The sequence below is a fragment of the Alosa pseudoharengus genome, unplaced genomic scaffold (assembly GCF_046254945.1).
Source record: "Alosa pseudoharengus isolate Yale_2024_CS ecotype anadromous, Long Island Sound unplaced genomic scaffold, YU_APseudo_1.1 YU_APseudo_1.1_scf_20, whole genome shotgun sequence".
NCBI classification, from domain to species: Eukaryota; Metazoa; Chordata; class Actinopteri; order Clupeiformes; family Clupeidae; genus Alosa; species Alosa pseudoharengus.
Window position 1 is genome coordinate 6,397,727 of NW_027468664.1, and position 62,719 is coordinate 6,460,445.

General features: G+C 42.7%; 3 protein-coding genes across 4 annotated transcripts; all 3 read left to right on the plus strand.

Moving 5' to 3' along the window:
- Positions 1 to 9,298: 9,298 nt before the first annotated feature.
- opn4b (opsin 4b) lies at positions 9,299 to 37,510 on the plus strand. Its single transcript, XM_076297501.1, has 14 exons — positions 9,299 to 9,340; positions 18,757 to 18,899; positions 19,753 to 19,886; positions 26,391 to 26,594; positions 26,743 to 26,914; positions 27,097 to 27,258; positions 29,190 to 29,297; positions 30,871 to 31,054; positions 31,178 to 31,399; positions 32,946 to 33,011; positions 33,385 to 33,435; positions 35,574 to 35,675; positions 36,563 to 36,759; positions 37,504 to 37,510. Exons 1-14 carry the CDS (start codon positions 9,314 to 9,316, stop codon positions 37,508 to 37,510), a joined length of 1,779 nt encoding a protein of 592 aa, XP_076153616.1. The 5' UTR covers positions 9,299 to 9,313.
- Positions 37,511 to 38,664: 1,154 nt separating this feature from the next.
- ldb3b (LIM domain binding 3b) lies at positions 38,665 to 56,822 on the plus strand. 2 transcript variants are annotated; one of them, XM_076296358.1, is made up of 9 exons: positions 38,665 to 39,045; positions 45,226 to 45,377; positions 47,445 to 47,520; positions 50,621 to 50,643; positions 52,069 to 52,272; positions 53,530 to 53,559; positions 55,575 to 55,741; positions 56,098 to 56,134; positions 56,272 to 56,822. In XM_076296358.1, exons 1-9 carry the CDS (start codon positions 38,950 to 38,952, stop codon positions 56,366 to 56,368), a joined length of 882 nt encoding a protein of 293 aa, XP_076152473.1. In that variant the 5' UTR covers positions 38,665 to 38,949; the 3' UTR covers positions 56,369 to 56,822. The 2 variants fall into 2 exon arrangements, with proteins under 2 accessions (XP_076152473.1, XP_076152475.1); XM_076296360.1 differs by having other exon boundaries at positions 52,087 to 52,272; positions 56,272 to 56,821.
- A 1,139-nt stretch (positions 56,823 to 57,961) lies between these two features.
- dusp12 (dual specificity phosphatase 12) lies at positions 57,962 to 60,714 on the plus strand. Its single transcript, XM_076297272.1, has 6 exons — positions 57,962 to 58,362; positions 58,445 to 58,558; positions 58,653 to 58,771; positions 58,921 to 59,008; positions 59,097 to 59,274; positions 59,798 to 60,714. Exons 1-6 carry the CDS (start codon positions 58,109 to 58,111, stop codon positions 59,945 to 59,947), a joined length of 903 nt encoding a protein of 300 aa, XP_076153387.1. The 5' UTR covers positions 57,962 to 58,108; the 3' UTR covers positions 59,948 to 60,714.
- The last annotated feature ends 2,005 nt before the right edge of the window (positions 60,715 to 62,719 follow it).

A 62,719-nucleotide genomic window follows, 5' to 3' on the forward strand; every position in this document is an offset into this window, starting at 1 on the left:
GAAACTTAATCTGACATTCTCTGCTCTTTTGTGATGATATGCTTTGCCGTGTTGTCATGAGATGAGTCTGAAATAGGGCATCGCTATGTTCTTAATCCTGCATGGGCAGGTATGTAAGCAAAAATTAAATCTCTTTTGTTGTTGTCATCCCAACATGCAAGAGCAGACGCATAACCTAAACCCAAGGTATTTCAAGGCCAGTATCCAGTACTGTTTCATTTGCAGGCGCTAATGTATGTTTGTTCATTTTGCATAAAATATTGGAAATGTATAAATTACATATGCCATTATCAGAGCAAAACATTTCACCATTAACCTCACCCTTTACCTTCTCTTTACAAGATCATCAGACATCCTTTACCAACTTCCTATTCAGCTTTCACTTTATTCATCATTATCTTGCCATTCATGGAGATTTGTTTTATAATTACAAGTCCATTCATTTGGTATAATATTTCTTAGCTTAAGACTTTATCCTCATTTAATATTCTCAAACTTTTCATTGGGTTTGTGCCTGCATGAAATGACCACTTCTGAATATTCAAAAAGAAAAAGATTGAAATGAAATTCCAACTTGGACTTTTCTAAAACACCTGTAGGATACACTATCACATTTGAACAGACAGGACTTAAGTAACTAGTTGTTCCAGAGGAAATCCTCCACACCTGATTTCTGTATCTGCAGTGCCCCATTCATGTCCTTCCTTCATTTCTCACAAATGTGCAATAGGTTTTATATATATATATATATATATATATATATATATATATATATATATATATATATATATATATTGTATATAGTCAAGTGTGGTCCTTTCTACGAATATTCCCCATTCATTACCACACACACACACACACACACACACACACACACACACACAGATACCACTGCCATGCTCTGGTGGATAGGTTTACTGGCCACTCTAGGCTGCACTATAGCATTGTGTGTTGAGGAGGGATGCTGCAGGATTATTGTGGGATTAATGTAAATTGTGTTTGAAAATCCAGTCTCCCTGTTTTGCCATAATCCTCCCATCAGTCTAAATCCTGACATGGAGGAAGGAAGAGATCTCTGGGGGTTATAATCTTAGAGCAACTGCCTGATTTCCTCAACGATGACTCCTTGTCACACATATGAACCTCTCTGCTCTCACACAAGTCTCAACTTTTGAAAAGCAGAGAATTGGTTTCCTAAGTCTTTTAAAAATGACCTCGCTGGGGCAGTTTGTCGTGAATGACAGGGGCTTCAGCTGGGTTTTCACACAGATATACTGGAGTAAGCACCAACCTCCGTAAATCCAGGGGATGTTTAAGCCCTGACATGAAAACTCCTAGAAAGTAGCCTACCACTCACTCATTGATGTGCTTAATCATCCACATATTTCCCTTCTCTTGATAGCAACAAGTCAACTGAGCTCAGTCCTGTGAATACCAGCAAGGTCACTGTATGGCCCCTGTACTGTTCTATATGAATAGCCTTTACACAGTACAATGCAACAAAATGAATCTCCTTATGATAGTCATTAGAGTGTAAACAGACATCTAGGCTTTCTATGATCTTGTGGGATTTCCTGAGTCTTTAAGCAGAATATTTGACTGGACATATTTATTCTAAGCCTGTCTTTACCATTCCACAAGTTTCAGTCCTCTCTCCGTGGTCTGGAATCTCTTAGTATGGATTTCTTGTGTGGGCTAATGCCATTGTTGATAGGCCTAGACCAGCAAATACAAATACACCAACTGGATCAGCTCATGCCATTTACTATATTGAAATTCTGTTTGTGACAATTTAGGCAGACAAAATATGGATGAGGAGACCTTGGACTCAGAAACAAAAAGCCAGAATGTCTTTCATTTGATGACATTAAATGCAGCGGCCAATTTGCAGGCTACAATTTCAATACTTTGACTGTATTTATATAACTGGTCAATGCCACTCACCTGTGCCATCAATGGCAGGTCAAGCTTCAAGAATGTCAATTGGTTCACAACATTGTGTCATTACCAACATAGTGCCAATTCCGCCATGCAACTTTGGACTACCTCTGGAATGAAGCACTACTGTATACTGCACCTGAGTTTCAGGTCATTAGAGAGTGGCTTTTATCTGTGTCATTATCTGTGGCTATCTAATGGATATTGTTCAGTCATAATTGATGCTGTCATTTATTATATACTAATTCTAATTCCATAATGATGACTTCCTCAAAGTTTCTGAAGTGTTTTTCCTGGCCTCCATAGCTGTTGTTGCTCTGTTTTCCAGGAAAAATCTATGGGGAGAGATTCACTGTGCAGTGAAGTGGATGTCTATTTTGTGTGTCTTCCTTGTGTCAATAATACTTAATATTGGAGGGAGCACTGAAAGGTGTGAGCTGGAATTTCATCGATTCCTTCAAAGTGTGTCTAGATCCATGCTAACAGCATGTCAGTTGAAAGTAGACCAAAAGACTGCATTCAAAGGCAAGCCTGTTGTGTTTTATGTGTGTATACTGTATAGCATATAATTTTATTTTGAATAGAGTCATTGGAGCATGTTTACCTGACAAGATTCATTATTTGTTTGTATGTAATCTTTGTATGTATTGTTTGTCTTAATCCCTGATCTTGAGGGAATGTTCAATTTATGCCTACCCTTATCTTTTGGGTTAGCCAAGGTGACAACTGTGTTTAGATCCATGTGTATGGCCTATACACTGTTTAAAGGAACTGTTTGTGATTCACTGATGTAAAAATGTGTGAATTTCAAATAAGGACAACAAACAATGACCTTCTTAGTCCATATTATGCTATGCTGTGTCAGTTTGCATTGAAATACAGAATGTTCTGTTCTGTTAATTTCACAATTGAAACAGTTACCAGTTCACCATCATTATCAAACATTTTAATTTGAAGGGTTGTGCAGGATCAACCAATTGTTTGGTAATGAACAATCACTTACTTCTTGTCTGAATTGTTTAATGATTAGTTGGTGTAATGACGTCATGCCTTACTTTAGCTGGCAAGGCTTACACCCCTCTAGGTGTAATCTGGCTGCTGTGAGCAGTGAGACTGGTAGACTAGGTAGATGATCTGTCCCCTCAGATCTGATCAGATCTGCCCCATATCTTCTTGGAAGGTTTTTATTCAAAATAACAAAAAAACCTAACAATGGACTCAGTGGGTCCAGCTTTAAAGCCATAACTCGAATATAAAGCTCTGTTTATACGCGTATCAATCCGTGTGCCAGAATTCTGAGCATATGACACATTTAGCAGACTGCAGCTTCTCTTGGGAATTATACAAGTCATTAATACTATTTGCATAACACTGTTACTCGGTGGAATGATTTCAAAGTTATTGGACAAAGGTTGGTCTTTTAAATGCTGATCCACTTACAGGGGGTTTATGTTCTTGACCTATTTCTTTTTGTTTGTTTTTTGCTCTTCCCACGAATAATTAAAGACATTGCTTAGTTTTTCAATCTCTTGCACAGAGATAAGATGAATATTTCATCTCATATTATATATTGCCTCATTATTAGTGTGTTGAAGGGAAAGCACATCTTTTCCTGCAGTTGGCTGATAGGGGGGGTTCCTGTGTTAGCTTGCTTATTTTCGCTGGTGTGAGTATGTGGATACTGGGTGACTTCCACCAACAACCATTGTGGTGGATGTCGATGTTCTTGTTCTCACTGGTTTGGGCTCCCTGGTGCTAACCAATGGTCTGTGTTTCCTCAGTCGGGCAGCCAAGTTTGAGTTACAGCTTCCTGGTGCTCCCATGAGCCTCTGCTTCCTCTCCGACAGCTGTGAGAGAGGTAGATCGCGTGTTTGGCTGTGTGTGAGAGAGATTGGGTGTTTGGCTGTGTGTGAGAGAGATCGGGTGTTTGGCTGTGTGTGAGAGAGATCGGGTGTTTGGCTGTGTGTGAGAGAGATCGGGTGTTTGGCTGTGTGTGAGAGAGATTGGGTGTTTGCGTGGGTGAGCCTGGTGTGCACAGGAGGGTAGGAGTAATGGTGAAATAACAGAAATCTGTGAGGTGCAGAGAGAGGAAAAACCAAGTGTCTCGGGTCTTGAGAGGGTTTGCTAAACAACAGAATTAATTAAATACATTATAGGCATAGGTTGTTTCTTTGGTAGATTTACTGTAGTATATTAAAGCAACACCAAAGAGTTTTTTGTACCTTAAAATAATGTTTCCAAAATCGTTTCAGTGGTTCATCAACTCGTAACAGGGTGAACGGCAATTCTGCATTCGCTTCGCGGCCCTCTATCGGCTATAACCGCACTATGTGAGTTTGCCAGATCGGGTAGCGGATCTGTAGTTCGATGGAATGAGACATAAGAAAGTACTTTTATAAGTCATGCAAAATATTCTACGTTGTCTGTGGACATCGTTATTTGCAAAGCCGGTGCTGGATAAACAAATAGTGTGCGTGCGACAGAGGGAAAGTTCTTTGGTGTTGCTTTAAAGGGAAGGCAGTCACAAGAGTGCCCAATACAATAAATTGACCTTTTCAAAACAAAGTTTAGTTTTAGGACAAAGTTTAGGTTTGGTGGGCATGGGTCACTCTGCCCCCTTGTGGGAGCAGAATATTAACTTCAACACTGAGCAATCTTGTGAAATCGTATGTCTGATAAAAGTGCTGTGCTGGTGCTCCACCAAAAGTTTTAGGTTAAAGGTGAATCTTGACTGTGGTGCCTATGCCTTGGCAATGTTTATAAATGAGGAACCGGCCTAAGATCTGGTCCCCAATTGGTGCGCTGGCACCTCCCTCTGGATGGTACGGTTGCAAACCACAAGTGGTGGAATGATAACAGAACACATCACAACCCTCTGTGCAGGGGCGCTGCTAGAAAATGTCCTGTCAGTGCTGGGTCCTTAGAATCGTCCTAACCCCGAACCCCCACCCCATCCCCCCCCCAACCCCCCACCCCAGCGGCGTCCCTGTGCATGTGTGCATGTGTTATGATTCTCTGTGCAAATAAAATGCAACTCCATTTCAGTCATAGAGAGGGCTGAAGATTGCCTTTGGACACCCATGTTCCAACCATAAACACTAAACAAAAAGAAATATTGAACATAAAACATTGTTGTAAGGGGAAGGATATACTGAGTGGATTTAGTTATTCATTTGAACATTTATTTATTCTATCAGTATCTTTTTTGTTTAAAATATATCAGCACCGATGGCAAAATTAATTTATAAATATGTCACATCTCCTCAAGATCTGTGAAGTTGTTAAAACAGAACAAATGGCCAACACAGTTGAAGTTGTTATGATAGCCACACATGAATGACATTTAAAAGCTGTGCAGTTCACAGTCAAAATCCATTCTGTTCGCAATAGACTGAGGCATATGATCATCAAATCCAACTCAAATAAAATCTATGATGCTTCTAAATAAGCCTGACATATAAAATCTCTGAACACATTATCTGTCGCTCAACCAGAAATATAATATCGTCTTTGTGTCCAGCGCTGATGTAACCAATAAAAGTCACTCTGAATTCTCCTCACCAATCAACATAACTCTGCATGAAGTCCCTAAGTATTAACATAATACATCTCTCATGAAATGGCATCATTAAGTATCCTCCAATTTCCTTATCTCTGATAAATATTCATTGTTTTTAAATAAAAGTGATGAATAGAAAATGCATGTGTGCTAGCTTTATATGGAGGTGAAGATAGAATAAATGACCATTTACCACAGATTATCTAATAAACTTCATTCATTCAGCAATATGAAGTACAGTATAACTTGTGTCATTCCCACTGAGTTGTTTTGAGAAGTGCCCCCCGGCTCAGCCGACTAATGCTGAGGAGGAAGTCTGTGCCCAGCACTACAGGACCCAAAGCCCTCCTATGTGTCAGGAAGCTCACGTCATAAACATGTCACAACCTACTCTATTTGCTGTGGGGACTGGTGACACAAGGCTTAAAGTTGCTTCTTATTCTTAACGTTATGTGGCTGGGTTTGCACTTAAGATATTACATAATATCACCTACCAATGTTACTTCTTTATGGTCATTGTGAGTTGTTGAACAGAACAGTACAGTACAAGTACCAGAACAAGTCTATGCTAAGATAAATATAATTTATATAATGAGTTCATAGTTCAAGCTAAACGATGCTCTGTCATCACTGATGCATGAATAAAAGACAAGTCTCAGATTTGACGCGCACAGTATGATGATCCCCTGCACAGGACTGTTACTCAGCTGATTTTACTTTGTGTATCTTTGTATAATAATTTCAACTACAATAAAGATAATAGGTTGTATTGTTGTGATAATAAAAAAATAAATAAATACTGACAAAATAATCTTACAAATGTCAACACACTTGTTTTTATTTCAATTTAGTGTATTCTTTTGTCTTTCCCTTGTTGAAAAATTACTAGGAGATTTAGCCTCTATTGGTTTATTTAGCCTACCTTGGTGAAAAAGAAAGTCATTAATTACTTCTTAAAGTTCTCAGACACTCATTAACTTAAAGAAATTGAATATAAATTCTTCTGTTACATTTTGTATATAAGATTTTCTAGTGGTGCCAGTAATTGTGGGCAGTGTGTTTTTGTTAAAAAATATTTATTTCTTTATGAATTTTTCCTTTTTCTCAGAATAAATTTGGATTGGTTGGAAAGGTTGGATTTTGCCTCATTGATTTCATTGTGAGATTATAATAAATCACCAAAAGATTATTTTTTGTACCTGTTTTTAGACAACTTTACCAAAGGTGCCAATAATTCTGGAGGGTACTGTATTGGAGTTGGATGATGCAGTTGATTAGCAGTAGATTTAAGACCAAAAAGCCATTGCGTAGTACGTACAGTAGTAACCCCCTCTAACCTATCCTAGTCTGTGCAGAGGAGATGCCAGAATGCTCTGAAAGACAGACTGATATATGCCATTGATGTTGCATACTGAAATGTATTTCATAGGCTTATCGGGTTATGACAATATCAGCATAGAACCAAAAGCAAGCACAGCAAACCAAGGGCAGTAGTCAATCACAAAGCTGCAAATTTAAGACCATTGAGACTATTAACATGTCCCATGGCCAAAGATTCATCACTCGTATATCCCACCAGTGCAGGCAGGAGGTGGTTCAGATAAAAGCAGTGGCCATCACGCTGAACCTTTCTGTTTGATCAGAAGAGCAGAGGATAGTAAGCAAATCTAGGGACAGCTTCCTACAATGATTGCTCACTCTTAGTCGAAATAAACCATATATGGAGACAAGGAATTCATCAGTGACCTTGAAAACGCAGTTCTGTGGGGAAATATGGAGACGTTCTGAGAAAAGGGGGCAGCAATGTGTAAAGCAGAATAACATAAAAATCATTCAGATCCATATTAATTTATTAAAGTTTGACATGGCAGGGTACAACAGCATAAAACATAGTTTTTAAAACAGTGCAACCTGAATAGCAACTTGAACAGTGCATGGGAAAAAAATCCATGACACCCTAAAATATCAGCAGTAGACAAAGACTATACTGGCCCCTTTTGCAGTGCTTGGCACTCGTAACGCTGTCTGTAGTCTGTAGTCTGCTGTCTGTATTTTGAATTCTAGACCCCCACAGTCTTTACCAGGCAGAGCCAGCTCAGGTTGGAGGGCAGAGGTCAAAGGTTGCCTTTCAAAACAGACCCCATGCTTCCTCCCCAAAATCTCTCCCACTTTTCTTTCGTTTGTGTTGTTTGTTTTCCTTTATGCACCATTGTGGAAATAGACATACTGTTGTATTTCTTGAACAACAAAAGTTGTCTTGTGTCTCTATCACAGTAGTCGATTTTGTGTTTTCTGCATTTCAGTACTAAGCAGCACAACGTCCTCTTGCATATCCTTCTGCACGTACTGATGCCTGATGACATGATGCACGGCCGGCATCCTCTCTGGGTTCAACCTCAGCAGCACACTATCTCTGACATTCTGCTCCATCTGGCTTCTCTGCGTGGCTATTGGTCAGCTCACTGGGCAGCCAGTCTTATGATGAAAATTATGGAGAACAGCCAAACCTAAACAAGAGGATCAATCATGAGAAACTGTTACATACGCATTCATATGTCGACCGATTGCACAATGGTTGCTTACTGGGTAAACAGCTCTTTTCCACTTCCCTTGGGTAACAAAGGCAGTCTTTGTCGCTGACCCCAAGAATGCCCCATATCCTGTTCTTAACCTCAGGAAAGCACTTTAGACGATTTTCATTGTGAATGCATTGATCTTTTCTCCCTGCATACTAGGTCAAGCAAACTCATTGTCTTGCCAATTGGCACTATAGCTGCTCGTTTGTGAAACCATGAACAGTTGGTGAAACTTGTTTAATCAGTTTAGACCTACTGTACCACCCTCAAAGTTTTATTCAAAGGAAATAATTTGTGATTGATTTTATTTAACTCAAAAGCACCATAACTTTAACCGCAATTCTTGAGAATTTCTGCTAAAAAGACAGAAATGTTTCTTGCAGAAAATTCAGTCACTTTTGGCAACAATCCAGCTCCTGGAGAGAAAGTTATTTCTAAAGGATTTAACCATGCAAGTTCATGATATGATGACTTGAAACAAGCAGTGTACGTGAGAGTCATTAAGTATGGATTCCAGGCAAGTAAACAGGTCACACAAATAAATGAGTGAAAAATATGCTGAGTTATTTCCCCATGAGTAATTGCAGGACGCGTTGGCTATGTGGATGGAATGAAGCATTTAAAGCAGTGCTATAAAACACTGTTCAGAATTCTGTTTGTGCACAGAGGCAACTAGATATTAATTGGAATGAACCTGGGATGGAGAGAGAGAGAGATTGCACTTGCTTCACCCCAACACACACACACACTCACACACACACACACACACACACACATTCCAGGAAAAATAAATAAATTCCCCGCAGGCATTCTTATCAGATATTATACAGTAGGTGAACAGCTGCGGCACACCCACAAGCACACTATAATCTATACTTGCATGACTGCACTCACACACTGTCCACACACATTTCCATCCCATACGTGGTTAGGCCACCAAACTCCGAGCATCAGCGGGCTTTAGAGAGGGAAGGGAGGCTGAAGCAAAGCAGGCATAGTGACATCTACTTCTCACACTTTCGGTCAGTCCGTCACGCCGTGAATGGGAAATCAAAAAGTGATGCGGGGTTTATGGAACTAAAGCGACCGCTCTCTCGTCAACGTTGACACCAGTCCGGCAATGATGACCACGCTCCCGCCGGTCATCAAGGGCACCCCTACTCTGGATCCTCACGGTACCGTTAGCATAACTGAGACGGAGAAACCATGGAATTACAGCGCTGCCAGTGCCTACAATTTGATGGAACTGCCCGCTCTCTCCACCTCGGTAAGTGGTACATGTTGTGTATATTACGCGTCTTTTTGCGCACTGTGGCGAGATACGGGATGTATTTTACTCAAGCATTGCATCATAGGCAGTACGTTAGGTTCTGAGAAGTTCAAAAGGCTGTGTATTTGGAGAAATAAAGAGCGCTGTGGATGTATTGTTTCTTTCCTTTTCATGAAAGTGCAGGTGTAATAAATGCGGAGCGCACCGAATGAACTTCAGTGTTTGTGAATGACGCGTCACGCGTGCCGGTCTAGTGTCTAGGATCGTGCAAATTCAGAACAGCTCATGAATGGGAAATATTCAGTGGACTCATTCACGGCGATTATTTCATATCACATTCAATAGAAAACACACAATTTGAACAGAATTGGAACGGAGAATAGAGTAGTGAGCCTAATAAGATTCTTTCAAATATTTGTAACAGTTTAATTGTGAAAACATTTAACAATGGAAGAGTAATCATACATAAACCAAACATTTTGGTTAAAACATATTCATGAAATGCTTAGATGAAGTGGTTTGTTTCATTTATCATTTATGTGTAGGCGGGCCAGTTCGAGATCATGTTTGGTAAAGTGGAGAAATACGATCGTTTATTGTCACCTTTAGAGAGTGTGAGCGATGGGAAATGGGAAATTCATCTTTATTTGAGAAGGCTGAGTTTTCCCTTTATGTAGATCCTGTCTACCACTTCTCGTCTCATTGAGGAAAACTTGGGCAAGGTCTAACTGGCGGTTCTGTGCAGACTCTAATTAGGTGCGAAGCCAAAAGCACATTTACAGTAGAGTAAATGAGTCTAATAATGTGAACATGAAAAAAAAAACATGTATCGTAACTATGGTAAGCTTAAGTGATGCTTCTCCTTCCTGTAGTCGTAGCATTCGCCAATTTCGTCATGTGCATTCTGGTTCGACTGCACTTGGCAAACTGATCGCCTGGACACTCCAAAGTACACAGAGGAATAGTGGAATCTGGTAACAGTTCGCGACTGATGTCAGCCTAACTCCCTGTAAAGTTCTTCGTGAACAAGATAAGCAAACACTGAAGCATGTTACACCTGTCCGCAATGGTCATTGCTCATGACTCACTTCAGACTCAATTTAGACTGTCTTGCTGTCAGTTGTGCCATGATCATATTCCTATGGGAGACATTTCTATCACTCAGTGGTATTACCGCATCAGTAATTACTGCCTCATAATACCAGTACCATGGTAATTCACTAATAATGAACTGAATCCACAATCTTAATAGAATCTTGTTCTGGATGAGGTTGTCAGGATTAACAAGTCTTAGCTAATCACTCTGTGGTATTACTGTCAAATTACTATCAAATTCATTGCCATGTGTGTGGACTTTTCTTTGAAGATCTCACATGATAGTTGCAACAGAAATGCATTCTGTCTACCAGAGTATTTATTACAAGTTTGCAGGCTTGGGTAGTCAGAAGACGATTGCAGCTCATGTCAAGAAGAAGGCATTATTGTGGTCACAGGGTATTCCAGAGGTTTACATGAAAGTACACATGAACATCTAATTAGTGGCTATATCAAATGATACAAATAAATACATTCAGAATAATGTGACCACTGCCGGGCTCTACTCTGGTGGACATTAGTGTTGCTTTCAAATGTTTAAGAGGATGACATTGATATTTTTATTCTGTTATAGCATCTTTAAATGTTCATATTACACACGCATACAGTATACAAGAGAGAGAGGGAGAGAGAGGGGGGGGAGAGAGAGAGAGATGAAGGGTTAGACAATAGACAGACAGTTATAAGATCAAAATAGAGATAGTGATAGCAGTATGTCTGATTGAACATATTGATGGTCACAGAAGGACTGCAAATTTATCTGCTCCATTGGTTTTCATATAGTATTTTGCAACTCAACAGCAAGAGTCATCACTTTTAGTCACTTAATCAAACAACAACAATGACTGAAAAGTAACTACGTAAATGCAACTAAATTACACATTTCAGTAACAGATACTCAGGAACCTCGTCACTCCTATAGCACTGACTTTTCTGGGATGACGATTTGCACAAGAGAGAGAACGGGGAGCTGCTTAGCTACAAAGAAAGCTTAACTATTGCAGCATTTGATACCTTGTGAATAGGGAAGCAGACCTGCTGCCTGCTAATTAACCATAATGATGGAAGCTATTAACCTTTTGTGGAGAGTTGTTTGACTAAAATGGGGGTCCGTTTGTGCGAGAGGTACGGACAGCATTACGTGTATAGTATGCAGAGCTCCTATAGCATAATAGTAGATCTGTGATGTCATGACTGACAGACTTTGCAATACGATTATCTTCCTTGTGACTCTGGAGACTATCAGTGATGTGGAAAAAAAGGATAAAAAAAAAACAAAGAAAACAAACAGATGCTAGAAATTCTTAGAAAATCTCAAGGTCTAAGACTCTCAAAGTATACATTTCAAAATGATTAAGAGTGGGATTTGTGTTGGCAGCAGCACTGTATAAATATTACAACCAAAATGAGTTTCAAAATGGAAAATAGAAAAACACAGAGTGACCTTAAGACACTGTGCAAATGCTGTAATTGCTTTGAACTGGTCAACTACTGTCTCTCTTCCTCTCTGTACGGACAGAGGAGAGTCTCTGAGGATTAGCTGCTGGTTGTAGTTGGAGTTCTAGGTGGCACTGTCGTGCTCCCTATGCTTCATCTGCTCTGATTAAGTAGATTCTACTTATCCTGACTCAAGTTACAGGATGCTAAGCTGAGCTTACGTGCTGCTGTTTGTGAGTACAGCTGTCTCTCCTAGATAAGTAATGTTCAGGCAAATGAAATGGCAATAAGCTGAAAATACTGTAGAGTGGGGAAATCTAACTAATTTAAAGTATACGCATATGCAGACAGAGACACCTCTTCTTTCGCCATTGATGAATGTGCACTCACCTGAGAAATGAACAGGGGGAAGGAGAAGTTGAATTGAGATTGCTTGTCTGCTCAGAATTGGCGGAGAAGAGAGTGGGGGGCTTTGTGTTGTGTTTGGTCACTGTAGCAGCTAATTCATCTCCTGTTGTTACTGCTTCAGAAACAGCTGTAAAAGCAGGAGACCACTTTTGCCTTTTCACTCAGTGGCAGAGAGACATATTTATACTAACTTTCAGTTTTACTTGTGTGGCCTAATCTGTTTAATGTTTTAATATTCATATGATTCTATGAGGTTGTGAGTTGCGAGCGTTAAGGGTTGTTTTAAAGACATGTTTGTGCATGCCTGTAGCCAGCCACTCTGAAGCAGTCAAAGGCGATCAAAGAACGAGTCAAAAAGTCGAGACAGGACCCATCATCAACATTTTTGTGTTCACCACTCTAGTTCATTCTAAACAAACCAGTAAAGGGACTCAAAGTGCTAAATACTGGAATTGTCCTTTAACTGGAAACATACAGTTCAGTTCAGATAAAACTTGACTGATCACCAATTAAGACCTGTGAAATATATGAATATTGTTCCTGTTGTTCAGGTATGAAGTATTTTACATTTTACAAAAAAATCCATATTTCCCTTTTCCCTGACAATTTCTGTTATGTCCTGGAGTTGCCTTTGTGAAAAACAGGAGACGAATAAGCCACTGCAGTGACCAAACACAACACAAACACTGTCACAGAGCTCTCTCTCCTCAGCCAATTCTTTGGTAAGGATTTTCTGTAAGCAGTGATATCATATGATAACATTATGATGACCTCTAATGTACTGTACTCAGACAAAGGACAACGAGAGAGGAGGAAACAGCAGAACTGATGAAACACCAAGTCAATTCTTGTCCATTTGACCAGTGATAATGAAATGATGCATGCAGCTGTGAAGATGAAAAAATCCAAATGAAAACGACAGACTAAGGAGAAATGCAACACACCTGGTGTGATCTTCAGGTTGGATGGTTTGGAAGATGCTCTATAATATTTTGTATTCACCTTTTTCAAATAGGATCAATCACAGAATCTTCTGGCTGCTGACTAGAATAAGTACAGCATCCCTTCTAATTTGTCAAGACCTCAGACATTCAGACGTAGGCAGTGGTGTAGACTATGTGATACGCAGAATTACGCAGTATACCCACTTAAAAAGCATAACCATCTCTGTATACCCACTTAAAGAGCATAACAATATCTGTATACCCACTTAAAATAGGTATTAACAATATGTATTAACATGGGGTTGATTGCAGTATACCCACTACAGCTACAGTAACTAGACTACACCACTGGACATAGGCATTAGAAAAGTATGACTGGTGCATCAGCATTCTGCAGTACATCAGTGCAACAGGATTGTCATGACTGAACCCTTTCTACCACTAAAGTGAAATGCACCTGTTCTCTGAACAACCCCCTCTCCTGCCTCTCATCATTATTAGTCTGGACACTAATGTTAGTGTAACTGACATGCATTGACTTATAACAGTCTGCGACATTTTGGTGGTGAAACTATTTGGTGTGAGGTCAGACAGGGTCAGTGACGTGGTCTGAATCTCCCTCGGATCATCTCTCTATTTGGCTCTGCTCACGGCCCCCTCTCACCCACCCATTTATGCTCTGCTGTGCTCTCTCCTCACCACATTACACAGTAGCGTGCGCGCAGTTATCACATCCTGATGCTGTGCAGTAACACTGAGGTCTGGACCTGGCTTCCTGCCTCTGGCAAAAGAGTCAATGAGGACTCTGCCACCACCCTCACCTGCTGGGGCGCCTCCATAGCACACGGCCAGTGACCACTCACCCACACTCATAGTTCTCCGGTCAACCCTCCTCATTAACAGTGCCAAGGTGTCTCTCACATGGCTGACACCCCCCCACCCCAAGTGGCGCGGACCCACGAGAGCCCGGGGACCCCCAGCCGCTCCGTTAAACAGCACTAATGAGATGAGTGCAGTCACGCTCAAGGGAGGAGATATGGGGGCTCTGGCCAGCTCACACTGACCGCTCACAGTCACATGTTGGACTCTCAGTGTGGGAGTGAAGAGATAAGAGCAATAGCCTGAAATGTTGTGTGCATGTTGCCATGACATTGTTTATCTGTTACTCCATGTGCATGTGTGTAATGACCCAAGAGATATAACATAAACCGGAAAACTACTGTGTAGAGAGACTCTTACAATTATTACACATCTAGCAACACCTTTACATACATCCCAACCTGCAAAAAGTCCTTTCAGCTTTTCCTTTTCCATCTGAGGCTAACTAAGACACACCAGGCACAGGCAAACCATGGACATACTGTAGCTCTCGGAAACTTCATCGATACGTGGGGCAGAGCCACAGACACTTTCGGCGAGTGTTTGGCTCAGGTGACACTGCAAAAATCGAAAATGGCCAACATATAGCCTGTGAAAACACATCAACCAGAAGTAAAATCAATAGCAGACACATTCAAAAGGTGCTTTGCTAGTTAAAGGTTAGTTGGAGTTGAAAGGCATGTAACTGAACAGCAAATGAACAGTTCATCATCCAGTGAGCACATGTCAGGTAATGGCATGCCTTTACTCTCTTTAAAGATGTGTACCCTCAAATACACCTTGGCAGAAAAAACAAAAAAAAGTATTTCACTTTCACTTTATGAAATATATATGATAAAGTCTTAGAGAAGCAGAAGGCCCAAGTGAGATTTTAGGAACTTTGCTTTCTGTCATGCTCAACAACATCCCTTAGCTATTCTAATTTATTTCACTGATCCCAGTGTTTAAAATTATTCACATGTCACATGCCCTCTCCCAACTGCCGAACTAAACTAAATTAAACTAAATTAACTAAAGTGCATACAAATGTGGAGGAAGATGTGCACAGACGTCCACATTTCTATGCACTTTAGTTAATATACAAAATGTAAAAGGAGAATACAACATTAGCAATTGTGAAAGTAAATTTACTGGGCATGTCATCACTGACAAATAAGATCTTAGCTAACCTGTCAATTACTGGAAAAAAATTTTTGTGGGATGTGAGCTGGTGTAGTTACTATTGTAGGTCTACTCATTATACTCAGGGCATATGTATTCAATAAATAATATGGCATTAATGTATCTATTATTAGATTATTATTCATCTTGAATGCTGTGAAAATTAAATGAGTTGTAAGTAAGTCTTTCCTTGTTCTCTCTGTGGATTGTGGCTGTGTAAAAGAGACATTGGGTAGAACATGTGGTAAAAACATCTGTGTCCAGATGAGGGCTTCACAGCTGGACCATCAGCTAAGCACAGCCGTGCACCCACGCACAGTTCTTAGTGCGTTGACATCGTCTGCTCACACAGCTGCCTGACCGGTCCTGATGCTGCTGCTCTGCGGTGTCAACAGCTGTGCTGCAGACTGCTGCGTTAGATTTCCATCCTCATCTTAAAGAGCCGCCGTATAATGAGGGGCTTTTCTCTACTGCTCCGCTGACTAAAGGGACCTGATGTCCTGAACTCAATAGGAAATCTATTTGTTACCATTTCTATGGATTACTGCTTATCATGCTCAAGTCGCACAGTAGCAAACAGCGTGGGGGGAATTAAGGCCTGATGTGACACTATTCTACTGCCCACACAGCACCTGACACCTCCTGCAACACTTTTGGTTTTGTAAATAGACATTGATTGCAGCGTTGAATTAAGATATATTGATATTCTCTCAAGTGTATGACGTGTGTGTGTGTGTGCGTGTGTGTGTGTGTGTGTGTGTGTGTGTGTGTGTGTGTGTGAGAGAGAGAGAGAGACAGAGAGAGAGAGAGAGAGAGAGAGAGAGAGAGACACTGCAAGTAACCTAAACAATCTCAGCATGGTGAACACTTAAGCATTATCAGCCACCACTGCTGTGAAATGCAAATGTAATGCCCGCCCTGACAGGAACATGGCCTACATGAGCATGACTGCCAAACATACTCTTTAGTCAAGGCATTCTGCCACTTTACAATAGTGTGACGTTATTACATTTAAAATACAAACCACATTGCCTCACAGTTGCATTACATTCATAATTACATTCATGCTCATCCTTATTAATAACATCAGAACTATACTACATTTGGTTACAAATCAATTCTTCCAGCAATGGAGAGTGATCAAATGTCTCAGTGGGGAATCTGAAGCCATGTTGAGAATAGAGTGCTTTAATGTGGCAAGCAGGGGATGGCTGTGGCCGCCTGCTCTTCACTGCCTGCAGTAAGCTCCGGACCTCAGTGGATCATGCTCTTTTGGCCGTTTGGCCGTTTACAACGTCACATTTAATATGTCTAACACAGAGGGTATTACGTGTTTTAGGAACATCAGACATGGAAAAGCTGAGTAGAGTGGTGGTGATGTGGTACTATGATAAAGAAAATGAACCTGCCATCTCATCCCATTTGAATCAAAAAACATTTATCCTTTTAAGGGAAATTGGAAATAGTTTTTCAAGAAACATGACAAATGTTATACAACAGCCTTTACTTTAGAGAACATTTTTAATATTATTGAGGTTACTTTACAATTGAGGTTACTTTTCTGCATTACTAATTAATTTGTTTAGTGCACTTCAGATGCCAGAAACCTTTAGCAAAATTATGCTATGCAAGCATTTAAATATGCATGACACCATATGAAGCACGAAGCACAAATGCATGCATTCAGAAAATATTCACAACCCTTCACTTTTTCACTTTTGTTATGTTGTATCTAAAACCATTTCAATTATTTCCCCCTTATCATCCCACACTCAAAAAAAAAGCTAATGTATTAAAACCTGAAATGGCCCGGAAAACTATGCAGGCCCTTTACACAATAATTAAATTAACAACTTTCGTAGCAATAACATCCTCCAGACTTCATGGCAAAACAAATTTTGCACACCGGGATTTGGGGATTTTCTTCCACTCTACTCTGCAGACACTCTCATGCTCTGTCAGGTTGGATGAGGACCAACAGTGGACAGACTTTTTGAAATGTTCTCCAGAGATGTTTGATTGAATTCAGGTCAAGGTTTGGCCACTCACAGAGTTGTCCCCAACACTCAAGTGTTTTCAAAGTTCCTGTGACCTCAGGGCTTGGGTCTGATATTCCTTTTCAGCTCTGAGACCTTTTGGGTGCCTGAGCTAAATGTTAAGGGTCACAAGGATCTGAACACTTATGGCAACATGTGAGATCAGCATTCTTAAGAACGACAATTATTTCTCACATAATTGCACACCTACAAATTATTTCATTACGCTTGTATCAATTTGCCAAACTCCTTGAGAAGTTTAAATGAACTGTCACGTTGCAACAGAGCTATAAATTAGCAATCTGACAGACAGCATAGCAACATTGTATGAGGTGTTATGAGGATAAGAATGAGCATACCACTGGGAAATTGTAAGATGTCTTCTAGAATGCAAGGGCACAAGATTTAAAGATGGCCTTGCTTTGAACAACTTTGGAAACATATTACAATTTGAGAGAGAGAGAGAGAGAGGAATCTAACATTCCAGCTGGAGTTATTATTTGTGTGGTTCAAAATGATGCTTAGCTATCATCTCAATTATATCAGGGCTATACACTGGAAAAGACCAAACTCTTATTTAATGACAGGAGTGGACCAGGCCAAGACCAAAGGTCTTAAGTGAGTTCTGCCCAATGGTGCCTTTTTCTGCTAGATCGAACTGCTTCAAAGGGAGGTATGAATCTCTCTGATGTTAAGAAGGGCATTTGAACCACTCTGGATAAGCAGAATAAATGTAAAATCTTCTACAGTAATCAGACCTACTTTTCTGGTGGTGAATGAAGGGTAGACACAAGGAATCTTTGCCACATCTTTCTCTGTCTGATGAGGCCAACGGATTATTCCATTATACCACGGAAATAACTGTGTATTTACAGACACTCTCACAAACACACACACACACACACACAGACACACTTGGACACACACACACACACACACACACACACACACACTAATCCACTCCAAAAGGAAAGATTATAAACTCATTAATTCAGCTCTGTCACTCCTCTGATGCGATTTGTGTGCTTTCACTGAAAGTGTAACTAACTGATGCAGTGACCTGTCATTGTGTTCAGGTTTACATTCAAGCTGATTGATCCAGTTTGCCTGTCGATACAGTGATTGACAGTAGTTAGGGTCACAGTGCATGACAGTCACATTCAGATGTACTGCATCTTTTATGCTGTTGTGGAAACCCGATAATCCCAGGAGAGGAACTTGTCTGCAGTCTCTTCTGGCAGTCTTAGCAGTTTTCTCAGGGCAGAATCACCATTATACTAAACTCCATCTGTACACTTCAGGTACAGTTGGTTTAACACTGCTTACACACAAAATCCGTACAAGTCGTGTCACACAATTTCTGAAAGTTGTCAAACAGCAAAATCACATACCATATCTGCAAAACATTTCTCAGTTGTCATCAGCTGTTTCACAATCTCATTTTTGCTTCAAGGTGGCAATGGTTAGAGATCTCCGCTACCCTTTCCCCACCGTGGACGTCCCAGACCATGCCCACTACACAATTGGCTCCGTCATCCTAGGTGTGGGAATCACTGGCATGGTGGGCAACTTCCTGGTCATTTACGCCTTCTGCAAGTAAGAGTCATTCCTTTTTAGAACCTTTCCTCTTTAGAACCCTGCCTCTAGAATGTTACTCTTCCTTCTTGTCCTCTACTGTCTAACCACAATTAACATGCAGCCCACACATGGAATGAATCAGGCTGGGATTGCTTTGGGATTGAAATATAGGGGGAATAATACAGTATGTATGAGAATTGACCTAAGACAGATTCTTAAATGGTTCTCAGAAGCAAAGGGATGTACTCTCATGGCCCAGAATGCTTTGCTCCCAGTGATGTGTTTGTATGCTCCTCACAGAGAGACCTGAGGGGCCTGGAGCCAATTCCCACTGGCAGCAAAACACCTGGAAGACAGTTGGAGAGGACAGATGAGAGGAGTGGAGATGTGAGGAGAGGAGAGGAAAAAGGAATTGATGAAAGGAGGCGAGAGGAAAAATAAGACATGAGGACAGAACATGAAAGAGTGGTAGAGGAGAGACTGAGACGATAGGTTAAAGACGGGGGGAGATGGAGGGTGTTGGAAGGAGAGTGAGAAACATAGAAGATGCAGCGAGTAGGAGGAGGAGGAGGAGTGTGAGAGTCAGAGGAGGAGAGAGCAGGGCCCAGAGGCATGAGATTTATCCAATCTCTCAGGTCCAGCCAATGATCTGTATTGAGTAAGCGCCTCGGGCAGAGAGATGGGTGCTGCTCCCCCTCACAGCCAGAGATCCCGGGAGGAAGGTCGCAGCTTCAAACGCACACGATTTATTTATGATTTATCACAAGCCTTATCAGACACTTTACACTACCCCCACACGCACACCATGTTTTTAAACTTCTCACGCGTCTATTGTATGTGTGTGTGTGTGTGTGTGTGTGGTGTGTTGCAGGAGCAGAGGTCTGCGAACGCCTTCCAACATGTTCATCATCAACCTGGCCATCGCAGACTTCCTGATGTGCATCACGCAGACGCCCACCTTCTTCGTCAACAGCATGCACAAGCGCTGGGTCTTTGGGGAGAAAGGTAGAGTAGAGAAGCTGTCCATCAGCAACCTGCTGCTCCTGCTCCCGCAGGCCTCAGATGTCCCCTCCATGGGGAAGTCCCAGCCTCCTCTTTGTGTGTGTGCCCCAAGCCTGTCGTCTTAGGCTTTTACACAGAATTAAGTGATCAACTCAGACAGGCTTGAACTTGCACAGTAGTTTCTCCTTCAAGTCCATCACAACCCATGACGTCATTCCCTATGCCCTTGACAGTGACCGGCTGTATGTTGTGTGTTCACTAAAAAGTTCTGTGCAGAAGTTCTTTGTCAACAAAGGATTTAATGTCCAATAAGTAGCTGTCAGAATGTGTAATGGTAGAGTATGTCCTGGCCTGTGGACTAGACTGAACTTTATTTGGCCTTGTCTAGAATGGCAAAATGCTTGCTTCGTGTGCCCAATGTAGACTTCATGATGCTGGAGATGGAGATAACTTGTGAGTGAAGGGATTGGTCTTTTTCACTGGGAAACTCATTTGACTAGTCAAGTCAAGTCAGTTTATTTATAGAGCACATTTTAAACAACAGGGTTGACCCAAAGTGCTTTACAAATGATTCAATATTTGTAATAACAAAATAACAAATAATAATATAATAATATACAAAATGCCTACAAAAGAAATACAATAAAATCAAAACAAATGAAGAATACATCAAATAATAATAAAGCAGTGGTAATAGTGATACATAACCACAAGCGGTAATTCTGGGGTCCAAGCAAAATGGCAAGCACTGTAGTGCTTACACTTATACTGCGGAAAAACAATAATAATAGGGAAGAATAATCAGAACAAAAACAATATGGGTTCCCACAGCTTCTCTACTTGGACCCCTAAAAGGTTTGCTGGGCGCTAGGCTAAGGTGGCAAACTACAATCCTTCTGTCAAAGCAGAATTGAACAGTGTTTGATAATCTCTGCCATTTCTGCAAACAGTGGTGCGACCAACACAGCTCTGTAGAGTGCCAGGGACCAATGTGAACAATAGGAAGAGCTCATCTTTCAGCACTGACTCATGAGTCATCGTGCTCTCTTTCTGTCAGCCTCACCCGAACTCTTTGGTGTCCAAAGTTTTGGAGTTAGATGAAGTTTATGTCTAACTTCATCCTTTTTTGTGATATGACATTTGAGCAACCATGCTCTTGTCTTGATGTGTAATGCAATGCTTTGTAGTAGTAAACACAAATACTATTACATGTTTAGACATCCCCTCCTCTCTCTATCTATCTATATATCTATCACTCTATCCAGTTGTCTTGCCCTTACACTTCTCTTTAATTAGTTTCTTTCTCTCCATGACCTTTCATGTGGTGCAGTTCTCCTGAAAGCCTCCCTGGGCAGTTGAAGATTATGAAGCATGATTGCAGACTCATGGCCACATATTTGACCCACAGACATTTGTACGCCCGTGGCTATATATGGAAGCCTGCGATATTAATTCCTTTCATCGCCTTCCATCATGGCCATTATCTTATTGACTTGGCTCGGGTCTCCTAGGTGACTGAAGGACCTCTCTCTGGCCTCAGAATAGAAGATTAGACACCATGATCCGGTGCCTCAACTCATTAGATAATCTCATGACTGTCTTCTGAAATACTGTCTATCCTTTATCTTATTTTCTATGGCTGGTTGGCATTGCAATCCTTCTAGAAACTTCACACTTTTACCTCAACACTCTGAGAATATGGACAGGATCTGAAGCATTATGAATCAAAATTCACTTGTCTTCCACTCACTTAACCTTTGCATAGCCACCAGCACTGTATTTAAATGTCAATTGTTTGGAAACCTTAAGGGCCTATTTTGACGATCAGAAACGCAGTGCAAAACGTATTCTTATTACAACGCAAAGCTTATTTCTATCTTACACACAATTTTTTTGCCATGTGCTTCTCTTTTATTAAACAATGCACCCAGGAGTGTGGCAATTAACGACCTAAGGTGGTCTGGTGCATTATCTAAAAATCACAATCTTGCATCATCTAAAAAGCATTACGCCACTGACCAAGAAAAAACGTGTCTATAGCGAAAGATGCATATCAAGCATAGCTGAAGACGCACTGTCACGAGATGTAAGAGGCAACTCCTCTGCAGGATAAATGTCCTTAGGTTTTTTTATTCAGTCATTAGAACATTATTGGGATAAGTGTTGCTTTTTTCAGGCGATGTTTTCGATGGTAACCCATTGTCAGTCAATAGTGAAAGTAATTAACTGTGTATAACTGTTTTGTCGTTGACTATGACACCACGGTGAAGTTAGTTTCACTTTGCCTATGTGTTCAAATAATAGACGAGTGCAGATGCGTGTAGGCTATACTCTGCTAGGTTTTAGTAAAGCATGGTTTAGTGGAATAACTCGTGGTGCAAGCAGATTCCTTCAAATGCGCCGTTGAATATCAAAATGCTGATGCGCTGCTTGAAATTACGCTGCTTGCTGTCAAAGGGAATGACAGATGTCATTTTCATTGGTTAAAAAGATGTTACGCCCAAAACACACCCATGGCTGATTAAGAAACATAAGAACCGCCTTTTTGTGCCAAGTGCCTGGCATTTGATAACAAAACCATCCCGAATGTGGACTGGACAAACCCCTAAATGTATTTAAGCTATTCACCAGTGACCATGAGTTTTAGATCGCTGAAATAGCCCAAACAGTTTCTCCATTCATATATGGTCAAACACATGGCGCATACTCCAGACAGACACACATTATACATGGATGCAAGCAAGGCATTCTCTCTTTCTCTCTCTTACACACACATGTTCACACACATACAGTATACACCTACACATAGACACGTATGTGCACACACACACGCACACACACAAGCACAAACACACACACACACAAGTCTGCGCACACACACTCAAATACTGTACAGACACTCGCCCCTCATTTGTTTGATTGAGTAGAAATCCCTTGAACAAAGCTAAACCTTTATCGCATTCTAATCCTCTAATGGTCTCTTCCCAGAAGTGAGGCACCCACCGTTACTGCCATCCTGCCTGTGTTTTGATTCCAGGTCACTTATTTGCTCTCTCTCTTTCTCTCTCTCACTCCATCTCTTTCACTCCTGCCTCCCGATTTTCTTCCTTTTGTTTCTTTCATTGTTACTCTCTCCTCTTTGTGCACTATCTACAGTACTTGCCTTCCTTCATTTCAACTCTTCTGGTCTCATTTTTTCCCCCCATAGTTGTCTTCCTCCAAGCTTCTCATCTCCCACTGTGTTATTGTCTGTGCCTCATTCCATTTCAGTATTAATCACTTCCTGGGCTACCATCAGGGAAAGGCTTTAATTAATATTGTTTTATCTCTAAAAGTGGGCACACGCTCATCACAGGAAAGCCAGACTTCTTCCTCAAATAGTCCTGACTGAGCTTACCAGTGGGGCTCTCTCAGGGCATACATAATCCATAAGCAAAGACAAATAAATACATAAACCTATTTTCTTCAATCCGTCAATATCTCTAGGATCATATTTATCCATTTGTTTCTTTATGTGTTTACTTATACTGATATTACATGGTGCTTAGGGGTTGCTAAGCAACCTTTTAAGCCCTTTTTACATTAACAAATATGACATAATAACATGTTCTTTGTGACAATTATGTCTTTTTTATCAACATTTTGCCTAATGCTAAGTTTGAATGTCACTGTAACTCAGAGTTGTCGGTGCCAAGTGCTGAACAGAAAGAAAACATCCACAATCAAAAGAAAAGAAATCTCAAAGGAAACAAAAAGACAGGTGACAGATCAAAGCAAACACATCCAAGCGAGGCTAAATCTGCACACTGTTTGATGCTTTTAGACTGGATTTAATCATTGGTGCGTCACTTCGCGCTGTCGGACCCTCATCAGGTAAAAGACGCCCACCTGAGAGGGTTATCTGTAAGGCCAGCTGTGACCCTTTAGCTGAATCAGATGGTATTGGACAGCGAAAACAGCTCAACTCCCTGCAAACTCCTAAGAGACGTCACCCTTGGTTGTTCCCTGTGTATAGGATGTATCTTTGTGTTATCTACAGTATGTAAGAATCAGTGCCTTGTTAGCCTGGTTTCACCAGACTCACTCACATTGTGCATTGTGAACAGTCAGTTACTTCCTACTTCACCTAACATTTACAAGCTGATCATAAATCACATTGACAGTAAAGAAACAACATATTTAACCTTTGCTGGTACAGTAAATTTACACATTCTTCTGACTGCAATTTGTTTTATGTTTGCAGGTGTTGCTACTACCGTTTATTACAGCCACTTTCGATTAGTAAAACTAACATCCCTTCTTGTTGCTGTTTGGTGCACCATCCTGGTGGCTTGAGGGAAACGTAAACACATTGAGAGGAGCCAGACTAGTATAATAATACTACTAATAATAACAACAACAACAGCAACAACAACAATAATAATAATTAGGGCTGTCAATCGATTAAAAAAAATAATCTAATTAATTACATACTCTGTGATTAATTAATCTAAATTAATCGCATAAATCATTTTTGCTGTGAAAGTATTTTAAATATTTAAATTCAAATGAATCATTGAATAATCAGCATTAGTGACATTAAAGTTCAAAAACTCTTTTATTATTATTTTCACTGTTCAAATAATTGCCATAATAATCTATGATATGACCTAATATGCTGAGGAAATAAATTCAAAAGTGCTTTGGGAAGAAGTTTTTTTTCACATACAAGGCATTTCAGGCCACAGATATAACCTAGGGACACAATGAAAATAAATTAACACTCCCCTCAATGTCAACACTTATTTCTTTGCATTGATGTGCGACTATAGAGTTGATGAACTCCGGTGATATGCAAATTCCTTGCTGCAGAGGACTTTATTTTCAACACTTTATTTTTTATTAACACCATCAGGTCGTTTTTTAAAAGTAAATGTTCCAATCAATGATCCAGGCAGCATGTTTTCTTCTCTCTCCTTTATTTTACAGTCTAATTTTTACTGACTAGAACGGCTTGGAGTCAAAGGTCATACGGAATCGATTAATCTGCACTAATTTTTTTAATCAGTTATTTTTTCTCAAATTAATTAATCGAAATAAATCAGTTATTTTGACAGCCCTAATAATGATAGTTCATTTATTTTGTATAATGCTTTTATAGACACTCAAAAACGCTTTTATAGTTTTATATAGGGAGGAAGGGGGTCAGCTGAGTTCTGGACGTATTGAAGTTAATTGGTGATTTTGTTGCATGTCAGGTGAGGGAGTTTGGACCAATTATGAGAATCTCTGATTCATTGCAGTTGAGTTGGAGAAAGCGTTCTTGCATCAATGATTTTATGTCAGTGAGACAGGATGTGAGGGTGGAGTGGGTAGAGGAGAGGTAGAGCATTAGGCATAGGCATAGCAGTGGAAGTAGAGGCCATGTTGGCGGAGGATCTGTCCAAGGGGGAGGATGTACAGGATGAAAAGGAGGGGGCCAAGAACTGAACCCTGGGGGACACCATGAGTTAGTGGTGGAGGACTTGCAGTTGATTATAGAGATGCAATGGTGTCTGTCAGAAAGATAGCAGGTGAACCAGGTGAGGGCGGAGCCAGTTACCAATTAGGTGCTGAAGGTGTGAGAGGAGGATGGAGTGTTGGAGTGTCAAAGGCTGCACTGAGGTCTAGAAGGCTGAGGATGGTGAGGAGACCGGAGTCAGCAGCAAGAAGAATTTTGAGGAGGCCAGTTTCGGTGCTGTGTTTGGAGCGGAAGCCAGATTGGAATGGTTCATAGAGGTTATTGTGAGTTTGAAGTTAAGTAGTTGAACAGCTTGTTCCAGGGTTTTAGACAGAAATGGGAGGTTTAAGATGGGGCGGTAGTTGTTGGGGATGTCTGGGTCCAGACCAGGTTTTTTCAATATGGGAGTGATGGCAGCAACCTTGATATGGGAGAGGACAATGCCAGAGGCCAGAGAGGAGTTGATTATGTTGGTGATGAGAGGAGAGAGTGGGGAGCAGGCCTGAGCAGGAAATGTTGGGATCAGGTCAAGGGGAGAGGTTGAGGACTTCATGCTAGATATTATGGTGGATACATCGGCTTCAGTGATTGGAGTGATTATAGAAAGTGATTTGGATGGAGGAGGGTGGGAGGGGAGTGGGGGTCCAGGGTTGAGGGAGGGAGAATTATGGGCCAGTTGGTTATGCATGATCTTGGTTTTGAAGGAGATGAAGGAATCACACTTGGAGGTGGAGATACTAGGTCGAGATACTACCCATACGGGGCCAGGCTATCTTCTTGTGGCTTGCCCCCTTAAATTAGCACCAACTCCGATAATAATATAACCATTATTCTGAGTGAGGCTGTATTGTATGTGTTATATTTTGTCTGCTTAATCAACCAAATAAAAAATGAATGACCGAATGAATACCTAATGAGATGGTGTTAGTGTCGTGCCTCAGTGTTTCAGAAATGAGGTTTCAGTGTCGTGCCTCTGTGTTTGAGAAATGAGGTTTCAGTGTCGTGCCTCTGTTGTTCCTCTTTGGCAGCCTGTGAGTTCTATGCGTTCTGTGGGGCTCTGTTCGGGATTTGCTCCATGATTACACTCACGGTCATCGCAGTGGACCGCTACTTTGTGATCACCCGACCGCTGGCGTCCATTGGGAAGATGTCCCGCAAACGATCCCTGCTCATCCTGGCAGCAGCCTGGATTTACTCCATGTTGTGGAGTCTGCCTCCTTTCTTTGGATGGAGTGAGTTTGTTGTGTTATTTCTCTCTCTCTCTCTCTCTATCTCACTCACTCACTCACAAACGCACACACACACACACACACACACACACACACACACACACACACACACACAGGGCTAATGTTGATACGGTCTAATTTGTTGCTATAGGTGCCTATGTCCCAGAGGGCCTGATGACCTCCTGCTCGTGGGACTACACGACCTTCACTCCATCAGTGAGGGCCTACACCATGCTCCTCTTCACCTTCGTCTTCTTCATCCCCCTCTTCATCATCATGTACTGCTACTTCTTCATCTTCCGCGCCATCCGCAACACCAACAGGTACCAAGGGGACAGTTAGAAAGATTACACAAGCCGCAAGACAGCAGTTACAATTCTTTATGACGCAAATGATTAAGATATCAGTGCAGCAGAATCAATTGGGTGATGATTGCCAGATGGGGTCAATATGGTCTTGATTATTATGCATGGTCACTTCTCATCTCTCTTGTGTATGCTGTCAGAGCGGTGGGAAAAATCAATGGGGAGAGCACGAGAGACTCCGTAAGGAGGTCCAACCACATGCAGAACGAGTGGAAGATGGCGAAGGTGGCCCTCATCGTCATCCTCCTGTATGTCATCTCCTGGTCACCATACTCGTGTGTGGCACTCACTGCCTTTGCTGGGTAAGGGTCGGTCTATTCATTTATAATTTTTTATTTACATTTATTTTGTTTATTTAAAACTTCTTTAAACATTTTATCCTTTAACAATTGAACCGATCTGTTATCACACGTTACATTGGTGGTGGTTGAAGTGAGGTTCCACTGTAAAGTGCTTTGAGTAACTAGATAAAGCGCTATGTAAACGTTTAGTGTTGTAGTTTTTGTTGTTTTGAAATCATTACTGTGCACACATGACTACAGCTTCATTCGTTTTCCATGAGACCCGGCGTCTCTCAGCCGCGAGAAGCAGCAAAGCTGTTTGTCACGCTTTGACCGTTTTGAGCATCGAGAGCGTCAAACAGAAACTTTATGGTAGTGAGCTATAATGCGAATCAGAGGCAATCACCCACAACCAATTCAAAATTAGCTGTGCGCAGTTGATAGAACCCTATATTTACTTTAGTTCCTATGAAACGTGTCTCGTTTAGTGTTTACAATCATGAGAATGAGAGGTTAAGTTAGAGTTTGTAGTCATTTAATACGTGTTAAAGTCTGTATGAATGATATAGAGAATCAGCGTGAATATCGTTACATTAAGTTATGATAAAGGGCGGATCACATTGCACGCTGCATGCGTTACGAAACACATTACTTTCAATGGCATGCTCACGCAATAACTGGTCTGCAAACATTTTGCAAAATCAACGTATAAGCCACGGCTAATAGTTGGGAAATTACGGTATGTCAAAATGGTTGTTTCTTAAATGTTTTAAACATTGGGCAGCCGTGGCCTACTAGTTAGCGCTTCGGACTTGTAACCGGAGGGTTGCCGGTTCGAACCCCAACCAGTAGGCACGGCTGAAGTGCCCTTGAGCAAGGCACCTAACCTCTCACTGCTCGCCGAGCGCCGCTGTTGTGCAGGCAGCTCACTGCGCTGGGATTAGTGTGTGCTTCACCTCACTGTGTGTTCACTGTGTGCTGAGTGTTTCACTAATTCACGGATTGGGATAAATGCAGAGACCAAATTTCCCTCACGGGATCAAAAGAGTATACTTATACTTAAACTAAACTCCACATAGCCCATTTAGCAGGTCCATTGTTACAGCCATGTAGAACTCTGAAAGGTCCTCGAATAATCCAATAAATGGTTCTTTGTAGCATCCTATGGAACTTTGAAAGGTTGTATGGAACCTCAATGTTGTCAGAGAACCTATGAAGGTCATTTAGGGGTGCTACTCAGCAGTTCTGTCAGAATACAGCTAAAGGTCACACATGTGAGGCCTTCATGTGTCAAACATGCCTCATTACCTAGTCAGTGAATGTTCCTGTTGTCTACCTTTGATCAGTAATGAAAGAGTTCCCTGGCTGGTAGGTTAATTACAACAATTTCATCTTTTCAAATGCTAATGACATGCTAATACTATCAACAACAGCATGATGTGGCTGAACAACAGCAGTTTTGTTTGCTGATCTAATGATTTTGTTTTCTGCCCGGAAATTACCCTTCTGATAACAAAATTTAGACGGTTACTCCACTGCACTGTCACCTCTCCCGGCAGCTCATTTTCTTCTTTAAATAAACACATGAAATTACAAAATATGTTATATGAAAATCTTGTTAGAAACACAGTTAAACAAGTGCATTGCCTTGTCCTCCAAAAGGTTTCTATAGACTAAAATGAGAGCATATAATCAATATTCTCTGTTTAAGCATGCAATGAGAAAACAAGGATATTTGAAATCTTCACAGCTCGCTTCATAACTATTTCACAACATACCTGTATGAATATATCTCCACATGTTCATGTTTTTGATCAGAACAAGGCCATCCTGTTTCTCTGCAGATGCTCTAGTTTTCAGCTATTACCTTTTCTCATGTGAGTTATACAACATCCATTTGTGAGTCCACCATGTTTATGTCTAATCCATGTCTTCCACTTTCCTCCCTTTAGCTATGCAGACAAACTCACACCATACATTCATTCTGTTCCGGCTGTGATTGCCAAGGCCTCTGCCATCCACAACCCCATAATCTACGCCATCACACATCCTAAGTACAGGTACAGTGTGTTGTTATTACGCTCCCCTCCCCTGCCACACACACACACACACACATACACACACACACACACACACAAACACCACCATCATCACACACCAATTATGGCAGCTGGACTTTTGAAACAATGGAGAATTAGTGACCTGACTTTTACTTCCGTTCAATTATGGCAGCTGGCACGGCCATGTTTGTTGTAAAGCACCTATGGCAACGGTACGGTCATAAGGAGTCAGGTCCATAAGGCGAGCCTGACGTCATGTGTCGAAGGGAAAACATGCACATTTGTTGGGCAGCATTTCAAAAGCTCAGGGGAGAAATGAAAATTCCTGGGGAAGGTGTGACCTTTCCATTCTGCAACACATGAACCGTGATAATTATCATAACGCTAAAGGCTCTTGAGTTTCTAAGTGCTGTTTTTTTCCTCCTTTATATACTTGAAATGTCAGGCCAAATTTACTCTGTTGCAGGTGTAAGATAGAGCTGAGAGCAGACACCGAAATCATGAAAAGATGTCAGAATATTTGGAACCCTGGACTGGGCTGTTTGCTATCATCGTGTCAGATTTTTTTAGAAGTTCATGAACAGTTTTTACAGGGCTGCGGAGAGGAAAAAATAGCAAAAAAAAAAATATAGTACAGGTGTCTGAAGCGCTCTGCCCTTTGAAAGAAAACGAAATAATCCTCTCCAGGGAAGAGTGACTCACTCACACTCACTCCTAACAAGCAAGCTACACGGTGTTTATGCACTCTCCTAGAGAGGAGAAAGATACTTTCGCAGGCCGTCTAAGCTCCGCTTTGAAATCCAGCACTTTCTGAACAATCGGATTCAGAGATGTGAGATTGGAGGTGTGGTGACTGCACATACTTGTGTCAGGCAGGCTTTCACTGTAACCTTTAAGAGGAAGAAATCAATTTTGGAGTCCCAGCTCACCCCTTTGGTAGCCCTGCACGCTGTTCACCTCCCACTTTTGGACAGCTGCAGTGTAACAGCACTTACCACACACTTCACAAACCACATGTGTTATGGTCTATTTATCTTCACAGTCAGTGATGCTCTCAAAGCTTTTAGGAAAGGGATAATAATATTACTCAGTTACATTTTACTTACACTGTCATAAACATATCATAAACAAGTCATAAACGTTTATGACATAACGCTTCTGTTATTAAGTGACATTCGGTTTTTGTCATAACAAGTTAGGGTTAGGATTAGGGTTAGGTTTAGAGTTAGGGTTGGGTTTAGGATTAGGGTTAGAGGTTAGGATTAGGGTTAGGTTTCATGTGTCATGACAGTGTCATGTGTTCATGACAGTGTCATGTCACTCTTATGTCGATACTGTCAAGTAAAGTGTTACCTATTACCCTAATCATGGTACACTTGTATCTTATGACACTTGCATTTAGCATTAACGCCTTTAATATCTGCAAATGAGACGGTGAAATCAGTTCACCCCAAAGATGTCATGCTGGAATATGCATTCAGATAATGTGATGGCTGTACCTTTGTCATATTATGTCATAAAAAGGCTGAATTCTGCACTGGTCCCTCTGGTCTCCGTCTCCCTCTGTCCGCAGGTCAGCCCTCGCTAAGTACATCCCATGGCTGGGAGTGATCATGTGTGTCCCGCGCCGAGATCGCTTCACCAGCAGCAGCTTCATGTCCACCCGCCGCTCCACCGTCACCAGCCAGTCATCCGAGAACAGCACCTACCACCGCACCGTCAAGCCCTGCCTCTCCTCCGTGTCCGACAGCGAGTCGGTAAGTCAGCCCTCAGCCCTCGCCCCTGCCCAGCCCTGACCATCTCCGTGTCTAGTCTGTATATTTTGGTCAGTGCACTGGCCCAACTCAATTGTGTGTGTGGGTGTGTGTGCGCTCGCTCAGGGGTGGACAGACATGGACGGAGACGTCTCCAGTGTGGGCTCTCGGCCCGTCAGTCGGCAGATGTCCTGCGATGTGCCGAGACGGGACACTGCAGAGCTGGTCAACCTGAGGCCCACCAGCTCGCTCAAGGTCAAAGTGCACCGGCTTGACTCCGGCACCACTGACAAGAAGTCGGGCCAAAGCCCAGCGGAAGCGGGCCGCAGCCGGTCTCAGCAGATCAGGGTGAGTGTCACGGTTTGGAGTTTGTGTTTTGGTTTTTGGGACTGCTGTTTGCTGTGTTCTCTTGTTTACTTCCTGTTGTCTTTGTTACTTCCTGTGTCCTGTGCCATGTGTTCCCTTGTTTATATTGCCATGTGGCTTTGTTCCCTGTCTTGTGTCTCCGCCCCTCACCTGAGTCTTGTGAAGTTATTAGTCTGATTAGTGCCTTGTTCCATGTTCACCTGTGTCTCCTTGTTTTTGCCCTATCGTCTGTGTCCTTTTAATTACCTTCCTGTGTATTTAAGGTCTTTGCTTCGTCATTATGGTTTTGTCATGTTCCCATGTTTCCTGAGTTTTCAAGAGTAAACTAGTGTTTGATGTATTCTCAAGCCTCTTGTCGTGCATTTGGGTCCCAACCTGCTCTGCAACCTGAGAGTGAGTTGCTACTCTCATCTCATATGGCACGTGCCCATGCATGTGTGACCAATATTAACAACTGCACTCAATATTTACTGGTCTTAAATCATTTCTGAACTCCCAAGTAACTTTAATCCACTTGCACACATTATAAATGTAATGAGCAAGCAGTACTCTGGAACCACTTAAATAATTCCATTAGAATTGGTGGGTCTCAGTGGTGTACCAGGTACATGTTCTAGTTGAGCTTTAAAAGAGCTACAGTGTGAGTGGTCCATCACAAAACAACTCTATGGAAAGAGATGTATCGGTTACAGGCAATAATCTAGAGCAAATCAATCCATTTCTGTGCCGTAATACGTGGAAATGGAAACACCACTTTATCCAGTCAATGTGGTTGTGTAACTGACCGAGACATGCTTTAGAATAAATGTAGCAGCTCATACATGATCAGATTAGTCCCGAGAAGAATTAAGGCTATTGGGTAGATTGCGCAACAGTGAGTTTCACAGCGTTTCACACTGTGGGAAGATTTCTAAGCGGCATTTTATTTTGTGAATGAATGTGAGCCATTGAACATATCGACTTGTTGGGGGTGAGTGGGGAAACATTGATTTTCCTCAGGTTTTTCCACTGGCCTGCCTGGGCAGTCTGAGGGGACGAGGCCCTGGGCCCTAATGGGCTGGCTCAGCTCCACAGGCTGATGTGGGTCAGTGTTTGCCTGGCCAGGCCAGTCTCCACAGCCTCCGCTGCCAGATTAGTCGCTTTCCTCGCAGGCCGGCCTAATCTGTTGGACCTTCTCATAATCCCGCAACTGGCCAAGAGCGGGAGTGACCATATCCTCAGGGCATCGTTCGATGACCTGCTTCTCAGATGGAAAAACGAATTCCTTTTCCTTCCAGCGTGGCAGTGGGGTTGAAAGTGATGCGCTTACGTCATCGTCTTTACTTGTTGCTGATTTCCTCATCAGTGTAAAGGATGCATCCACCAACATGCCGTTCCATAGAGACAGCCATTACAATCATTTGTATTTGTTTCCATGTTTCCAATGGAATACACATGTTTAATAAAAATCTATCACTCTCTAAGTTTCCAAATGGCCTATCAGCTCAGACCTTGCATGTCCTCACACCCTTTTCTCTCTTCTCTGTAGACCCTGATGGATGCAGACGCCGTCTCCCTGACTGACATCACCGTAGCCTGCCGCCTACCCTCACTGGTTAGAAGCTATTGATTTCAGGGCTTGTCCTCTGCCTGGCAGATTGCCTCCTATTGCATGAATGAGTTTGTTTTAGTGTGTCTCTGAACGAGTTCCCCAAACACAGTCAGCAGCAGCAGCACACATCAGCTTGATGACACAGGACACAGAATAAGCACTTCGGACCCGTCCACCCCTAACCCACTGGGGGATAGCGCACCACATTAAAGATGGGAGTGTTCGGCCTAATTGTCTTCTGTATTCTGTGTCACTAAGGACCCTTTTGAAATATGCAAGACCCGGCGAGTCAGCCGGAGTTAATGGAAGATGCTTGAATGAGGCTCCCGACTGCAGCTCTCAGCTCTCAGCTCCCTCCCCTCCCTCCTGCGCCTAGTTGGCCTGGGTCGTGTGCGCCGTGTCGGCCGGGCGAGGAGTGGGAGTGTTTGTGACGGCTCAGTGGCCACTGGGAGAGCTGTTATCGGGGACATCATCAGCTACATTTGCACTAATTGTGGAAGAGATGGCATTAGACAGGTTCTAGGGCTTCTCCCCTCTGCCGTGGCCTCCCCATCTCTCCTCCTCATCCCTTTCTCCTCCTTCAATCTGTCTTTCATTCCAGTCTGCCTCTTTCTCTTTTTCACCCCTTCACCCTCTCTTATCTTTCCTCCAGACTCCTTATCTCTCTTTCCCTCTGCCCCTCTGATTCCTTATTTCCTCTCTCTACTTCTTTATCCTAGTCCTAGTTCCTCTCTTCCCCCTGCCTCTATCTCTCCATCTCTCCTTGACTCATATTCTCTCACCCTCTCCCCTTTCTCTCTCTCCTCCTCTCTTTCATTCTCTCTCTCTGTCTTCCTCATCTCTGGTACTGTCAGTATCCTGCGGTTAGAGGTGAGGCTTCTGGACATGGCTCTGCGCAAGACTCATTAATGGATTAAAGGTTGCCCCTCTGAATGTTTTGAGACTCACTGAAAAGAGAAATTGGTTTGCTATTTTAGGGGGGAGGGATGTTTTTGCTTGAGCAAATGCATTGTTTTCCCCCTGAAATGTCCCCAGAAATGAAAGGCTACAGTCCAGATTTTCCAAGAAGATCTGTAATGATGACAAGGATCTCAAAACAATCTCACAGTCTCTGTGAGTCTGTGGATTTGATGTGAACAAGACTCCTCTAGCGCCACCCCCTGACTGATATTGATACATCTGCCTTGTCCCCACTTGAACCAAATTCTCAGGACTCTCACTACTATATCAATTTCTCTCCTATTCATTTCCCAAAGGAGTTTTTTCTTATCATCTCAGTATCAGACATCTGTGTTTTTTACATGGAATACTTCCCATGAACTACATGGCCTCAGGGGCTTTGGATTTGCTTTGTTTTAACCAAACAACAATATGGTCAATGTACACAAACTATTAAACTAAGTAAACAGAAAGAGTCATAACCTACGACTTACGCTCTGCATAAAATGTCATAAAGGGTCCTTGGTACTTAACCATTTCAGCTCTAGGCTGCCATCTGGTGGAAACATCTCACTCAAAAAATGGCTGGTCAATTTGGACCAATCTTCACTGTGTCCCCCAAAGGGAAAGTCTGGGAAGTGGATCCACTGTTCCTCAGGTCTCTGATATCACCCACAACAAACAGTCACTAATCTCTCTCCGAGATGAATGAAATGTGAAAGTTCCTGTTGTTCCTCTGTAGGTGTACAGCCAATTAAATGTGCCCCACATTTTGGATTCTGGGTCCTAAAAGCTTTCCTGACTGGAGCAGGGATCTTTTACACATCACTAAGAATATATATTTTTTAATTTCCTCATTTCCTATGTACAAGTAATTATGGATATTCAAAGAACCCCATCACCAGAAATAGTTTGGCATACCTTTAATAAGTAGGGCCTGAAAGGAAATGAATGAAAAAATATGAGTTGTTGTTATACTGTGCTTAAGAATGTTGGTACAAAATAACCTGTAACCAGTTACCAGTTCTAACTTAAAAATAGAAGTTGTCGAAGGATTTTCCTACACAGGACTGCATTGCACTTCACAATAGCAAGTCATAAATATAATCTGACAGGCCAGATAAGAAAAAAAAACATACTTTAATGAAATCTACATTCCAAAGCAGAATAATATGCTCTCTCCCTCTCTCTCTCTCTCTCTCTCTCTCATCTGTTGCAGCCATGCACAGTCATGGACCATTCGAGCCAAATACCTTCCATCATTGTCACTTCAGAATCCAGCCCTACCTTGACCTCAACCAGTCTCCGTGGCAACCAAGCTGGAAAGAGTACTCCATCCAGTGTGGCGGAGCCTGCCGATGCCCCTGAGCTCGCCACTTCCTCCCCACCTCCCCCACTGCCTTAAGACTCTGACTTTAACTCCACACGCTTTTTCTCTCTGTGCTTGAAGTCCAAGTAAGGCTTTCTCAACAAAAGAAACATGCACTGTTCGTAATCCCATCATTTTACCCGACTTTGGTACTAGTTGTCATCGTGCACCTTCACTCGTCTGCCTCGTCTGTGACATTTCCACATCATCGTTGTTTTTTAATGTAATTATGCACATGTTCTGTTTCATCTGTGAAGCCGGACTGTGAGGGCTTCACGGCAAAGCTGCAGAGCATGCACATGCAGAAGAGTTCGGTGGCTCCTCTCCCGCACGGCTCACGCTGCTTCACAGCTGGACGGGTGCGCTAGGGGGCGCAACATTCTAAAGGGTGACGGAGGGGTTGGACCTGTGAGGTTGCGATGGCCGCCAGGTCCTGGCGTGGTGCGGAGCGGTCAAACGCTGCAGCGTTAAAGAGCAGATAGAGTGGCAGCACTGTAGAGGATCACACCAGCCCCAGAGAGGGAGGCTGCAGCTTCCTCATCGTCTTTGTAAGAACAGCATAATGGCTGCCCTGAGAGAAATTCATTTTTTTTCAAGGTAGTGTAAGTGGTAAAATATGAGAATATAATTTAACTTTTTAGTTTGATGAATTTCAGAGGTTAGAGTGCTTGGGGCCTTGAGGGAAATGGTCAGGAGTTAAGGAACTACTGAGATTTTATTCTCTCAGGTGTATGGAAAATACACACTGTATTCAAGGTAAAACTAAAAGATTCAAAAATAGTGTGTGTGTGTGTTAAAGGCACTCTAAGCTATGTAACGTGGTTTCTAAGCTAAAACATTTTTTGTCACATACAGCTAACATCACCTCACCATCCGCTAGCTGCCTGTGCCCTGAATACACTGTAAAAAAATGCTGTCTCTATGGACAGCCCAGACTCCAAAAACGGCAACAAAAACAACCTGCACCAACCTGGACCATAACAAACTGTTCCAGCCAATCACCAACGAGATGTGCATTTAGGAGAGTTTCAGATGCATGGGAGGGAGGGGGAGGGAGTTTGTGTGAACGTCAACAGAAGTGACATTACCCAACATTGCGTAGAGCGCCTTTAATATGGGGAATAGGTGCAGAATTCAGAGTGAGTCCTTCAAGCTGCTAACATGTTCTGTACAGTATGTACAGTAGCATCCTGCCCTTCTCACAGCACAGTCAAGTAAAACTCTCTGTGTCCCTCTACGTGTAGAGATGCCTGCGGGGACACCCACACCCTGGCCCAAGTCAGAGCCAGTCTCTGCAGTACAGTACAATATGCCCCCTGGTCTCTTCTCAGCACAGAACCTAGCGCAGCATGGACACCTCCAACATATCGCCACACCTGGCTCCTGCACCTTCCATGCCCTGGAGGAAGGCTATGTGGAGGCAGGCCACCAGGCAGGATGCACGTGTGTGTATGTGTCACCCACAGGCACAGCTGAGATGCTATCTGTCTCTAAGATTAGCTAGTGGGGCATGAGGCTGGAGAGCAGAGAGCAGAGAGATGTCTTTCCTCCTCCCTGAGGTGGCCCAGACAACCCTGAGAAATAGGGCCTCGTAGTCTCCATCTGTCAGCTTGGATAGCTGGGGGCTGGACGTGCCCACACAGGGATGTCTCGCTTTCCTAAAAGCCCATTGTCTTCATCCTTCCTCCATCCATTTCCATTTATCCATCTCTCCGTCCTTGTGCAATCTCTTTCTCCACAACATTTACCAGCTCTGCTCGCTCCCAAGGTTTTATCTCCTGCAGTGGCCACTAGTCCAACTGCTTAATGTATTTGAATAAATGCAATGATATTTTTGATACCTGAGCAATGTTTTCATCATGAATATTGTACATAGAGCTGTATTGTAATCATTTGTAGTGTTGCAAGATCATTGCCATCCAAATAAATGATTTATCTATCCCAGCAGTGCTAATGTAACGTCAGCAGTGATGTAAGTCATCTTTGTGAGCGCTGTCCTGATGATGTGTGTAAGAGTGATTATCTAGATTACTTTTTAGATTTTTTTTTCTCAAGTTCATGTGGTTTTCTGCTGTTGTGAAATAAAACACGTGCAAATTTGATCTGCATATTTTAAATATGGCTTCCATCTAGGTGGAGGTGGACTGTTGTCTGCTGTTGTGTGCTGTGCGTCTGTGGCCCCCACAGGCTGTGATGGGCCAGAAAGGGTTCAGAGGCAGCTCTGTCCTCCGTCTGTTGTGTGCGGTTAGCTGCAGGTACATGTTTAGTTTGTTCACGTACTGTACGCCATGCATTTGAAATGCATATGTCATATTACGGGTGTCTGTGAGGTCAGTCAGCAGTTATGTGTTTTAGAAGCTGAAGTGATTTCATGCTGATTTGGTTTTGTGTTTGTGTTTTTACTTATTTTTTTAAAATAAAATCATTAATTAACACTATTGTTTGCTAGTGTTTTTGTATTTATGTGTGTGTGTGTGTGTGTGTGTGTGCGTGTTTGTGTGTGTGTGTGTGTGTGTGTGTGTGTGTGTGTGGGTGGGGGGTTGTCTACTACCATCTGACATGCACCAGCTACAAAGTGGTGGCAGCAGTGAGTTATTGGACAGGCAGAAGAGGATTATATTACACACACTCACACACAAACAAACTCACATAAACGCATATTATGTAACTCCTATTATACTGACAGACATGCAGAGAAAAGCAATGAAAGGGACCTAAGAAGGTTAACCCTCCCTCGTCACACAGGCTTAATGGGCTGTTGAAACTGACCTCATGGGTGCCCATGTCTACTACAGAAGACCGTTTCTGAGAAAGAGAAATAGAGAGGGGGAGAGAAAGGGAAGTGAGAGAATGGGAGGATATAGAGTATGGAAATAAAGAGAATAAGAGCAAATATTTCCATTTGAGAGACAATGTGCTGTTGTGTGTGTGTGTGTGTGTGTGTGTATGTGTGTGTGTGTGTGTGTGTGTGTGTGTGCACAAACACTTGTGTAATTGTCTGTATGTGCGTGGTCCCATCAAAGAGGGAATGAGTGAGTGCATGTGTGTGTGTGTTGTGTGTTGTGTGTGTGTGTGTGTGTGTGTGCCCATCAGGGGAGATAAGAAGAATGTGTTGGCCTAAGACGAGGCTAAATTCGCCCGCATGAATCACGGTGCCCCCCAGCAAACACAGTGTCCCCTTACATTCCATATATGGACCCTGGGGGTCGGGGCGCTATCGGCACTCTTCAGTGAGGGGCTATTCTTAGGCTTGTCTGTCCAGGCCATCCGAGCAGGCAAGAGCTCTTCCTCTTTCCTGTGCCTAGCGCCTTTTCCATTAAATATTCAGGGAGCTCAAGGGGGTCTTTGGGGGCTATCAGAGGGTGGGGTCGGGCTCAGGGCTATAGTACGCTTGTGTGCACGTGGGCAAGGGAGAGTACTGTAGTTAAGGGCCCGCAGTGGCCGACGTCTGACTCCGCTGTTTGCATTTGTTGTTGTTGATTGTTTACAGAGGCTCCTTCGGCAGCCGTCACCCCGTGCGCAGGGAGAGACGTGACTGGAAGAACGCTCCACGGAGATCCCGACACCCCCCCCCTCGCCCCCACGTTCAAAAGAAGCGCTCGAGCTCTCTCACTACTTACTTCTCGGATCAAGATGAGCGGCTACACCGTCACCCTCAGTGGCCCTGCGCCCTGGGGCTTCAGACTGCAGGGGGGCAAAGACTTCAACATGCCCCTGACCATCTCCAGGGTAAGGACCTGGTGTCCTGCACACACTCACCAGCACACTCGGCACACACTCATCCTCACTCTCACCTCATTACACAGCACTAGTCCACCGCTCACACTTACTCTCACCACAACCTCCGGCACCCACTAACAACTACAAACATACACTAACAAAACTCGTCAAAAACAAATACTTGCCTGCTGCAAACACATTTCACACAAACAAACCAACCAGATACAGATGCTTCACTGTCCCGTTACACTGCTTATACTTGGGTAGTGCTGAAACATTTATCAGTGGTCCATACAACCCTAATACAAACTCTTTCACACCATCTCTTACATAACCACTTCAAGTGTACAGCATGATAACAAACTTTTCACTACATAACACCCCTTCACTTTAGTCAAGCTTGTCACATTTCTCAGATCTATGTATGTGATGTTCACCTCTACTGTCACTGAAAATATCTGTTGTAGTGTATTGTACTTGTAATGTAATGTAATGTAATGTAATGTAATGTAATGTAATGGGACTGAGACGGGTACACCTCAGTGCTAGAACATTCTCTGTTGTTATTGTTTATGGTTTGGCTGAGCCTGCCATGGCCTTAGGACAGTGAATCTTCTGAGGTATTTACAGTCTGTTGGCCTATGAATAGCTGATGGTGAGGTGTGCTTTGTGCTAAAGTTGTCTGCGTGTGTGTGTGTGTGTGTGTGTGTGTGTGTGTGTGTGTGTGTGTGTGTGTGTGTGTGTGTGTGTGTGTGTGTATGTGTGAGTGTGAGTGTGTGTGTATATGTGTGTGAGTGTATGTGTGTGTGTGTGAGTGTGTGTGTGTGTGTGTGTGTGTGTGTGTGTGTGTGTGTGTGTGTGTGTGAGTGTGTGTGTGTGTGTGTGTGTGTGTGTGTGAGTTATGTGAGTGTGTGTGCGTACGTATGTATGTGTTAAAGTTGAGGGTAAGTGAAAGGTGAGAGCCCCCCCACCCCACAATTCAGCTGTGATGGCTCTCTCTATCCGCTCACATAATCTTGTCACGGCTTTGGCTCTTGAGGGAGCTGTCTGGTTTCCTCATTAAATGATTTATTTCTCTCGTGTTCCAGCCCGTCACCCCAGGGAGTGTTACCTGCTCACGTGTACCAACCCCGTCCATAAAACAAAAGCCCCAAAGCCTTAACCTCCCCTACCCAGAGTCAGAGGGGGCATTGCATTAGCTAATACTGCCAGGTCCCTCACCCAAGTGTGTTCTGTTCATATATTTCTCTCAGAGACAAGGTGTTATTGCCTAAGCTCATTGAAACAGGCTTTAGTCCAGAAATCTCAGCTTACTGGACATGAGATGTGCGCGGTGTGCTTTCTGACCGATGGCACTGCCAACCTCTTAGTCTGACACTGAGCTGCTGGGTCGGGCAGATGTGTGCCCAGAGAGATGCTCACATCAGAGAGAGAGAGAGAGAGAGAGAGAGAGAGAGATAGAGATAGTGTGTATGTGTTTGAGTGTGTGTGTGTGAGAGAGAGAGAGAAAGAGAGAGAGAGAGAGAGAGAGATAGTGTGTATGTGTGTGAGTGTGTGTGTGTGTGTGAGAGAGAGAGAGAGAGAGAGAGAGAGAGATAGTGTGTATGTGTGTGAGTGTGTGTGTGTGAGAGAGAGAGAGATAGAAAGAGAGAGAGAGAGATAGTGTGTATGTGTGTGAGTGTGTGTGTGTGTGAGAGATAGAAAGAGAGAGAGAGATAGTGTGTATGTGTGTGAGTGTGTGTGTGTGAGAGAGATAGAAAGAGAGAGAGAGATAATGTGTATGTGTGTGAGTGTGTGTGTGTGAGAGAGAGAGATATAGAAAGAGAGAGAGATTGTTCACTATTATATTAGTGCAAGTAAATATTAGATATTTAGAGTATCAATGAGAATACAGAGGCTTCTACCTGTGGACACCAGGAAAGAACTGATCATTGGGAATATGGGAACATTCAGATAGGAAATCCACTTGAAACTGTTTGAATTTGACAAGCATTTTCAATATGAATGCCTTGGGGTTTGACAGGAAAGACCTTCATTGCAAAGCAGGGGATCCATTGTGGTCGTAAGGATATGAAAACTATTTCTGAACACCAAAGAAATCTGCACTCAAATTTGGTACTAAAAATTGAGCTGACAGGGCAATAAGCCAAATGCTACAGAAGTTGGGGTGTTAATAAGCAATGCAGTACAGAGTAAGACTTGTATACTACTACTACTACTGACCACAAGTGACATGTGATTATTTCATATGTTTCCCACCTGTATTTAAGTAGATTACAGTACGATATTCTAATTCCACTTATTATCAAATTCAATTAATTGCTCCTCTCAGTCTTTGAGCTATCTGTTCACCAGTGTTTGTGCTCAGAAAACAGTGTTTGTATACAATGCTTCCTCTTTAAATGGGAAATAAATATAGTGGCTTGAGCCATAAACTACCCCAGCCAATCAACATAGTCCTCAGGAGCACAGCGGGCGTTGTGTGATTGGCTGTAGCACAAAAATCAACAACATTTCGCAAAACCTAAACAAATCATAGCCCAGTCTAGCCCAGAGATGACATATGCCCCCTGCTCATGTCTGGTTTTGTATAAACCTGTCTGTGTCTTAGTGCTAGGTTATCCTAGGAATTCAAGGGGAGAAACATCCCATGCAATTTCATAGATTTTTATTTTGTGTGTGACAAAGAACAAACAGAGAATGTAATAAATTTGATCTAATTTATTATTTTTCCTGACATTTCATTCAGTCAATGACTGTGAGATTGGCCATTACGTATTGACAAATGGATCTGTGTTTGTGCAGCAACCTTTCGAAAATGTCGTTTTGAGAAAGCCCCTGCTTTAGTGGTCTTAGTGTTGCAGCAGGGAGTGATCTTCCGTTGACACTGACCTCCTGCATTCCATCTCACACAGTAAAAAGAAACACAACTCTGATTAAACAATGTGTGCACTACTAGCCTGCTCCAACGCTCAATGCTAAATTATCAATCACTTTATCTTACACCATACACATCTGCCACTCAAAACAAACACACCGCACCACACAATAAACCATTCACTGACTAAATAATGCCCCACTACATCATTTACACATAAAACCATAAGTCACTTTTCTGTCCATATTAGTCACGGGCGTCCATGTGGGGCTCCCTATAAAAAGCATTCTGTAATCTCAGCTGATGTCCCGGGCTGGGGTGGCATCCTGCCACTCGGAGGGCTCTGCCTGGTAACTGATTTAGAATGGGGATGAGAGGGTGAAGGTCGGAGCTCATACAGATTTGGTGGGCCATAAATATGTTTGGGATCAAGACAATGGACAGCAAAGGACAATGGCTGCTCTCTTTCTCTCTCCCTCTCTGTCTCTCTCTCTCTCCTCTGATATGTTTGGAGAAAGATGCATGGAAGAGTTGATGGTGGCCATGGGCAACCCTTCAGCATTCAGATTCACTCATAACACTCTTGCTATTTCCGTGAGGGGGTTTGTTCATTCTGCCAAAAGAAAGTCTCTCTTCAGCCTGTTCTGTTGGCAAACATGCTCCTCAAAAGGGTGACAGTCAACTCCTGCTGTGTCTGTATTCTGTATCCCTCCCTCCTCTCCCTCCTCTCTCTCTCTCTCTCTCTCTCTCTCTCTCTCTCTCTCTCTCTCTCTCTCTCTCTCTCACCAATTCTGTTTCTTGCTTCTGTTTGTGTTCTCGGTTATGTGAAGGAGTTTCTCAGCCTCTGTGTGTGATTGAGATTTGCGGCCCATTGACAGCATTGTGACATAGGGAAGAGGCGGGAGCTATGCATTGTGACATAGGGAAGAGGCGGGAGCTATGCATTGTGAAGGTCAGCTGTGGAACAGCCAAAGGTCAAGGTACCATTCCCATGGTGAAGTACTCTCCTACAGTAATAATGGGATATGGGTTGCGCTCTGTGCATATGGAACTATACTAGAGGACACTGCCTGACAGCAGGGATGTTCAGCCCATCATCAACCATCACAATCACTGCCTCCCTCCAGGGCACCTGTCAATCACGCACCAATTGCTCACTGGTGGAGGGCAGGTCTGTCACACACACCTCCCCCTAATCGCCACTGGTCTGGACACTTCAGCTGCAAGAGCTCCAATAATCAACACACAGCTCTTCCCAGCTTGGCACCTCTTCCCTCCCTTTCGCTTCCTCTCTGCCACAACGCAGAGAGAACACCAAAGCTTCTCATTGCCTTTGTGGCTAATTGCATTGATAGACGAAACTACGATTTCACACCAGCTTTATAAGGTTACTAATGAAGTGTGGACTTATTGATCAAAGCGGGGGCTCTTTTGTGTGCGCGACGGATGCCAGTGGAAGTCTGTGCCAGTAGCTTCTTTCTCAAGTGCCCTCACAGTGCCAGGGTGAGGAGAGGGTTTAATGAACGGCGAGGGCTTTGGTTTTGATCGTCATTTGTCTAATTAGGGTTCCGTTCGCTGCTCAAGACAGATAGGCAAAGCCATCCAATGAGAATGATCCAAAGCCCCCTATTATTGATAAGTGATGTAATGGTCCCACAGGACTGTGTAGAAGAACTTTCATGTACTGAAAGGACTGGTTGTCCTAGTGACTACTCTGAATCACTCGTGTGAAACTACCTCGTCTTCAAAGGCACCGGCATTTCGGCTTGATCACTTCAAAACGTTTTAGAGGCTAATTTTATTTGCCAAAACCCACTGATCTAAATGACACCAAATGTTCCAGTTATTCAGGTCTGCACTTTGGAGATTTGTTTTTTCCGACCCACAAAAGATTGTCTTGGTTATACAGCTGAAACTGAGCAATGCTGAAGTCTGAGCAGAGCCACACCCCTCCTCCACTTCTCTCTTCCATGTCGAGCTTACATAAGCAGAGTGCAACAGTAAACCTCAGGGGCGACATAACTGGGAGCCCTAAAAAAGCTCATGGCATCCGACTGTGGATCCGTTCCGTGCCTGCAGCGAACTCTGCTTAGAGAGAGGATGGGGAGAGATGCTCCAAGTTTAACGTAGTGTGCCCACTGCTTTAAGCATCCAAATCCCTTTATTTGTGGTGAAAGGGCTAATAAACCCTCGATGAAGGGAGAGTCTACAGAGGCTTTGCAGGTCAGTTCTACTGATGGGACTTTATGAGGAGGGTAGGAGACACTGGATCTGCGCCGGCTGTAGGGAAACATCATACTGATGACCACACCACTGTCATGAATGAGATATATTGTCAATAAACCCAACAGGGGAGTAATGAGTCACTTGACTGTCATTAGTTGACCATGTCTGATCCTGCATATTTGAAAGCTGATAAATGTATTTATACATTTTATTATTTATAAATGTATCACAGCTATCATGTGGAAACTCTGGCTTAATGATCCCAGCTTGTGTACTGATCTCATGGAGCAGATGATGCTAACCCATGCCTGCTGAGAAGCAAAGCTACAAATAGCTGGTGTTTTTCTGGTATATTACCGAATAGAGTTTTGCGGAGCATGTGTGCGTGCGTGTGTGTGTAGGATCACCTCTTCGCTAAGGGAACACCTCTGGGACTGGTGCTGTGCCATGCTGCCCCCTCTCTGGGCTGTGAGTGATGGGAGCACATGGATGGGCAAAGAAGGAAGGGGGGGGGTGTTGGGGGGAGTGGGCGTGAACAACGGCCTTTATTTTTAACACTTTAACGAGCTGCCTGTAAGAGTAGTCATGCACCCCTGGCCCCAGAGCATACTCACTTTGAGCTTTTTCTTTGTTTGTTTGTTGCGCGCTTTCATTTAAATTCATAACTTTTTGGTAAAAAGAGGTAAAAACCATTGTTGGGGGATGACGGTATATAAAAAGAACCTCATAATGTCATTTTACGTCATTATTATGAAAAGAATCTCTGTTACCTCTGCTGCAGCATTAGTAATAGGATATGTACAAAACACAGCAATCCCAAACATGTCATAGTAAGTAATAGCCCCCACATATGCTGGAGTACTCATGAACTAAAACTTGTTGGACAGAGGTCATAGCTTATACTTTGTTTCCTAGCGCTGTATATTTTAACTGTTCAATTCTAGTATATCCTTAGATTGAAATCTTAACATGGGCAAAGTTAGGGCTTGTGGCAGTTTACTGGCAGTAGAGGCTGTATTAAGATCAGGGAGAGTGACAGTGGTACTGTGAGACTTGTGTCCGCTGATGGATCTCTCTATCCCTAGATCTCACCAGGCAGCAAGGCAGCAACAGGCAACTTGGCCCAGGGTGATGTCATCGCTTCCATCGATGGTGTCAGCACAGAGGGCATGAGCCACCTGGAGGCCCAGAACAAGATCAAGCAAGCTACCCACAAACTCGTTCTCACCATGCAGAGGTAAGCTAACCGCTTAAACCAAACTCACCCTCACCATGCAAAGTTATAACAGCTTACACCAAACTCATCTTCACTATGCATAGGTATCCAGACCAACAATTGCCAAAATCAAACATCCCAGTCCAGCGATATGACAATTCATGCCATACTCATAGCATCAGCATCCTCCCTGTATACAGTACTGGTACATTAGTCAGCATTACACTTCTTCTATAAAGGATAAAGTACCCATTAAGTAAACATCCTTCTCACCTTTGTATATGTAAGCTATAGGAACCCCACAACATCATAAACAGGAAAGGACACACTAATAAAAACTTGAAGCCACACCTTGTACACAGCCCAAAATCCAAACACATCAAACCACTAAACCACTCCATGTTTAGTGACTGATGGTGGGGATAACAATTTGATCAGTATCATTTGAAAGCATTATCATCGGATGAAAGATAAGTGAATTTAGAAAAGAGAAAGCTGAACTATTTTGCCTGGTGTATCTAAACAGTGTTCAAAGAGATCTGTGGTCTGTGTTTATCTTGTGGCTCTTCCCTCCTTCAAGGGATGCACTCCAAACTAATCCCAGCGAGGCTTATCCCCCTTTTAGTCACAACAAAAGCCTCCCTACCCAAAGGGGACTTGTCACCCAGTGTTAGAATACATTATGACATTTTGGATGAGAAACATTTCACTTAGCTTTGTATACCTCTCTATATGTCCCTAAATTTTGGATGAGAAACATTTCGCTTAGCTTTATATATCTCTCTATGTCCCTTAATGAAGGATGAAGCACACCTTACTTTCAACAGTAATAGGTGACATATGGGCAATATATTCATAATTGTTATGTTGCCAAACAGTCTATCAGGCAGGCATATATCCGACAGGCACCCACATATCTGACTAGAACAGCATGCCTTCATTTTAGGTTAGAGCTTTATTATCATGATTGTTTGATGGTGATCCAAACACATTTCCTTTGATGGTTTCGAAATGTGCACTGAGAATGCTGCGATTTTGAGTCTGCTCACACGTTGATTAATTATTTAATGTCACGTTTCTCTCATTCACTCTCTGTTTTCTCAGTTCATGTCCTTCTTTTTGGGGCAGCAGCTGTGATTGACAGGCTCAGCTTTGCAGAGGAGTAGGGGCAGTCTTGCTTCTCATATTGAGTGCTGTGTTATGGATTTCAAGTGACTGTTTAGAGATGGCTGCTATTTTTCCAGAGTAAATGTAACCCTCCACAGGGCCTATGATTATCTACCATCTTTAAAAGCAAACGTTAAGGCAACAGACAACATTTGTATGAGGAAGAATAAGAAAGAAAGAGAAAGGAACTTTTAAGGTTATTACTAATGTCTTGGTTTGATACAAAAAGTGAGTAGAGCTGGAACAATTATGGCATCAAGACACTATATCATAAGACACAATATCATCAATGTGATATTCATATTGAATGGACTCATATTGAATAGACTTGGGGAGTTTTATGTGAATTATCAATGAGTGATGTTAAGGGCTCTCAGGGACCCAGAATATGTGGGGAATTATTTCCCTGTAATGAGTGGATAGCCTGGGAATACCCATACGAACTTTCAGCAATTTTGGGAGGCCATTGAAGTCTGTTTCCAATGTCCCTAAAAAACAGGCACACAAATACAATTGCTAATCTGGCATGGACATGTATTTCTTTGTAACTGAGTAAACAACTGCATTTAAAACCTTGGTTTACAAGATTGCTACATTTCTGAAACGATTTGGTAGAGTTTAATGCACTAATTTAAGTTTACCTTTTCTAGACCCACTATCCTATCTGACCCCTATCTGATGAGTTACATTATCAGTAATTTGATGATAATCAAATATTAATGATAGGGTAAGTGAAACATTGTATCTCCATAAGTGACACTCGTTGATACGACCGGTTCAAAAGCTCTTCACCCTGAATGGCTAGGACAGTGTGGTGTGATAGGCCTGACCCTCTCTAATCTTACATAGTCCATCTGTAAAGGTCTAGCTGTTGAGTGACCAGAGGCAGTCACAGTCATAGGTGCTGTCATTGTGTTCCAGGTCGAGACGTCCCGCCCCTGTTCCAACAGCCACCCCCAGAATGGACTCACCAATGCCAGTTATCCCACACCAGAAGGTATGGCAAACATTTTGACACAAATAAACACACATGCACACACACACACACACACACACACACACACACGCACACATCCATATATCTATGTATGTGTATGCTCAAACGTACGTGCATGTATTTATAATGTCATATCTCAAACAGATACAATAATTTAGTCCACCAAGATGAAAAAACTCTGGGCTCTGGTCCATATTTAGCTCTGTGGGGAGATTTCCTCTGAGATCTTTACATGGCTGTGGACTCCCCCTGCTCCCCTCCAGTCAGCTGTTGAAAAAGCTGTCATCCCCTGGCTTCCCCTGAACTCCCCCATTTGTATAAGCAGCGTGTGATGACATAAGACGGCAGCTTTGAGAGGACTCGCACCTGAATTATTTACATAATACCTGCCTAGAGCAGCTGGAGCTGGAGCTGGAGCTGGCCCTGGCCCTGGCCCGCATCCTCCTCGTCTGGCTCGAGTAGAGGAAGGAAAGCGTGTCAGAGTGTGGAGCACACAGAGGACCACCCAGACAGTGTGCCTGTCAAACGTGGCTAGACAGCCTTTCGAAAAGCTCCTCGGCACTTCAAGGCTGAGGCATGGGACAGACAGAGAGAGAGGGATGGACAGAGAGAGAGAGAGAGAGAGAGAGAGAGAGAGAGAGAGAGAGAGAGAGAGAGAGAGAGAGAGAGAGAGGTGGTGGGTTAGGTGAGAAGAGCAGAATGGACAGGAACATTAATAAGCTGCTAAAAGCTGCTCTTGGATGAACTTCTGCTGCCCATCATAAAGCTCAGAGCACACTGTGGTCATTCATGGCAATCCAGAACAGATGAAAGAGTGCTGGAATCACACACACACACACACACACACAGACACACACAGCCACACACACACACAGATATACACACATATACAGACATATACACATATACACACATATACACACATACACACGCACACGCACACGCACACGCACACACACACACACACACACACACACACACACACACACACACCTCCCTCTACCTGCCTTCTCTACCTGGACCACAGTCTACAATCTCTTCTACAGTGGAAGTTAAGATAGGCTAGATGCTCAGCACAGAGTGCAATTGGCACCACACCTTCTAACCCCTCACATGCCAAGCTCAGCTGGGAATGTGCCTGCTGAAGAGAACACCAGGCTTACCTGACCCCGACCATACCACCAACCCGTCCCCCACGCCCCCCATCACTTAACCCTGCTCTCGGTAACATGAACAGTACCCTGGCAAAAGCCTCCTGCTTCTCTGAGCGCAAGCGTTTTCCAAATGACAGCATACAGTGGTTATTTTTGACCGTGCTCATGACGGTTCCGCCCCGAGACGAGTGTCACGTTTCTTGGAAAAGTGGCCGCCAGGAGCCTAGCAGGATCATTTAAAAGATATCCGGCACATAGCATTCATATCACTTTGAAAGCTTTAGCCGGTTAAAAAACAAAACAAAGATGGCCTCTAAGCTAGCACTATCTAGCATAACCTTTTCATTGGTGAGAGCCTGTGTCTCAAGACAGGGCACCCTAGAGAACATACTTGGCGACAATTTGAAGCATTTGGTATAGATAGACAACAATCTGTTAGTTGTGCATGAGCGTGAGTGTCCGCCCTCTGCCTCTCAGCACCTACAGGTGGTATGATATGGCTTGGGTTACCCCCATATCCTAAATCTAACCCCTCTCAGGTATGTTCCATAATTTATTCCAGCCTCTATTTGCAGCTCACGGGAACAGAATTCCCACCAAGAGACAGCACATGGTGTCTCTGCCAGTTACACGTGCCGGTGTTCTAATACTCAACGGGGCATTTAATCCGCGTTGTACTCCGACCTTTAAGACAGTATAGAGTGTTGGGCCAAACTGTATGTCATCTCATTATATCCACGCGGTATGGGAGCAGCCTGACTGGTTGTGTGTCATCATCGTGTCATCATTTTCAGGGAAACATAATGTTACATTAATGTTAATCACAGGCAGCGCTGTGGACGCCTAACTTCTGTCCTTGTCAGTCACAGTCCACCTGTGGGCCTGAGCATTTCTTCCCAATGAGGTGTACACCACTAATATCTATGCCATCATGTGACAAGAAAAGAGCACGTGCCACCATTTCCATGGCTAGGTTATGACGCTGTGGGTGAAAGGATATATTCGTGTCTGTATTCCGCCAAGCACTAAATATGTAGTGTCACTGAGGACTGAAGCACTAAATATGTAGTGTCACTGAGGACTGAAGCACTAAATTTGTAGTGTCACTGAGGACTGAAGCACTAAATATGTAGTGTCACTGAGGACTGAAGCACTAAATACATAGTGTTATTGAGGACTGAAGCACTAAATATGTAGTGTTATTGAGGACTGAAGCACTAGAAGGGCACAGCCCTTAATAATAATCCAATATGACTGGGATTATTGTGATGGAAATGGAATAGAAATGATAGAAATGTTTCTGTAATTAATTTTTTTATATTGTACACTTATATCACACTGCAATTGAGGGACTGGGTTTTTACAAGTATTTTGTAATAGATGTGTGGTCTATTGGCTTGTGTGAAATCATGATTTACTTTGCTGCTTATTTTAATCACAGACACAGAGACAAATTGCATTGCTTTTTATGAGCAGACGATTTCCACAACCATGCTGAATTTCTTTTGACACTGATCCAATGAAGTCGTTGTAATTGTTACATAATTTAGAAGCAGCACAATCCTTTTCATGATGAGTTGTGAAGTGTGTTACTTCACCCACCACAGCCTCTGATACTCTTGACACTGGTGCAAATTGTGGTCATTTACGCATTACTTAAGAGTATAATTAAATACAATTGTTTTTGCTTTTTCTCTGTATTACCAGTGAACATTAAGCTTATGAAATTATGAGCACTGGAGCATGACAGCCAGAATAGACCTGAGTATATTAAAGCACAGTGCATGCTATCTTTCAAACATGGGTGTCTCTAATCACAATATTGATTTTTGATTCAAATAGAAACAAATGACCATTATTCACACAGAGACATTATGAAGTGAAGAGCTCTAGGGCTGAGTTATAACTGCTGTCCCTATATGTTTCTCTGTTGGTTTCTCCTGTAGATCATCGCCAACACAGCAGGAAAGTCAGTACCAACACTTCTACAAATTGCTCATGTGTGTGTTTGTGTGTCCTGGCCTGGCCTGGTGTGACTACATTCATTCTGACATTAAGAGTGTACATTTCTGGTTGTCTTATATGATTAATGTGTTAATTTGATTTACATTTGAATGCATGTACTGATACATTTAAAGTATATTTAATGTATCAATAAAGCTGAGTGTTGTTTTAAGCTGGCTATTTCATATGTGATAAATGTGTGATAAATCTGCAACCCATCTAACTCTCAACATCAACAGAAGCTGCTCCATTTGGGCATGTGCTAAATCTGCTTCATTTAAATCATAAGCCTTGACAAAAAGTACAGTCTGCGCAGTGAGTATTAAGGGGACTATTGTAGTGCATGAAAATAGACCTGCCTGCTCTTCGATTAAGTATTCAAAAAAACCCAAGACCAATGAGCATGAGATAAAAGCCACACTGTTAATAAAATATATCTGAACTTGTTCTAGTCACAACTAGTTAAAGCACATTAGTTCTGAAACTTTGCACTGTTTGAACATATCCCTTTGAGCTCACTTCATCTCACTGCACAACAGCACTCCCATCTGGTCGTTTTGAATTATCACATTCTGTATGTCTTGTCTTCTTTTGTCTTTCAGTTCATCAAAGTAAGTTTGTCTTCAAGTGTGTGCAAGCAAGCTTGAACCCTAACATCAGAAATGGAAAACTCTGGCTTTAGAGTAAAGGCCTCCACACTCTCTGCTTTCGATATTTGAATACGTTTCGATTCCATTGTTTTTCAATACAACCCCACACACCAGCGGCCAGCTACGCTGCTGCCATAGTGGCAATACTGATACAGTTCTATTTTTGGCGGCACCGCTCAATAAAATCCATTGTTAAGCAAATGCTTGTCAGTTAAAAATGTCGACGCTGGTATGTGTGGCAAGTAACAGGGCACTCGTGTTGGTGCCTATTTGTGGAGCGCTTAAATGTCCTACCGTATTTTGGTTCCAACCATTCACTAATTCAGCTGATTCTACTTAGCACAAGTCTTTGGCCAGCTACATAGATAGATAGATATATAGATAGATAGATAGATAGATAGATAGATAGATAGATAGATAGATAGATACTTTATTGATCCCCAAGGGGAAATTCAAGACATCAACTCAATGGTGAAAAGTGCACAGGTAGAACCAATACATGGTAGGACTTTCTGAAGCCGGAGTTTTTTACACCTCAGACCAATTAATGTGGCTACATCCAAAAGCTCCTCCTGCTTCTTCCTTCTAACAGTCCCCCTCCCACAACCTGTTTTATCCCTTTCTTTGTTCCTCTCTTTCACAACTCCAACTCCTCCCTGTGTGGAAATCCCTCTCTAACCAACCTCTCACCACCCTGCTAAACTCCACCCTTGGGCCACACTACCTGCTGCCACTCACAGTCAAGAGTATGTCCCCAGCTTCAACCCCAGCGTGCTGAAGGACTCTGCCCTGTCCACCCACAAGCCCATTGAGGTGAAAGGGCCCGGTGGCAAGGCCACCATCATCCACGCACAGTACAACACTCCCATTAGTATGTACTCACAGGACGCCATCATGGACGCCATCGCTGGCCAGGCGCAGGCCAAGGGCCACGAGGGAGCGAGGTACGTGCCAAAACTCGACCGAAACTCACAACCACCTCTCGTCCACAGAGTCTGCGCTTGTTTAGGCAAGCATAGCGCTGAATGCCTCTGGCAGTGCAGAATTATTGATCTCTCCTTCTCTGCTGACCTCTGACCTATGGGGTTTTGCATTTGCCATGCTAAGTTTTGCATTGAAATGTATTTCATTATTGCAGATAGTGGAATGGTAAATGATGACAATAAACTGTACTGTGGATTCTGTGATTTGTAGTTTTATGGATATCTGTGGTCTGCTAAATCTAAACATTTCCAGTACAGAAGTGTGTGTAGTTTGGGTTGGCTGGCCTCCCTTGTGATTTTGAGCTTTTGCATTTGTTGTCTGTATCAACTTCATCTCTGCTTTCCCTCTGATCTCTGTTCTCCCCCATCCACACTCCACCACCACTCCACCACCACTCCACCACTCCACCAACACTCCACCACCACTCCACCACTCCACCAACACTCCACCACCACTCCACCACTCCACCAACACTCCACCACCACTCCACCACTCCACCACTCCACCACCACTCCACCACCACTCCACCAACACTCCACCACTCCACCAACACTCCACCACCACTCCACCACTCCACCACCACTCCAACACTCCACCAACACTCCACCACCACTCCACCAACACTCCACCACCACTCCACCACCACTTCACCAACACTCCACCACTCCACCAACACTCCACACACCACCAACACTCCACCAACACACCACCAACACACCACCACTCCATCCACACTCCACCAACACACCACCACTCCACCAACACTCCACCACTCCACCAACACACCACCACTCCACCACACCACCACTCCACCAACACACCACCACTCCACCAACACACCACTACTCCACCACACCACCACTCCACCAACACTCCACCACTCCACCAACACTCCACCACTCCACCAACACTCCACCTCATCCACCAACACTCCACCACTCCACCAACACTCCACCACTCCACCAACACTCCACCACCACTCCAACACTCCACCAACACTCCACCACCACTCCACCAACACTCCAACACTCCACCACCACTCCACCACTCCACCAACACACCACCACTCCACCAACACTCCACCTCATCCACCTGCACCCCCTCTCCCCTCGCACCCCACAACTCCCTTCTGCTTACCCCCCTTTTCCCTATCCCCCACCCCACCCCACCTCAATACCCTCCTACCCACCTCTGGCCCATCATGTGACCGTCACTAGTGAGGAGCCAGAACCCGGAGCGGCCTTTGCGTAAGTAAAACCCACTGCCGTCTCAGCGCTCTGTGCCCAATTCTGCCCACTAGCTGCCCGTTCACCTCGCCCATCTCTCTCCTGACCCATCCTCAGCTGCATGCATGCACATCCATCTCCATTCAGCGTCTGCGTCTGTGACCTGAGCATTCCCAGGCTCGCTCTCAGCTCGAGACCCACAGGACATGGAAACCGCTGGAAACTATTCCATTGATTCTGTTGAATGTACAGCAGGGCGTTCTAGTAAATTGTTTCCAATTACACTGAAATCAATAAATACACTCTACAGACTGACGGATGGGTTTTGATTTAAAAAAAAAAAAAGATTAGGGCTGGAACTGGTGCCATGACAACAACAAATGGAAATGCATCATGTTTGAAGACAACAACAGTAAAGCAGAGATTAACAATCATGAAAGCATACTTATGTGTAAAAACTAGGGCTGTCAAAATAACTGATTAATTTAGATTAATTAATTTCAGAAAAAATAACTGATTAAAAAAAATAGCGCAGATAAATCGATTCTGTATGACCTTTGACCCCGATCCGTTCTAGTCAGTAACCATTAGACTGTAAAATGAAGGAGAGAGAAGAATATGTGCTGCCTAGATCATTGATTGGAACATTTACTTTTAAAAAACGGCCTGATGGTGTTGATAAAAATAAAGTGATTAAAATAAATTCCTCTGCAATGTCTGCAGCAAGTCGCACATCAATGCAAAGAAATAGTGTTGATATTGAAGGGAGTGTTCATTTATTTTCATTGTGTCTATGTGAAAAACTTTTGAATTTATTTCCTCAGCGTATTAGGTCATATCATAGATTATTATGGCCATTATTTGAACAGTGAAAATAATAATAAAAGAGTTTTTGAACTTTAATGTCACTAATGCTGAATATTGAATGATTCATTTGAATTTAAATATTTAAAATACTTTCACAGCAAGAATTATATATGCGATTAATTCAGATTAATTAATCACAGAGTATGTAATTAATTCTATTACATTTTTTAATCGATTGACAGCCCTAGTAAAAACAATCTGCCATCTCCTTCAGGCAGCATTGAACTTGGGTCATTTTCTTTAAAGGAAAATTCCGGTATTTAGCACTTTAAGTCCCTTTTCTGGTTTGTTTTGGATGAACTAGGGTGGTGGATACCGAAATTTTGACAATTGGTCCTGTCTCGACTTTTCTGACTCGTTTTGAATCGCCTTTGACTACTCAGAGTGGCTGCCAACAGGCATAATGAAACATTTCCTAAAACAACCCTTAACGTTCATTTTCAAAACTGTGCAACTCACCGAGTGGTTAGTGGTGTTCGTTGATTATTAAAATATATCGGCGCAATGTATGATTTCCAGCCGTCTTATTTGCTATTGTGGAACTATTTTTTCAGACACCTCACAACCCTGTATAAACTTCCGCTTAATATTTGAACCTGAAGCATAGACGGTGGCGCAGTAATATCAACGTGCAATGAGTCTTCCAACAGAAATCAATGGGATTTTACAAAATGCCAAATAAAACACGACAGAAACTGTATTTCGCTACGCTACTTGTTTTGGAACATAAACGAACACCACTAACCACTCGGTGAGTTGCACAGTTTAGAAAACGAACGTTAAGGGTTGTTTTAGGACATGTTTCGGTATGCCTGTTGGCAGCCACTCTGAGTAGTCAAAGGCGATTCAAAACGAGTCAGAAAAGTCGAGACAGGACCAATCGTCAAAATTTCGGTGTCTACCACTCTAGTTCATCCAAAACAAACCAGAAAAGGGACTCAAAGTGCTAAATACCGGAATTTTTCTTTAAATATGATTCTCCAAACTCTCTTTTCAACAGAAGTAACAATTACACTGTATCATTGACAGGGCACTCTTTAATTAAGTCCACAATTATGACATTAAGTAGTCTTAACTTAAAAATAATAAATCACTGGATATCCACAGCAGACTGATATACTGAGAGCTCTCTCTCTCTCTCTCTCTCGTTCTCTCATTTCTCTCTCTAGCTCTCTCCCTATGAAAGACCCTCTGGTAGACAGTGCTTCCCCTGTATACCAGGCCTGTATTAAGCCAGAGGACAGGGAGCCCGAGATGTCCGAGTGGGCTCGCCGTGCAGCCAACCTACAGTCCAAGTCCTTCCGCATCCTTGCCCATCTTACAGGGACCGAATACAGTAAGTCCAATCCTCATCTCTTCCTGTCCTCCTCTCTCTATTCAGTCACTACAGTTGTCCTCGGATTGCTAAAAAATATGTTTTGGGGGAGTGCAGCATGTGGCACAAGCAAGTAACATGTACAGGTCCAGGTGCTCCTACCTGCAGTCATTTCCCGATTCCCAATCTCTCTCTGCCAGTCATTTCCAGTCTTTCTCCACTGTGCATCCTAAATAAACAAAACACAAAGCCTGGTGAAGTACAGATAAATTGTGTAATTCAGTCGGTCCTAAATGGAATTGTCACTTACATTAGATGGAAATAAAGTTAGTTATCAAGAATGTTAGTTCTTTTCTCATATTTCTTTTTCTTCACAGTGCAAGACCCAGATGAGGAAGCTCTGAGGAAATCGAGGTACTGTAAACTTGAGTGTGCCACAGTTTCCTTTTTCATAGTACAGATATTAGCATCAAGTGTAGAGAATATACACTGTGTCATTTCAGGATAACGATTCTAAAATTAATAACGTCTCGTTTTGCTTCCCTGCACAGGGAGAAGTTCGAGTCTGAGGTGAAAGGCCCACGATTTGCTAAACTGAAGAACTGGCACCAGGGCCTGTCCTCACAGATCCTCAATGTCACGGAGTGAGCTGGACCTATAGACTCTGGCAGGGGGGCAGAGAAGAGGAAGAGAGGAGGTGCAGGAGAGGAGAGGAGAGGAGTTATCTAACTTACTGTCTGGGTTGTGAGTTCAACTGGTAGACGGTGGCCCATATAAGGGGAATCGGCTCCCTTCGTGTGTGTGCTATTCACGCGTCCACTTGTCTCATGCAATGCTCCGCCTGTAGCCGCAGTTTTCACTTTCACTCGTTTTCACTTTTTTTTCGTAGACTTCTTTGTTTGTGTATGTTTTGCTTGTTCTGTTTCTCCTGAAAATGAAAGTTATTATTGATGTACAAAGACAAAGCCAGAAAAGGGAATGATGAAAATGATACTCTAAACTTGTAACACGAATTTCTCACTTTCACACACATGAACACTACCCTTACACTTACCACGCACACACCTTACCAAATGTACTATTGTGAATAATATATATATATATATATACATATAAATAAAATACTTTATTTGAAACATATCAAAGTGTTATGTGCTTTTGTGTGACTATGTACCAGCCTAAACTCATAAATGTTGTCTCACCTTGAACAATAAAGTTTCATTTAATGTGTTTCAAGTAATTCTAGATTATAATTCACCAATGTCAGCATTTTCCACATGTTGTGGCAAAGGCCTATAAACCGAATGCCTTGTCCATTCTGTGAACCACCTGCTCTTCGTCACTGGTGCCAGAGAAGAGAGTTTGGCCTGCAGTCACAGTCAGCCCAGTGGTACGCAGCCCGCTTCATAAGACTGCCGAACTCTTCATCCGTGACACTGATCAAGGGAACATAATCCCCTCTGTGGATCATCTTGAAAGTGTCTGGCTAAACTACAGGATAGTCATTTCTCTCTCTCTCTCTCTCTCTCTCTCTCTCTCTCTCTCTCTCTCTCTGTCAAAGTTTGCTGCTCTCCAGGGAACTTTAGAGTGATGAAAACTGCTCTGCCAGCAGGAAGGCCCTGCTGCATCAGCATTTGGCCAAACTCCTATCAAAGAGCAACCTTACATTCCTCTGCACAGAACTTAACAGTTTATTAGAGCTGTGTTTGTGACAAGAGCTGCAGTCCTCGTCATGTAAGCTATTTTCTATCAGCTCTCCATGATGGCCTCTATCAATGATCAGCCACATCTATTAATGATTCCTATCTTGGCTACTTACCCCAATGTCAACATAACCTGCACCTTGCAAGTTACTCAAGGCTATTTTTGAAACGTCTATTGATGAACATACTGGCTAATTCTTAAAATAATTTAATCACATTCCATCCACCACAAGCAGGGCAGTAGTCTACCTGAGACAGTCCAGTGATCTGTTCTACTCTGTAAGAGAGTCAGAGGTCGATTGTTGCCATCTAGCGCTCATAGGCCGGCACACACAGAGGCTAAATCATTTTACATCAATAACACACATAATGTTACAAATGCAATTGTGAGCTGTTAGCCAGACCCAAAGGTAGCCTACGCTCATTATTTTTTTCTAGGTAGACTACAGGTTCCAGTTTGACGTGTTCTTCAACGTCAAGAAAACAATCAAGTCGGAACCAATGTTTTTCGCAGGTGTTTATTCCGGGACTGCAAAGATGGAGGACATCAACAAACTCTGATCCTCACTCGTGGTCGTAGCAGAGAATGTCAAATCATAGGAACTAATTGGGTCCATGCACTTATCTCTCATTTATATAGATTTATTTAGCGATTTGATCATATGTCGTCTTTGTTCTCATAAGCATGATTTTGGTTGAATCTGGTCTTTACATTGGGGCTGCCTCGGACCTCAAAGACCTCACAAAATTATCAAGTCAGGGTATCACTCATGTTCTCACTGTGGATTCGGAACAAGTAGCTCTACCGTCGTCTCAGTTCATCACCAAATATGTTCGGGCCCTTGACGATTCGACCACTGATCTCCTGAGTAAATTCGACGAGTGCGTTCAATTTATCGACGTTGGGAAGGAACCCTCGTGTTCAGTACTTGTTCACTGGTAAGGTGGCATGCTGTAGGTGGAAATTGTGACAATATTACACTTGATGCAGGAGGCTAATCGGCAATGACTTGTCTCACAGTCATGCAGGGCAAAGTCGGAGTGCTGCGGTGGTGACAGCATACCTCATGAAAACTCACAAGATTACTCTTGAACAAGCTCAAAGTAAACTCATTCAGGTTAAACCTGATGTGAAGTAAGCCATTTCAATATCTCGTACTCGCTCAAGCTGTGATTTGTTTTGGCACAGCTAGTGTATTTTTTAACGTGCCTCAATGTCACACTTTTAGGATAAACGAGAATTTTCTGGATCAGTTAACATTGTTCGAGTCGTTTGGATACGTAGTGGACTTCTCCTCGCCACAGTACAAACAGTTCAGATTAAAAAACCTGACGGAACGGTACTCAGGTATTGTACCTATTAACTTACTTTTCTTGTCAGATCGCAGTAAATTATGAAAAATTCCTCATGTTCTGTCATACCATATCAGAAAACGTATTTCTGGTAAGATGTCAGTTTAGAGAATACCAGTGAGCAGTATCTCTTTACCTCTCCAGATCTGAAAGATTTGCCAAAAGAGGTCTTTGCTGCAGATCCTGGACAAAGCCAAAACACAGAGATTTCCTACAGATGTAGAAAGTGCAGGTATATCATCCCCTCTGCCAACAATATTACAGTCAGTTTTTTTTTCTTTTTACGGGACTTACTGCCTTGAGTTTACCCCCCCATCTAGGCGCACACTCTTCTGTGGTTCCAGCATCCTCAGCCATGAGGTGGGTAATGGCCCAAATGCCTTTCCCCACAAGAAGACTGCAGGCCCTGGCTCTGGACACCACGCAAGCTGCACCTCCTACTTTATCGAACCAGTGCGGTGGATGGAGGACGCCCTGCTGGGAGTCATGGATGGGCAGGTAAGTTAATATCACCTCTTAGCTTCATCAATAGGTCAACACACTGTACCATACTGTAGAAATCTTTCTATCTTTCTGTTAGGTAAAGAATGCAGTTCTGCATTCTGCCACGCCCAATAACGTTGCTTCTGTGTGGGTCTGACCCCTACATTCTTACACTAACCATCTCACTCTTGACCAACTAACCAGCAAAGGCAACGAGCACTAGCCACTCAGAGGCCGAGTAGAAAGCCAGTGGGAAGAGCTTTAGGACTCGTTCTGAGGAGGAGACCGTTGAAGAATCAGCTGAGACCAGACACTTTGAAAAAGGGCTATATTTTGAGGCGAAAAGGACACAGCAGATATGCCTGTAATAGCTAGAAATGCGCAAGCAAAGTTAATATCTCTCTAAAGTGTATCCCAAAGAGCATGAATCAGACATTGGAATTCTGTGGACACGTAAACAGTATGGATGAAGAACCAGTGTGTGAATCATTGCACAGTAACATGGATTCCCTATCCTCTGTGTTCCTGCTGGTTTCAGCTCCTATGTCCGAAGTGCACCTCCAAGCTGGGCTCCTTCAACTGGTACGGGGAGCAGTGTTCCTGTGGCCGCTGGGTGACTCCTGCCTTCCAGATGCACAAGAACAGAGTGGACGAAATCAAGCATATCAACATACCTGCTCTTAAGTGATGGATTGGGAAGTGTCTGAATTTAAAATCACAACTTGATTGTGATTTTTGATATTGTGACTGTAAATCCCACGTGTGAACTTTGACCAAGTGCTTATGTTTAGTGGTGCAATGCAAAACAGCTTGAATAAGAATCAGAATCATGCTATGCTTCATGTTTTATACTGCATTTTTACACCTTGATTATTCTTTTCCTAAATCTACACTCTGGTTGACATTCTCCCAATGTCCTGATATTATATTTTTTGCAATACATTTCATAACCACAAGGGGTCATTGAAAGCATGAGAGAACAGCTCCGGTGCCCTACAAAGCCAAAGTGCAGTAACTGCATTTTTTGAGAAATTCACTTTTTTACACCAAAATAAAATGCCATATCCTCTGATCAATCTATCAAAATCTCATTAATCTACTGAAACATTTCCTGAAGATATAGAGATTTTCATTTTACAGTATCTGCTAAAATACAGTGTGAAAGACAAACAACAATGCTGTTTTTCTCAGTTTGGAATTTCTGTAGATACTGCACTTTGGCTTTGTAGGGCTACAAGCATTCTCAAATTATAGAAAATCTAAAAAATGCAGATGGTCTATTTTGTGTATTCGTGTACTGTTTAAGTACACTATAATAACACAAATATGTACAAGTACTCTGCTTATTTGTACATTTTGTATTCAAAATGAACATCTGGGGGGAAAATAAGTGTTTGTCATACACAAATATTTCACCTTACTCTGTAGAATTAAACTGTATTTGCAATGATCTAATCAGCCTATGAGTGCTCATCTCTTACTATGACATTATGTGTAGGAATGTTCTGCTACATCTTAGAGTAGATCAGATTCAGCATATTTTCATTAATAGAATTAAAATAGTGTGGTTTAAGTTGTACCAAAGAGGAAGCTTCTTCATTTGAAACCTAGCTGTTCAGAAGAAGCCCTTTTTGAGAGAGAACATGGTGTGCCTTTGTTTGTTTTTACCACAAAATGTCTGGTAGGCACAGCCTGGCTCAGAGCATCCTCCACTGGTTGTGCTAGTCAATGATATGAGGGTAGCTGGCGGGGCTAAGAAACTCCAGACCCTTTATGCCCATAATGGTTCCTAATTTTCTCTTTTTATTCGATTAAGGGAGGGGAATGACTAGGCAATACTTCAACAACCCCCACTATGTAATGAGACAGCCTGAAATGGATTTTGCTGTAGACTAAAAGTGGGTATAGACATTGATGCATTAAAACATCATTTTTTGGATGAAATAATGAGGAGGCATCAGTCATCACAGAACAAGCCTGATGAGATCAGATGGGTCAACATCATTTCCTCCTCTGTTATTCTTTTCTAAACAGTTCAGCCAATAAAGGAAAGGCTTCCAGCTCCACACTTCAAAAGGGGATTTTTAAACTAATGTAGTGTTCATATGCTGCAAGTCACATAACAGTCGCACAATGTAGTCTTATTTGTACTTGTTGATAAATGCTTACAGCCTGTTGTTCGTAGATGTATACACATAAATGTGTTTCGATTTTGTTTTTATTTAGCATATTTCATCAAACACTTGTGACATACAAGGGAAACCAACAAAAACATGACAAATTAGAAATGAAAGTTCATTATTACAACGGCCACATGCAGATGCGGGTCCTATGGGTGATCACTCTCTGGACAAGTGCATGGTCACCAGAAGTCCCATTTTTTTATTTTACATTTTTGAAGAAGAGATAGTATAGAACCTGTAAGAGATAGCATGGGAGAAATAACGGCTTTTTCTTCCGCAGTTGTTTAGACATCATATCAGGTGTCCTCTTACGGTCACTTTACCTAATAAGGTAATCAAGAGGCTTAAGAGGCTTCAAGCAGCCAGTGATTGAGGATGTAAAAGAGCTGGCATTAGCAGTCTGCTAGCCATTCCTCTGCTGTAGAATATGATCAAACTCTGATGCAGTCTTGTACTGGAGGAAGGCCAAATGAATGTCTGTTCACTATACTCAACATGCTGTACATACATCATTTTCATGGCTGAAAAGATTTTTTTTTTCCCAAAATAAAAAAGCACATACATTGGTACAGCCATGTTTGCACTCACAGAAGACAGATGAAAAAGAATAAGAATCCTTCAAAGGTTTGTTAATAACTTTATAAAAAAGAGCACATTAATCTTTCCAGAGAAGTTTGTTTTGAGTGGTGAGCTTTTTTTTGTTGCTGGAGGGGATCTGTACACTGTTCTTGCACAGCCATGTCATCTTGCTAAGTGCCACCCTGTTTTACATGAGAACTTTAAAGCTGCCACCTCTTTTCCACGCTTGTCAGAAGCAGAAGCACAGCTGGCCGTACCGGGAGCAGCCAAGGGCTGGGACAGAAGTTAGAAGGTAGATATCATATCAGCAATGAATGAGGTCAGCTTTTAAAGAAAGATTTACTGGATGCATTAATACAGACTCTGTGCAGTCTATCAGATGCCTGTACTGAAATACTGGAGGATAGGCGGTCACATGAGTAAAGATTTGGAGTTCTTTGGGAGGAGGGTGTAGAAGAGTGATCTGGAGCAGTGTTTGGGCAGTGTGGATGTGCGTATGTGTGTGTGTGTGGGGGGGGGGGGGGGGGCGAGGCGTGAGGGTCAGGGGAGGATGAGAGGGGCCAGGCGGGGCAGTTGGGAAGGGGATTGGAGCGGAGGGTGGCCAGCAGCACTAGAGATCAGTCGTGGATGACGATGGGGCCGCGCATCCTCAGGCTGGGGTGTGGGGGGGCCACCACCGGCCCCTGAGGAGGCCCCTG

What these genes read in the sequence shown, in the direction of transcription:
- opn4b (XM_076297501.1), top strand. Translation starts at nt 9,314, where the DNA reads ATGGAACTGCCCGCTCTCTCCACCTCG. An exon ending in GCCATCCGCAACACCAACAG is followed by an intron (nt 26,915 to 27,096) that starts GTACCAAGGGGA and finishes GTATGCTGTCAG; the next exon opens with AGCGGTGGGAAAAATCAATG. An exon ending in GCTGCTTCACAGCTGGACGG is followed by an intron (nt 35,676 to 36,562) that starts GTGCGCTAGGGG and finishes CTACGTGTAGAG; the next exon opens with ATGCCTGCGGGGACACCCAC.
- ldb3b (XM_076296358.1), top strand. Translation starts at nt 38,950, where the DNA reads ATGAGCGGCTACACCGTCACCCTCAGTGGCCCTGCGCCCTGGGGCTTC. An exon ending in CTCGTTCTCACCATGCAGAG is followed by an intron (nt 45,378 to 47,444) that starts GTAAGCTAACCG and finishes ATTGTGTTCCAG; the next exon opens with GTCGAGACGTCCCGCCCCTG. An exon ending in AAGGGCCACGAGGGAGCGAG is followed by an intron (nt 52,273 to 53,529) that starts GTACGTGCCAAA and finishes GACCGTCACTAG; the next exon opens with TGAGGAGCCAGAACCCGGAG.
- dusp12 (XM_076297272.1), top strand. Translation starts at nt 58,109, where the DNA reads ATGATTTTGGTTGAATCTGGTCTTTACATTGGGGCTGCCTCGGACCTC. An exon ending in TACAGATGTAGAAAGTGCAG is followed by an intron (nt 59,009 to 59,096) that starts GTATATCATCCC and finishes CCCCCCATCTAG; the next exon opens with GCGCACACTCTTCTGTGGTT. An exon ending in TGGGAGTCATGGATGGGCAG is followed by an intron (nt 59,275 to 59,797) that starts GTAAGTTAATAT and finishes TGCTGGTTTCAG; the next exon opens with CTCCTATGTCCGAAGTGCAC.